The following is a 70,915-nucleotide window of genomic DNA, read 5'->3' as shown; positions in this document are numbered from 1 at the left end:
TAGGCGATACTATTAGCTACAGCGCCCCCTGTTATCTCTGCATGCTATTGGCACGGTCACCTGAGTCTCCCCAGAGGTCCCTAATTGCACATGTGTGACGCACCCTAATTAGGCCTTTGCTCCCCCAGAAAGCCGCACGAGCAAGTTATGGTGGGTGAGGGGGTCCTCCCTGAAAATCTGCGCATATAAAATGCTATGGGTGGTGTCTGTCTGTCTGTCGTGCAGTGACTCGTGAAACACTGGGATTAGTACCTTGATCTTGGTGTTAATTGAAAGCTTATGATTTGACACATGCTGGTAAAGCAAAAGTGGTAGCCAGTAGCAATCTGTGTGTCATTATTAGGTTTGCTTCTTTCTTAATGCAAACTGGTGACATGGCAGAGAGAAAAAGAAAAGCAGCAACATCTGCTGATTGTGAAGCAGATTACAGAAGCTGATTACAGTTCTCCTCTCCCTTAGTGTACAGAATTCAATCTTGACTTCTATTGGCTGTGGAGGCCATGACGCCTGCCTATAGAGTTTAGCATTAGGCTGTTTGTGTGTCCAGGCCTAACAGAAGCCTTGGCAGTCCTGAGAGGCTGGCATCACAACACCAATAAGGGGGCCGGCTGTGAAGGCATCTCCAGTGTGACAGCTGCCTGGACGGAGCACCCCCTCTAATGATTTGGGTGTGACGTGGCCATTTCATGCTGTCCTCTTCCACCCTCGGAGTGGAAGGTCATGACCCAGACGAGGAGCACTGGCCCCTTCTCCTGCGGTTCTTTGTAAAGGTTCCCCTCTGTAGGAAACTGAAATCATTTTGAAGACCACCAGAGATGAGGCGCCTTAGTTGTTTTTTTTTTCCTACACTTTTTTTCTTATGATGGAGATTAGGTGGGATGGGGGGCTCCTGGCACTCCGACTCTTACAGGTTCTGTCGATTGTTGTCTCCGTCATCTCCTTCTGCTCTTCCGTTAAAGTGGTCTCGTCGGAGGTCGGCCCCTCGCCTCCTGCTCCTTTACACGGCACAGGACATTCCACCCTGGTTGGCTTTTTCTTTCTTTTTTGTGCTAACAGTTCCTTCACTGATTAAAAAAATTCCCTCAGTTGTCGCCTGATAATACCGATTGTCCCTTTTGCAGAGTACATTTAACTTCATTAACGGAAAAGTACGCAATTAACTCCTTGGGATGGCAGGCGGTGGTTCTGCATGCTGAGTGCCGATTAGCCGCTGCCGCCTTCCTTAAGTGGCCTAATTACTCAGATTGCTGGGGCTGCAGATTTGCTGCTCGTCAGCTGACTTGTGCCATGGCGACTGCACCTCGGACCCCGCGGAGCAAGTCCATAGCAAATACCAAGAGGGGGCACCACATGTGGACAGGACTGACCAGGGAGCCAAATCAGGTGCCCCCTCTGCTCCCAAAAGTTTGTGAAGGGTCTTGGGGGGGGGCCCAGGAACGATCAGAAGGACGCCTGTCTGACTGGGGACCTTGAAGCACCATCGGAGAGGACTGAGTGACAAGAACTGGCCTATGTGGGTTGCTTTTGATGGCGAATGTTGTTGTTAATTCTGCTCACTTTTCATGGCCGTTGATGCACACCCGCAGGGCAGTGAACCCCCCCGAACATTTCCTCCATTTTGATTATTTTTAATGGTGCGTTTGCATGAAGAAGGACTCTGCACCTCCTGAAGTCACTTTCAGAGCTGGCATAGCCACCGAGGCCTGCGTGCAGTTTGGTTGGCATCTGCCCATTCCAGATATGAACTCGCTTTGAAAGTCTGCCCTTGGCAGGTATGAACCCCGAGTCTGAACGTACAAACCACAAACTGTGACCTCTTGGCCGCCCCTAAGAAGATCAGAAGAGTTAGCGAATGGCTGACCCACCTCAAAAAGACTTCAGATGGGGGGGGACACATGCCCACTTAACGCTGTCAGCAGAGTTTTAATGAGCTGCCTGATACGGTGGCCGGTTCAAGACGCCGGTGACTCAGACGAGAGGCTCTTAATGGGCTATCAAGTGTTACCGAATTTACCGTCAGGACGTTCGACACCTGTCAATATGTTTAGAGCCGCAGCTCGACAACAGCAAAAGCAACATTCCAGGTCAGCACACAAAAAGAACGAGGCTTGCATAACGAGAGGAGTGAGGGGCTGCCGCTAATTAGGTTAAGGGGGCTGTGGAGCAAACAGGTAAAATAGGACAGCAAACATAATAGCCCTGAGTCACACTGGCTTGGATTGGAAGGATTTGTGTCACGGTGCGGCAATGGACAAAACGCCTCTCCTAATTGAGGAATCCAGCCCTCTCACTGCAGCTGGCACAACACGTCTGGCACTGTGGGTGCCCAGTCCTCATTAACACCCCAGTGTTATCTTTGGCCACTTTTAGTCGAAAGCTCTTCGTCTGCCCAATTTAGCACAAACAGGGCAGCTTGTGTAACCGCAGCAGTCAGCACCTCGTACTGGGGACACCGGCCAGCCCACCGTCCAATCCTGGGGCTCCTTTGATTGGCATGAAGCCCAAGATGAACTCAGTTTGGTCTATGAGCACAACTTAAAGCCGCAGAGTGCCAGCTGGGTCATTGTGGGTGTGGAGTCAGCACCACCTCCCTGTGCCTGCATGTCTGTTAGCCATGATGGACTGGACAGTTTATTAATATTATTATTGGTATTGTCAGAGGGTTAGGGCTGCTCTAGAGGTATTCAGAAAAAGTGGCATCTTACCGGGCTGATGATCTGTGCCAGACGTTACACCACGACTCCACTCAAAGCCACCAAACCTCTTTATCTATATTTGAGATGTGCCACGTGGGTAAAGGGTGTCCAGTCTGGCCATGAGGTCCTGCCTTATGGAAGGCTGGTGCTCAGATTACTCAGAGTGGCAATGTGTGGCATGTTGATTGGCACATGCCGGTAAGAACTTCACTGAGCTCTGTACATAAGGACCTATGTCTCTGTCTGTTATATCATGCCTTTCATGTCTGTCTGTCTGTGTAGTGGAGAGTTACAGATCAAGAAACACTTGTGTGAAAAAGTAAGTACACCCCATGGACTGCATTTTCTGTATTCATGTATGTGGACGTATCAAGATTTGCTCTTCATTTAAATTGAATCTTTGGAAAAAGGTGAAGTAATTGGGGAAGAAACAGCAATATTGAAAGTCTGACTTTGCAATCTACTATAATAAGGTCTGTGCGTCCAGTTCCCATGCAATCTGATTGGTCAGTCTGGCTTTGGTGATGCAATCAAAGGAGGAAGAGCACGTGAGAGCCGCACGAGGAGGAGGAAGCGTGAAGGGATAGGAGCCACGTTCAGGGTCACAATAAAAGTGGACAGGAGGGTTAGGTGAGGCAGTGCTGGTCATGAGAGGTTCAAATCCAAGCGGACACTGAGGAAAGGTGCTGAGGGAACACGTAGGGCAACTGAGAGCAAATACTCTGAAGTGTGTTCTACCACCCATCCTTGACAAGTAACATGGCTAGTAGTTAATAAGAAAGACAAATGAGCAGATACACAATTTCCCTTTAAGCCTCAAACCACCCCATAGCTGGCATTTCCTAGAACTGTCTGCCAGTGGAGAATTCCTTGTGGTGAGCTGACCCAACAGCAGCCCCAAGCCTCAACATTTCCACCATCTTGCTTTATGGCTGCTGTCAGGTTCCTCTGGTCAAACTACTCCATTTCTGGCTCTTCTCTTTCAGAGGTCCTGCTCTTTGTGTTGTGTCCCTGGCCAAACATTCATCTTGCCCTCGTGTTCTTTCTCGTTTCCTCCATGTAGGCTGAACTTCTAAAGGTAGACTTGTGCACTGTGATGTTACCAGGGGCAGGAGATGACTATGATGAAATTCTGGGCATCCTGAGACTTCGTCAGCATCTCAGAACCCTACACTCGGCCTGAACTTGTCGGGACAGTCAGGCCTGGAGAAGTCGGCTATTGTTTGAAAAGAGAGAGAGAGAGAGATAGATGATGGATTGATTGATTGATTAAGTGAAAGGCACTATATAATAGATAGATAATAAAGGCACTATGTAATGGATAGATAGATGTTAAAGGCACTATATCATAGATAGGTAGATATGAAAGGCACTATATGATAGACATGTGAATGGTGCTATATAATACATAGATATGAAAGGCACTGTATAATACATGTGAAAGATGCTATAATAGATAGATGGGAAAGGTGATTTATAATGGATAGACAGAAGAGAAAGGTACTATATAATAGATAGATGGGAAAGGTGCTATATGATCAATAGATATGAAAGGCGCTATACAACGGATTGCTGTGTACTACTGCAGGAGCCCCAGTGGCATTTCTGCCAACTCAGTCCTTGACCGGCGACGTCACCAGGCCACTCTTTATATAAAAAAGGCCTTTTTTTTTTTTTTCACAGCTCCCACATTACTTTTTGCGGTTTACAGATAAGAGATTTTTTCTGCCCCCCTTTACATAAAGTCAATGTTAAAACAACTTCTGAACGTTCCCTGCGGGGAGGGACGATCTCTTGATTTATCAGCCTGCTATTGAATGTCTCCTGATCCTGTATGTCATGCGCTCCTCCTTACGTCCCTTTCCAGAGTCCACTGGCCTCCTGTGTCCTCTGCTCCAAGCTTGTCTGACCAGGGAGGTGGAAGCCCCTTAGAGGCCAATCCCAGACGTATGTCCGGTGCCACTCCAGTTACCCCAGTGCCCCTTTTGCACCCGTTTTCAGTTGTGATACCTGAATTATGGCTACCACAAGGGGGCTGGCCTCACTTTTGAGTTCTCTGTGGCCTTCTTGGCCGTGCTGGTTATGTGACTGTAAACTTGGCCACCCATATCTGATGGCACGGCATTGAATACACTGGTAGAGCGGAAATGAAAAGTCCCACTCGATATCCACTTAGCATCCCCTACACAATGACCAATGCTGTTAATGGCCCTTTTAGTCTAAATTAATGGCAGTAATGGCTTCTTCTGCCCGAGGCCAAAATCCTAACTGAAATGATTTTTTTTCCAAAAGTTATTTTGTGGAATGAAAGATGGTGGCTGAGATTCTGGAGAACTGTGGGGTCATGAGGGAGGAGGCTGAATTAGTGTGAAGAAAGTGAAAGCAGTGCCTTGGACACGCCGTGAAGTGGCCAGCCACACGCCGGTATGGTGGTCCAGCAGTAGATGATTACGTGCTGCCACCTCCCACTCTGACCCCCAAGCCAAAGCTCTCCACTCTAATGCACGTAAGTCCTTGTGATTGAGGCGGGCGGAGCTAAAAAGGAGGCGTGGCTAACAGCGTGACAGGTCACAGCTGGGCGTGTGGCTGCTGTTGTAAGCCCAGTGGTGCGCTCAACGCCTGCTGCCAGTCTGCTCAGTTCTGTAAGGTGGTCTCTGTGGGACACGTCTTCTCAAGCGCTTAGAGCTTCTCCATCCAGTGCCAATACCATCTGCACGCTCTGTTCTTTCGGTGCTCATCCATATGCAGCAGCAATTACTTGAAATCTGCTTCCCATGAACCTGTACCTTCATAGTGGCCAACCCTGGGTCCCTCTTACGTGCTTGAGGGGGTCCAGCCTGCAGCAAAGGGTTAGTTGTGCAGGTTTCCCTCCATGTCTTTGTCTACTGGCTCCATCTTGCTTTCTGTGCATGCATTGCTAAAATCTCTGGTGCCTCCTGTCAGCACAGGCTCAAGGCATGTGGCTGCTCTGCGTGGAGAACCGGTCCCCAGATCAAGCTGGCCAATGTTTGTGCAGAGCCAGTCCTACATGTCCAGTGGTTGGGTCATTCAATCCCACTGCTGCCACCAGTGTAACAGCCCGAGGGATATCACAGGAAGGGCTCACATATCGACACAAGCAACTGTTTAATGGCCCCTTTAAGAAAAGACCCTCAAGTCCCGCTGCTCTCGATCGTCATACTTTAGAGGCTTCATGCCAAACCGGCCGTCGTCTCTCCTTTTAAGCACCTTTGGCGGAGTCTCACCTGCCTGTTGTCTCTCAGCAGCGGTCGTCATTCTTCATTTCCTTCATAAATAGGAGTGGATCAGATGAAGCCCCTCATGTACGCCTTTCCGCTCTGAATGTTTAACATTTCTACATAAGATCTCGCGACTGATTTCTATGCTATTTTAGCTCGTACCCGATTCACGTCCATGGCTTTCCTTTTCTAGTTTATTTTCTGTTTCCTGTATTCCGCTGTAAATGTGTTCCTTGTTTTATATATTTTCACGTGTTTTACAAGAGTATTAGGGCCATGGAGAAGAATAAAATACGGACACAGTGAAGAAAAAAAAGTGGCCACTTTATTCTCACCATACACTTTTTTTCTTCACTGTGTCCGTGGCACTAATACGCTTCCGTAATTATAAGTCAGTCTTGTTATCCTCGAAATAAACGTTTAAAAAGACAAAAGTTCGGCGGGCTCCCAACAAACACGTGACCGCGGCGCACGGCGGGCTTTGATGACGTCATTCACGTGCGTCCTCCCGCCTGCGCTCAATCGACAATGGCGGCGTCTCCGCTGAAGGAGGAACCTGCACCTGAAGACTGCTCGTTGCTCCCTCTGGTCTACGATATCATAAAATGGTGAGAGCAGTGGACGCGTGCAAGGAAAGCAGGGAAGGCTAAAAACGGTGCGCAGGCTGGCTGGGTGACTTTCATTGTGTTCTTGTCGGCGTTAAGCCGCCCGGCTCTGATGAGTTGACTTCTCGTTCTCGGGTGTCTTGTGCTAGTAAACTGGACCTTTAAAGACGCCGAGTCGGCACCTTGCGTTTGGTGGTACGAGTCGGGGATTGAAGAGCGCTGAGCTCCAATTTAAATTTGGTGTCTCTAATAATAATAGCTTATATTGATTAGAATGGTGGACGGCTTGACGAATACACCGCCCAAGTACAGTCGTTTGGTTCACCGCGGTGTGCTGCGCTGGCGCCCCGTCCAGGGATGTTTGGCTTTGGTAGACGGCTGGATGGACGTCTGCTGAACGCCATCCTGGTGCGGTTGATTTGTATTTGAGGTGACGCGTATTTTTAGTCTCTTCAGCTGGAGTCGAACAGTTTCTTAAACTTTCCAGCGACGACAACATCCTTCATTTCTACAGCTCGTTTTCATACAAGGGCACACTACACCGATCAGAGTTTGGGCACGTCAGAAATGTGCGTGTTTTTCATAGAAATTGGTCTTTTTTAAATCAAGATACCATTAATGCGATTTAACTATACAGCCAAGCCATTGTTAGTGTTGCTAACGGCCATTGCTGTTTTCTTTAGTGAAAATCCCCATTTTCAACAGCCATCAGTGCCCTAATGGTCCACTGCTTTAGCTTTTGCTCATTGAGTCCTGTTTACGTGCCAATTGGTTATTCGAGAAACCTCCGTAATTGCCTGCGCACTGTTGAAACCTGCCACTCGGGTCTCTTGGGTTACAATGGTTCTGGTGTTTGTAAAATTCGGTTCAGGGTTCAAAAATGGCCAAAACGAAACTGCTGTCTGAAGAAACCTGATGCTAGAAGTTATTGGAAATCTCACTAAGCTGTTAGTGTGGTCTTCAGTTGAACCACAATCCACTGCGAGCAGCCGCTAAATGAAATGCAGTTTGCTTTTAGTTGTGAGACACAAACTGTGGGCATGAAGTAAAATGCAACGCATGTTTGGATTTCATGCTCGATTGATTGACACACAAGTGGTGCGGCTAAGTGAAAAGCGATCGATCATTAGGCTGATGATATGTTTGTAATTGCGACACGATACATACGTGTCAGAATGAAACACCCCCTTTTCATTACAGTGTAGTTAACATGTTGGATTGCACCGAATTTTGGCACAAATAATCATCCACAGGCCACGATTCCTGCAGCCGCCGTCATACATCCACCCAGATGGCTTTTTCCAAATACTGTAAATGTAAACTCCAATCTGAGTGAAGACTGACAGTGCGAGGGGCGGGTCAGTCACCGTCAAGCTTGCTTACATCATTTTACTCTTCTTGGGCCCCGCCCACACTGCTGTTTATTTAAAATGCAGACATTCGTCTCCGTTCTCGCCCTTGTCCACGCCACCCTGGTGTTTGTGACCTCACAACGCAGACTTTATACACAAACCAACCAATCAGATTGTGATTAAAGTGGCCCTTCCCTGATTGGATCCTACGCTTAACGACCTCTTCTTCCCTGATTGGTCCCCCATCACAGAAGACATGGCAGACATAACAGGTGTTGCTTTCCAAGGCGCTTGTCTTGCTGACCAGTATGCATCTCAATGTTTGCTTTTCAGTTCTTTGCCGTTGCTGTTCTCCGTGTGTAAGCGCAAGCTGCAGCTGACTGTCTGTCATGGAGGACTCTTCCAACTGCACGTGTGCCCAGTGTTGGTCAATGTCTGCCTCAGTTTAGTGTGGACGGAGATCATTTTCTTTTAAATGAACGTGTAGACTTTATATTCAGCTGGTCTGGAGGCCACAGGACTGCTCTGTAAAGTAACATGTGAACACGTTTAGAAAGACCTGTGTGTGCTTCATGTGCATGGAGTGTTTAGTTACAGAAAGTGCTGAGCATCACTCCTTTACACCCTGAGTATTCCAGTCTGATTGGCACAGCCTCACCTTTCTCCCTTGATGATCTCCCTTGACTCGTTTGGCTCTAATTTCATGTTACTGCTGTGCCAGACGATCAGTCATTTTACATCCATCCATAACCACAATCTGTTGGTTTGATTGTTCTTTGTGCATCTCTTTGGTTTTCAAGCCACACACCTGAAGTGTGGCACACATCTACTTCTCACCATAACTTTCAGGGGGTCCAAGTGGCTGTCAAGAAATATTAAAGTGTGCTCCACTGACAGAAAGAGTGCCACCCATGGTTTGGTGGTCAGGATTCCTTTCAGTGCGTCTTCAGTCTGTGTTGCCCTCACTGGTTTATTGTGGTCTTGGGCTCCTTGGGTGGGTTCATTGAACTGATGTGTTTTACCTGCAGTGGTGGTGTTGGTTCTCAAGTGTAATCCGTCACCACCGGTCCAGCACTGTTTCCTTTGCCATGTTTACCTTTTCTGTGTTCTCACCCAGGCAATGCCAAGTAGGCCAGCTAGTCGTATATCAGTGATGTAAATAAAAAGCTGACATTCCGTATACGACACCAAGTCAGGTTACTGAGCGCTGCAGATAATAACCTGAGACCTCATTCAAGTGGGGTGGCACGGGCTGCTGCTCTGCCTGGGTGGGTGTGTGTGTGTATCGCATGCCACGACATAAATTGAAAGTGTCGGACTGTGTTCTGACTTGAGGCTGTAAACGTTGTGTGTACACCACAGTCTCCTCCGTGTCCCTGCAGCTCCAGACGCGTGCGGGTGGACGGCTCAGGGTGCGTGGATTTCCGTTTGCTGCCATCCTCGAGCGCGTTGTGTTAAGCCCCGCAGTGTGTTTTCATTTCTGTAGTGCGTGAAGGTGAAGCAAGTCGATGGTGCAGCCATTCTGTGGGCCTTTATAGATCATGGACGCCACATCAGTGGTTGCACGTTTGGTTAGTTTTTGTGATTTCACTTTTATTAAAGCAGAACAAGGACGTTATGGTGGCACATTGGTCAGATCCAGCGTGCCAGGTCTCATTTGCATGTTCTCCCATTCGTTCTCAGTGTTTTCTTTGGGCTGTTCCAGTTGTCACGTTATGCTGGTTGTCCGCTCTAAACTGACCCTTCAGGGTCACGGTGCCCCCTGAGGGTGGTCAGGCCCTGAGTGACCCTGAGGTGTGTTAAGTGGTCGTTTGAACCTCATTTGTCCTCCTCTGAGATGTGAATTTATGCTCGACTGTAATGGCCTCGGTCATCACCGCTTGTTCTGTTTTACTCTTTAATGTGCTCTTCTGTGAAGACTTAACACACATTGTATTGGATTTAATCATTGATTTATTTTTTTAATAGCATGGACAAGGACAGCCCAGATGTTCACCAGGAACTGAATAAGCTGAAAACTAAAATCCAGGAGGCCCGAGAGCAAATTGTGGCAATGCCTGGCATCGGAATGAGCCCGGAGCAGCAGAAACAGCAGTTTGAGAACCTGAAGGAGCAGGTCCGCACGAAAAACGAGCTGCTGCAGAAGTACAAGAGCCTGTGCATGTTCGACATCCCCAAGTCGTGAGCGACGGCACATCTGGTCCTGGTTTGTGATTCTTTAGAAACTTCAAAGATCTGACTTGTTTACTTTTACAGCGAATGTACAAAAGATGAAGCGTTACGTAAGGGAAGGCTTATGAAACTGTGCTCTGGAAAAGAGGAGGAGAAGGAGAAGGCAGCTGTCTTGGTTGTCCTTATTTTATTACGTATTAGAAAATGATTACGCCGTTCAGGTTAACATTTCATTTGGCTGCTTATTCTTATTTTAATTTCCAAGCTTTTCAGACAGGAACATCAATTAATAAAGGCATGTCTGGTATTTCGCTTTCAGATTGCGAGTTTATTTGTGTTTGTGTACCCAAAGCTTTGGGTATTTTTTGGACGGAAGACGCTTTGTGTCATCCATTCCTTCCAAGGCCGCTTATGTAAGTGGATTTTTAGGGTCTCTCTGCTCCGACTCGTAGTTGTCGTCTTTAACGTCTTTTTGTAGGTTGCCTGTCCTGGGACTCACTGGCCGTCTTTCTGTGCTGTACGTGTCTGCTTGGCCTTCTAATAAGACCACCGACACATTCCATGGAAAAACTCCGAGGGGGGCGCCATCATTCCCCAGAATCGTGTGAGGCAGGCGGACAGACAGACAGACAGACAGACAGACAGACTTGTGGAGGTCCTGTCGTGATACGTGCCAGTCGGTGATCACCACAATCGGGCAGGCCAGAGTGGCGTCGACAGTAAAGGCCTGACACGCCCAGGCTGTCGACCTCTGGTCCTGGGGGGCCGCAGTGGCTGCAGGTTTTCATTCCACACACTTTCTCATTAGTATTCACTCTCTGCTGCTAATAAAACATCGTGTGCCGCACAATCTGAATGGACTTGCATTTTAATTGTTTCATTTTTCTGTTACCAGCGGCCTAATAATGAGATGCAAAGTGGACCGGCGGGCTCCCTCGATCCCACATGCAGCTGCGCCCATCGTGCAGTGTCTGCTTCAATGAGTTTTGGAAAAGGGGCGAGGGGTCTGAGAATTATTTGGTCATCTGTGCTCCGTAACACGTTTGGGAGAACAGCTGTGGGAATGTCTGGTGTGGGAGAGCGACAACGTTAAGACGCCATGGAATTAAATTACGGGCTTCATCAACGGCCCAGGACTGCCCAAGACCCCCTAAGTGTGTTGGCCGTCAGTTGGCTTGCTTTGCATCTCTCTCCTCCTCCTCCTCCTCTCGTCCAGTTGAGGTAAAATATAAATCCTTACAGGTACGGGGTCCAGAAATCCAACAAAACAAGTTGGACGTCACAAGTCTTCACCCCCTTGGAAGGTTTCACCTTTTCTTGTTGCACATCTTTGAGTCCTGGTGGATTATTGACAGTGGGCCACTGAAAAAGACCCCTTCTGTGGGTGGAATATTTGTATAGGCTCTGTAAAGGACAAAGAACAGTGGGGTGACCTGCCAATCTGGACCCCCTTAAACAGGGTGATTCAGGAGAGTGCAGTCTGTCAATGTGGGGGGCTCATGACCCAGTGACCCAGAAGGCAAATCTCCAGACAGAACAGTGGAGTCCACAGTAGAAATTGTGCTGAGGCCGGGGGGCTCTGAGGGGGTGGGCAAAAAGCTGTAGGGAGGCAGGCAGAAGGTGGGCACTAAAAGACATTCCTATAGAAGGGTACCTGGGGTCTTCACTGAACGGAGATGGCAGTTTGGGTCAGTTAAGGCGTGTACCTGGTAATGAACACCTGCAGCCCCCCAGGATCTGAGTTTGGCACCCCTGCTATGAACCTGGTAATATAAATGAGTTGTGCTGCACCAGACCCCCAGGCTCATTGGAGGAGGCCTTGCACCTTCACCACTCACGTTTTCATTGGTTTTTCTCTCTCTGCCCGCTGCTGTTGTCCTGACCCGGCCACACGTTCACGCAGTGGCAGGTTTACTTTTATTTTCTGTTGATGCCACTCTGAGTTTCGTAAAGCTGCTCGTTTGTTTTTAACATGGTTGCATTTTTTAAATATTCACTCCAGTGCCCTCCTTATACCCACATGGCCCCTTCATGTTACTCACCAGCTTATCACAGCATCAGTCATTTGGCATCCCAAGATGGCCCTTATGGTGAAAGGCGCTATATAACAGCAGATTCACCAGCTCGAGTACTTAAGGACGGAGCTGTGTATGTAAGGAGCTATATAGGATCAGGGACTCGGGTGCCACCTCTGATCTCCTGCCTTATGTTGTACTGCTGACTGAAAGGCACTATATAAGATTGCAGGCTCAAACCCACCACCCACGCTGCCTTTTACTCCCTCAGAGTTGCTTTGTGCTGTGCTGGAAGTGCGTGTTGGGATGGAGTTGTGTGTGAAAGTCACTTTTTAAAGCCACAGGTTCAGCCCCATTACTACTTGTTGTACGCTAAGAAAGCCATTAGATGGCGCTCTGTCTGAAAGGCGCTATATTAAAATCGCTGCCTGCAGACCCCTCTGACTCCACCACACTGCGTGCGTTTTTAAATGAAGCGAGGTGTCCTCTTTACGTGCCCCTTGTCTCGTGTGCGGGCTTCAGTGACCTCGCAATTAACACAATGGGGCGTGCAAAAAGAGTTCGTGGGGACAGAAAAGAATTGAGGAGGCTGGCAGGGAGAGCTGAAATAAAATAATGAATCCCTGGGCTATCGGAGGGTCTTCACGCTGACGCACCGTCACCCCTGTCGTTGACATCTGCCAGCCGGGTGGCGCAGCGTGCTGCTCGAGTTGGAACCGCGAAGACAGGCGCTGGTAGCGGAGCGGGTGATTTCACATCTTTTATTACAATAAATAAAAAAGCAAACAGTTGACGTGTGACAATAAATAACAAGCACAATATTAACAAGAGAATTTGTTCCTGTCGCCACGGCCAGTCCAGCGCTTCGTCGTGACGTCGTCAAGCATCCTAAAAAGGTCCAAATGTAAACAGCTCGTCCTCCTGACGCCCCTGCGCTCGCCCCTCAGTCCAAAATGAAAGCGGGCGGGAGCGCCGCTCGGGATCGGGGGACAGGCAGGGCGCGCGCCCGCCGTGCACGCGCGGGCGCTCCCGTGGAGCAGGTCCTCGGTGCCCCACGGCCGCCCCGGTCCATCCGTGCCAGTTCGGTAGTCAGGCCCTCGGTGGCCCCCGGCTAGAGCGCTCAGCTGATGACACACCGCTCCTTGTCCTTGGCCTGGCCGCCGCCGATCGCCTTCTCGCGGATGTACATCAGGTCGCTGTGGACGCTGGGGCGGCGGGCGAAAGGCGCTACAATCCCGTAAGCGTCGCCGTCCTTGATCTTTTTGCTCTTGAGGTTTTTCCTGTGCAGAATGTCGCAGTACTGCACGGAGACTTTCCGGTGGAGGTCCGGACTCATCTCGTAGGGCAGTTTGGCCATGGTGAACAGCGTCTGGAACATCAGGTCCACGTTGCTGTTTCTCTTGGCCGAGATCTCGAAGTAGGCGCACGAGCGGTCCCCGGCCACCAGCTGCTCGATTTCGTCGCGCTGCACCTCCCGGTAGAAGTCCCGGTCCAGCTTATTGCCGCAGATGACCAGCGGCACGTCCACGTTCTCCTTGGTCTTGCTCTTCAGGCAGGACTTGGTCTCAAAGATCTGCTGCTTCAGACGCTGGACCTCCACGAACGAGTCCTTGTTGTCCAGGCTGAAGACGAGGATGAAGACGTCACCTGGGAAGAGAGGAAGGAGACAGGAGGTTAGAACACGTTACGGTGTGAAGAGGGTCACAAGTGGGGACCACCTCACAGTAGTGATAAGAATAATAACAGAAGGGCCGCTCTTTAGCGCTCTCGGGCTTTGCTCAGACCACGAGTTTTAAAACTCTCTCCGTCATCGTGCAAGGCGCTATAAAAACAAGAGTTTCCCAAGACGCGCACAGGTCACAGAAAGACCACCACAGAAGTCCCCCAGTCATGAAGTTGACCTACCTGTCAGTATAGACAGTCTCCTCATCGCCGGGAACGGGTGATTGCCCGACGTGTCCAGTATGTCCAGCTGGTAGACGACCCCTCGGATGCTGTAAAACTTCCTGTGGAAATCTTCGATGGTCGGCGTGTACTGCTCGTCAAAGCGGCCCGTCAGGAAGCGGGACACGATGGATGTTTTGCCCACCTTAGTGGAGCCCAGAATGACCATCCTGTAGCAGTTCTTGGCCGGGATGTCAAACTCGCTGTCGGGCGGTGACATTTTCTTGATCATCTCAATAAGTTTCGGGTTGGCGCGGCTATTTTTAGTTTTCTGTCCCCGCCACTTTGTTTTCTGCGCTGCGGCTCTGCTCGTCGTCTGCTGAGGCTGCCGGTGCGCGGCTGGGCTTTATAAGGCCTGAGGCTCCGCCCCCTACCCCAATCCCCCCCCGCACCAGCCAGTCAAGCGCTCAAGGCTGAGGACACCAAAGGCTTCGACTTGTGCGTCAGCCGCCGGGCTGCGGTGACAAAAGGGACCGTGCGCGGGCACCATTCGAAAGGCTCCTCGGGTGTTTGCGAGTCTTTAGAGCGCCTTTCCCAGGTGAGGAGCCCTTTTTGGCGGGGGGGGGGGCGCTCCAAATGTCCAGTCATAAGACACGTTCGGACCGGCAGGGGGTCCATGTGGACATCGAGTTCAACGGCCGCGCGCGTGAAGTCCACGAGGAGGAGGCGAGCGCATCGTGCAAGTGAGCTCGGTGGCAGTTGGTGATTGTCGCACCGAAGAACCGGAGGAGTCAAAAGCAGCGAAAGCGACCGCACCCGAGCGAAATCCACGAGCGCCGATGACAGGACACTCGCGTCTCGTATAGTGCCTTTCATATCATGTTCTGTGTCACTGTTTACGGGTGGAGCTGTCAACTCACGGCCACGTGAAGTGGCCTCATAGTGTGGGGGGCAAGAGGAGTTTAGGGACCCACAGAGCTCCACCTGATGTTATTTTACAACCAGCTTGTTGGCTTGAATGACATCCATCCATCCATCCATTATCCTATCTACAGGGTCACGGGGGTCTGCTGAAGCCAATCCCAACCATCTCCTTGTCAAAATATTTATAATGTAATCTGCACCGAGTGTACGGCGCTATATTAAAATGACGACCCCTGCAGACAGAGCGGACTTGAACACGGCGTACGGGTGGACTGGCGAGCTGACCCGTATCGTTAAATCGGGGGTGGCAAGCGTGCCCTGCCATTGGCAGCCGAGCGCCCCAACGGGTCAGCGCTTTATGTTCGTGCCAACTGGCATCAAACACGAAGGCGACGATCTGCAGAAATATCACGGGGACAGGCGGCGGGCACAGTGGTGACCGGGGTTCAAGTCCCTGCCGCTCTCGCCGTGTCTGTGCTTTCATATCTCTTATATAGCGCCTTTCACATCTGTCTGTCTAGTAGGCTCTTTTATGTTTTGATCGGGAATGAACAACGACCCCCGGAAGCCCACCCACGAGGGCGGTCAGCCCCCTTTCTCTTATCACGCAGTACGTTTGCCTTATTCCCGCCTTTTCTGGCCCGCTGCTGTATATAGCGCCTTTCCTGTCCGTCTTCTCTCTTGGCCTCTCTCGTTCTGTTATACGGCGCCTGTAACAGACATCGCACCCTCGTATATAGCGCCACTCCACCCTCACGGAGCCCCCATAACCTGTCAGGGTCTCGCGCTTCTCCCGGTCTGCTCTTCGCTGACAGCCGGACATTTTGCGACATGCCCCCTCCAGCAGATGTCCACGGTCTAACAGGGTGTCCTGCTTTCAAATGCAAACGGTGGCCTGTTGTTCCCAAGGGAAGGCGGTTCCTTTCCTTCCCTGCGACCACAAAGCTGCCATTTCCCCCGCCGCCCCCCCTAATTAAGCGAGTGTCTGTTTACAGTGTTGATCTCAAAGTGTCAGACATCGAAACTCCGGGGTTCAAAGCGGTGGCACTTCGTTCGCCGTGAATTGTCACTCACGGTCCAGCGCGCGCGTCTGCTGCTCGTTGGTGTCCTCGCTCTGTCCTGCAAGGGGCGCTGGCGTTCACTGGCGCAGTACGTGTGACAGCAACGGGCAGAAAAACGACAGACAAAAAAAAAAAACAAACAAAGTCCTCGTCATTTGTGAAGAACTGAGATCACTGATGTAGTGATAAGAATAATAATAATAATTGATTGTTTCATATAGCGCCTTTCTCGTGTTCAGCCTCAGCACGCGCAGACTGCACACTCCAACTAAATATAAACGAGCTGCCTGGCACTTGCTCGCAAAGATCTTAAGTGGGTGGCACTGCCACCTCTTGGACCCGTGCTTTGCCCGTGCGGAGTTGCCGTGGATTTCTTCGTCCTGCTGAATTGTGTTGGCGCCTGGGTGGGCTTCTTCCTGCCATACGCGCAATGTCGCCAGGTGGGACACTGGAAGGGCTCGAGCGGCCAGCAAGTTGAGATGAGAATCAAAAGGCGCTATAGACTGGCGCGCTGCTGGTCATCCCCGAGGTCGTCTTGTGTCAGGCGCTTTATGACGCCTCGCCAAGTGGGATTCCACCCAAACGTTTTAAAGCGTCTGCGGCCATTTGGAGCGGCCAGCCTGTCCGTTTGGCGTGACGAGCCATTCTGAAATCCTTCACTGCAGCCATTTGTGTTCACCCAAATCCATCTGCCTTTTTCCAAAAGGTTTTAAAGTGTCATTTGCTACTTTATATAGCGCCTTTCTCAAGACACTTTGTATAGAGCAGAAAAGCCAGCAGGTGGCATAAGGACCCCCGTTTGAATGGCAGAGGATGCCAGGGAAAGTCCTGCCAGCCAAGTACTGGTGTGGCGCCGCCGAAGTTCAGACCCTTTTGGCCAGGCGCTGCTTGTGCTGTCCGTCTCAGTGGGCCTGTGCACCAGCGGTGGGTGGGCTCTGACCAGGTGTGGCCCTCTACTGCTAATTGGATTCAATGGTTAGTTTCTAACAGGGCATGCATTTCCCCAGCAGGGGGCGTCATTTTCAGACTCACTGTGCTGTCCCATCAGCAGCAGGTAGCGGGAGTCTATCCTGGTGGCACCGGGACCCAAACCCCTCTGAACCCTCAGCCGCAGCCCCCATTCCGGCTCGCCATCTTTGTAAACCTTCAGTTCAACTTGAGGAGGCAGCGCCCTCTAGTGGCTGCGCTGTGAACAAGTTCTAACAAGTCCCTGCTACTCGGACCCTAAAAGGGTCGTGCAGTGTGTCCGCTTTGCAAGGCACTATATAAAATGACAACTCTTAGGCTCCAAATTCAACGACTGAGGGGTTGTGCCACTGTGGTGAGCTGTGGAGGCATGTGGGTTGCTGAAAGGCGCTATAAACGTGACCCCCAGCCCAGCACTTGGCTCTGTCATGAGGGAGCAGTGACCCTGACAGGTTGCTATTTTAGACAAAGATGCCACAGTGTGGATGGATGTGGCTGAGCTCTCGTCCAAAAATGACAATGAAGGGTGGCATCAAAAAGGACACGGCTTGACAGTGAATGCCAAGCAAAAAAACAGCAGCAACAAAGTAGCAGCAAAGGCACCACCACTGATGGCTCATTAAATAACAATGAAGATGGCTGGCAGGTGAAACTGATGAAGGGCCGTGGGCACCGCAGACAGTTGAGCACTCTGTGCCGGGCAGGGGGGGCTGCTCGGTGCCCTTTGTTGTTGCTCTAATTTTAGTTGGCCACTCCCTGCAAGTCACACCTAGGCTGGGCGACGCTTTGTCCCCACACAGGCACACGCTAAACCTGCCAGGGAGGTGAGAGATGAGCCGCACATGAAAGGTGGCCAAAGCGTTTGACTGGCACTTGTTAACAGGCGGGGGGCTTTGAGTTTCGGGTGCACCATACTCGGTGAAACTCGCACTTGACTGAGAATGTTGTGTGCCAGCGGGCCTGTTGGCAGCCTCCTGTAATGCTCCAAATGATCCTGGCAGAGGGATTGTGCCAGGGACAGGTCATTAGGGTGCCACATTTTGTCCACCTTATTGCCTAATTACACAATAGTGCCAGCTCCCCAGGCACAACAGGACCCCGTCAGTTTAACCCTGTGAAGCCTGACTGTTTGGTAAAGGGCCGGTGCCCTTTACCAAACATGCCAGTAAAATGCCAGTGTGTGCTGTGGTGTGCGAGGGTTCACCCACTGTTAGTGCCCACTGGGGGTGGCCACGCCCCTTTAATTGCCATACACAATTTCTTGTATCAGGAGTTTATTTTTTGGAAACCCCAACTTACTGTGCAGAGAGTTTTAGGGTCCAAGCGCAGGGGCTTCGAGTTACCCGCACGCCTGCTCGCTGCCGCCCCCTACTGGCTTCTACACTTCTGTTCTTTCATGGCTCTCTCATTGGGTCTGCTGCCAACTATTGGAGGTGGCCCACAGCGGGTGCCATCACAGTGACACTGGGGGTGCTCTGCTTTAGTCCATCACCCGGACCCCTGGGTTGGTGGTATTGTACTATGTGACAAACAGATCCAGGCCTGCAGGGGGCGCCAGTCTGTGCTTCCTTTTCCTTCCCAGCCCACCATACGAGGAGTCTATGGATGAAAACACATTCAAGCACCGGGGGGGTGGGGTGGTGTGGTGGTTGTTTCAGGGTGACATCCATGCTGTCTTTTTGGGTCCACCCATCCCACCCAACACAGGCTTCATCCCGGCCCCCTTGGGACTCCCGCCAGGATTTGACTCAAAGAGCTACAGATCAGGAGTGTTGATGACGTCCATCGGAGTCGGGCCAATCTTGTGAGCTGCGGACCCCCAGGCACAAAGGTCAGCTGGCAGCACGAGGAGAGGAGGAGGAGGAGGATGATGGTGCTTGTACAGACTTACACAGGACCACTCAGACTCTGGGCTGGGTGGGCTACCTTTAAAAGGTATGGGGGAGGTTGTCTTTAAGAGTAAAAAAAAAACAAAGGAAAAACTCAGTGGTCTCCTTCCTGGTGTCTCTTCAGTTTCACATGACTGGGTGGGCACAGCACCCATATCTCTTTGACCCCCAAATGGGGATAGATGGGTGGGGGCATCTGGGTGACTAAGGACCTGATGCTGGGCTGCAGACCACCAGCTTAACATGAAACAACCACTCAGTGGAGAACAAGACCCTCTGGAGGGCCAGCAGTCAGGGCTCTGTCTGGAGGATCAGGCATCTATGCTGAGAAACGGTGCCATCCCATGCCCATGTTCAGAACTCTGCCCCTGCCTCTGCTGCCCTGTGACTTCAGCGGACCATCCAGACCACTCACTGTGATCTGTAGGAGCAGCGTGATGAAGACGCCCTGCTGTACCCCCCCGGTGCCCGTGCCCACCCTGATGTCTTCATCTCTTCTTCCCTGCCCATCTTCCTCCTCCTCTCCTGTTCCCCCATGTCAGGTTCTTCTATTTGCCCCCCTCGGCCCCTCGCTGTGACCTGTGAGCCCCCCCTTTGCTGCTCCTCCTCTTTTTCTCTTCAGTTACCTGTTTGTCTCCTTCGTTTCATTCCCACCATTTCCCCTTTTCACCTTCTTGTTTCCTCCTCTTTGTCTCTCCATGTTTCCTTATCCCCCCCATTGCCTTGCCCACGCCCCTCTTCATACAGAATTTGATCTTTAGGTCCACAGCCCTCCTTCCTCTCCATCTTGTCCCTCATTTGACCCCCCCCCTTACCCCCTCCGTTATTCTCCTGTGCCACTCGCAGTGCGGCCCCGGGGTGCTGAGGTGGAGTCCGCCAGTCTCCTCGTTAACACTCTGGGGGTCCGACGTTAGGCACCTGCGCCCACTCAAGTACACTAAGAGCCTGAGCGGACAGGAAAGGGAGGACGGTGGGAGGTTCAAGGAATGGAAGGCCGGCACCGCACTCTGATTGGCTGGCCGCTGTTACACCCGCCTCCCTCTGACGTGGCCTCATTGCCCACTCGCTTCACGTCTACCGATGTCCCGGGTTCAATGGCACAGACGTCACGTCCCCTCGGCCTGTCTTTCTGCCACACTTCCTTACTTTCTCCTCCTCTTCTTCCCTCCCTTTTCTGCTGCACCCCCACCCCACTGACCCCCAGTTACCAGGGGAGAGAGCGTCACGTGACCCAGAATGGGTTCATCACCATATAAAAGTCTAAACCTTAATGATGCCCCACCAAGCTGCTGCCCTTCATGGGCATCAAGTCCACAAGTGAAGAATCACCACACCGAGGCCTCTTCCTGAAAAGGAGATACTCCAAGTGCAAAGTGCACATTTATTTTGATGCCCATGGGCACTCTGAGCACAGAGCGAATGCAATGTCTTAATTTCAGTCCTAGCAGAGGAGCAAGTGCCCCGTGGTGCTGGCACCATGATGCCAAAATGTCCTGAGGTCCTGGGCTCTTATTCGCTCTTCTGGCGATAGACCTCCTCTGTGAAAGGCCTGTGAAAGGAGAGGACAGACGGGTATCACAACACATGGAGAAGAATGGCAGTTTGCCTGTGCCCGCAGCTTCATCAAGAACCTCACTGGCTAGTGAGGGGCAAGCTGCTGGGCACTGGGCGGCTCACCTGCTCTCAGCAGGGCCAAACACCTTACAGCACTGATGCCCAGGGCACAAGAGGCACAACAGGAGGGCAATGATCAAAATGTGCCCACCTCTAAAACCACATTTTTGAAAATGCAAGGTGGGCACAGGGCATGTACTGGGTGGGGGCTAATGAACTGCACTGTGCCTGGCTGCTCTGGCAGAAGTGGGCCTCATACTTGTTAAATATACAGCAATGCCAAGTGGAGCTGCCCAGGTTTGGGCACAGAGAAACTGTTGTGTAGTAGGGGGTGAAGTGACTGAACTAAAGGGTGCCCAACCAACCCTGGCTTAAAAGGGCAAATTGGTCATTAAGCTCAAGTCAGTTCCAGGGCTGGCTGGCTGGCTGTGGGCACAAGGCAACTCCTGTGCAGCTTGTATAAGGGGGCAACTAAACTGAAGAGTGCCCAATCATCCTTGGCAGAAGCGAGCAGTTCCAAGGCAGCCCGCCCACATTTGTTCAACTAATAAGTGCCCAACCAACCTTGGCAGATGTGGGCAACATGATCATTAAAACGTCAGAAACTGCACTGCAGTGTGCCCGACTGCACTTGGCAGAGGGTTGCAGGGCTTTGGGAAATCACAATACCTAGCGACCCAATGAAGAAGAAAAGGGAACTGGAACAGGTTGCCCGCTGGCTCCAGGCAGTGTGTTATTAGGATGCCCGCAGACCCTGGGTGTCACACTGCCACAACCGCACAGCGGGCATTGGGCATTCAGGTCAGAATGTGAATGTGGGTAAACTTCAAAAGCATCAGAATGTTTCTCAGTATGGCATGGGCACTGCCTCACTGAAATGCCCCCATAAAGGAAGGACCCACAAATCTCCACCCTTAACCACATTTGTCTGCAGCCCAACGCATGCCAGCAGGGAGGAAGACACCCAGAGGAGCCTAAAAAACTGTGCTGGCGGGCTTCACTGTTCTTCCTTGTGCCATTCAGCTACTTAGACACCAGGCGAGACTTACCCCTCAAAGGAGATGGCAACCTTGTAGGCCACAGCAACGAGGCAGGTGAGGATCATTCCGGCGGGGCTGGCATTCCTGTGGGTTAAAGCAGACACTGACTGGCACCAAAGAGCTGCGTACCTACTTTTCTAAGAAGTCTCCATGCCACCCACCTTCATCAGCGCCCACACAAACTCCCAGCTCCGAGGCAGGTAAAGGCCTCTTAATGGTTGTAAGAGTGCCCCCTATGGTAACCCATTTGTTACGGGGTATTTTTTTTTTAAGAAAAGAAAGTGGCACAAGAAGAGCGCCCCCTAGTGCCCACTACAATAAACCTCACCTCTGGAGATGCCCTTCAATATACCACGCTGTCTTGTCTGCAGGGATGGCCTGCCGATGAGCTCCAAGTGTTTGTCTCTGCTGCTCATTGGCTCGGGCACTGGGCCTCGCAGTGCTTTCTAAGTGGCATGCCAGGATTTTTATTCTTCTCTGTAAAATAATAACGTGCTCAGCTGGCACTTGATGAGGTGAATGGGCCTGACGTCACGGCAGCAATCGCTGGCATCATGTGGTGCAAATAAAACCTCCAAGCTCAAGGGGGGGCCCAGGGTGGCACAGAGAGCTGTCATTGAGATGCCACCGTGTTCTGCATCCCAAAGCAAGTGCTGCCCTCTGGGCTGCTTGCCAGGAAAGTGTTGGCATGGAATGTATTAAGCAGATACCCTCGCTGAGATGATGTCAGACATTGAGCCCACAGCTGTCTAATCCACATTTTGAACCCCCGACCAAAGTCTCATCATCTCGTCCCACCGACACCGGGAATTACAGGACGAGAACACACACTTGGCAGCTACAAGATGTGGGCACTGCCAGTGCCTCAGTTTAAAGTCTCATGCCCAGTCTCTGTGGGGTCTGCATGTTCTCCCTGTGTTTGTTGTGCTGTTTTTTTTGGGTACCTCAGGTTTTCCTAAAGGTTTATTGGCGAGTGTGCCCAGGTGTGCCCTGCTCTAGACTGGCACTCCATCTATAGATGGTTTCTACCTTGTGTCTGATGCGGCTGGGATGGGCTCCATGCCTCCTCACATCTGAACTGGAATGACTGGACTTGAAATGTGAGAAAGGCACTGGAAAGAGGTGAGGGTGGCTCAGTCATTAGTGCTCCTGCACCCCGGGTTAAGTGTCTGTGAGGAGTCTGCTGGTGTTTGTCTCCAAATTGACACCTATGTGGCTGGCATGTACCAGAGTGTGCCCTGCAAGTGCCTGGCGCTCTGATCAGAACTGGGTTCTACCTCGTGCCTGTGGGTCTGGGAAGGTGAGGTGAGGGGGGCTAAGTTCAAGTGTCACACCTTGTCACTGTCTGTGTAGGCTTTGTACCCCCCACCAGTGACAATGAAATATGAAGCCCACCAGCACCTGGGGCAGACCCCTGACAACCTGAATAAGCAAACTGGTGTGAAAGGAGCCAGCAGACTCAGTGCAGTGGAAATCAGAAATGAAGAAGATGCCCGGGAGACGACAGTGCGGGCCAAAGCCCACCGGAGTCCTGAAGAGTTGAAGGGAGGACCAAAGAACTGAATGTGGAGACGGGAAGTGGGCAGAGACAAGAGGGGCTCGGGTGGCATCAAGAGGAGGAGCAGAGCAGAGTGGGACGCGTCCGGAGAGTCGGGGAGACCAGAAGTCAGGTGGCTGTGCGCCGAATCGGGTGAAGCGATGCCAAGTCAGCTGGTGGTCCACGTGCCCCCTGTAACCCACCCCAATGCACACTTCTGCACTTTGTAAGGAGACCTTTGTGCAGAACGACTGTCCATTTAACCTCAGCCTGCATCTCCGTGCCCGAGTCCCCCTTCCTCTGAGCCCCCCATCGACTGGGGCAGGGCTGCTGCGCTGGTCTTCACCCCTCTTACTAGGACAGCACTGCGTCTCGGTGAGTGGGTGTGTAGTGGACTGGCATCCTGACCGGACCTGGCAGTGCCCCCTCTGTGGTCATGTGACTTGCCAATGTCGTCAGCTGTTTGTGTACACACCGAGACCAATGCTGTCGCTGAGGCTGGGGTGGGATTACTGAAACAAATTCATCACGTTACGTATGGGGGGTCTTTATACGGGGGGGGGAGTCAAAATGGACGGCCAGATCCTGAGGCTGAAAGGTGCTACATAAAATAAGGGCTGGCTGTGTGAGCCACTGTGACACGCGGAGATTTAGAGAAAAATGAGAGGACGCTCAGGGTTTTAAGGTACCCCCGTTATGAAACAGCCCTACAGTGGCTTGTCTTAGGACTACAGTGAACCCTGAACATGACACTCGTGTCACCTTGGGGACAGCGTTTCAGTTCCCCGTAGGGCAAGAGCAAGAATTTAAGGAAGGGAGGAAGACGCTGTGGGGGGCAGAGTGGCATCGTCCTGCCTCACAGATCCACAGCCCCAGGTTCAAACCCTCTGTGTGGACGTGTGTGACCGGTGGTGGACTGGCACCCCAATCCCTGTCCTGGACCCAAACCTGGCAGGCTGTCTGCCACACATGATAAGTGTGGCGTTAATGTGGCCCCCCGCCCGGTGACATGGAGTCGCTGAGGTTCACAAACAAGAAAGTGGGTCAGAGTGGAGTCGGTGGCCTCATAAATTGAATTAGTTAGTCGAGAGTTCAAATGCCTCCTGGATGAAATGGGAAGAGCGGCGAGCGCTAAATGGAGGGCCGGCCCACCAGCTTCACCTCGCTGCCCGTCGCCAAGGCCTGCAATTGGCACCTCGGGCTCCTCGGCCGACGACTGATTTCCGTCTTCGTTTATTTACCAGTAAAGTGGGTTACGGCTGATTATGAAGCAGGCAGATGTAGGTCAGCCGGTCCAAACGACAAACGGCTGTGCGGACCACCCGCTGTGACTCGCGCATTTGTGCGCCGCGGCACCAAGCAGGTAAATTGCATTAAAAATCGCAGAAAGAATAAATGAAGATAATCAGAGGCTGAGATGAAAAAGTGCAATTGAAGAATAATAAAGACGGAGCCAAAAGAGGAAGAGAAGCGCGTTACACAAGTGTTTCGCAACACAAAGACCCCCGGCCCCCACTCTGTCACATATGTGCCAAGTCAGCATGGCACAGCCCTGCTGCTCCCATTTGTAGCCCCATAATGTGTGGGTCCCCTATAAATGGTGCTGTGAAAAAGTCTTTGCCCCCAGCCTCAGATATTCTGCCAAAAAAAAAAAAAAACAGGCAAGAGAACCCGAGGTGACACTCGATGCAGGGAGTCACCTCTGTGAAATTGTCATTGCCCCCCTTTAATTCAGAATCACTAGTTGGCTGCTAACATTGACTGCCCATTTCAGCGTCACTTTGGGGTTCAAGTCAGGACTTGGGACTCTGTTGCCGCGTTCAGCTGTCCCCTTGCTTTTGTCCTTTGGCTCCTTGTCCTGCTGAGGACCCCAGTGACATCTCAGCTTCAGGTCACACACTTTCTCCTTTAGAAGATCCTGGGCAACTGCTGGCTCCTTCACTAACACCAGGCCTTTCTTCTGATACCCCCAAACATACACAATTGTCTCCTGTGGCTACTGGGTCACTTTGTGTGGCTGTGGCCCCCTTTTCTCAGTCCCTCTGCCAGTCTTCCTCTTTCAAGTCCACTCTTAAAACATATTGATGTCACCAGACACTTACGAGGGTCTAACGGCGACCTCTGAAATCCTGGGGTTTCAGGTGGGCAACCTCCACAGAAAGTGTATGCTGGCCTGAGCTGTGAGTTTCGGGGTCCACCGGGTTGAATGACAGTTTGGGTGGCACAGATCCGTCCAGAGTGAGGTGGCAGTCATTGGTGCTAGCCCAGTGCGTCCCACACCTGCCAGTTCATTGCCCAACCCTTCATATACGTGTCCCCCTTTCCTGAGCCCCTCCTTTGCATTCTGCCCCTTTGCCCATTCCACATGTGCTTATAATATGCTCGTACTGCCCACTGATGCCCACAGACCTAGCTGTTTCATTTAATATCCACTTGTGTGGCAGCTGCATGGAACAACCAAAGGATGAAAGGTGGTGAATTTGAGCAAATGACAATGACAGTGGTGTGTGCCATGGCGTAGCCGAGTGTCGTGCCAGGCTCAGATGTCTTTTTTTTATCGTTTACTTTTTTTATCTTGTCTTTTTAATGTTATTTTGGTATTGAGTTGCTTTTTCGTCATCTGTCTTGTGAATACCATTTTGTTTAGTCGTAAGTTCAGTAGATTTGGTGAGCTGAAGGAGGTGGGGCCTCCTAATCGAGCATGTGAGGCTCCGCCCCAGGCCTTAATTAGCAATGCAGGACGTTTACGCAAGGCATGATGGGAGACGTGGTAACAACCCTGGAGAAATGGGAGGCCAGCACAGATGGCGTCACACACTCACACAGAGTACGCACACACACACTCACTCACGCACACACACTCACACGGGGAGCACTCACACACACACACACACACATAGAGTACACACACACACACACTCACACAGAGTCACACACACACACACACACATGAGGAGCACACCTCACACACACACATAGAGTGCTAACTTACACACTCACACACACAGAGTACTAACTTACACACACACACACTCTCACGCACACACACTCACACAGGGAGCACTCACACACACACACACTTACACAGAGTACACACGCACACACACTCACACACACACACACACTCACTCACACACACATAGAGTACTAACTTACACACTCACACACACAGAGTACACACACACACTCACTCACACACACACTCACGCACACACTCACATGATGAGTACTCACTCACACACACTCACACACAGGGAGCACTCACTCACACACACACACAGAGCACTCACACACACAAGAGAGTACTACACTCACTCACACACACACACACACACAGGAGCTCACTCACTCACACACATAGAGTACACACACACTCACACACACACACACATAGAGTACTACCTTACACAATCACACACACAGAGTACACACACACACACTCACGCACACACACACACATGGGGAGCACTCACACACACACATAGAGTACTAACTTCACACTCACACAGAGTACACACACACTTACACACTCACACAGAGTACACACACACACACTCACACACACACACACAGAGTACTACCTTACACACACTCATTCACACATAGAGTACAACACTCACTCACACACGCACACACACACAGAGCACTCACTCACTCACACTCACACACACACAGGGCGCACACACACACACACATAGAGTACACACACACTCACACTCACACTCACACTCACACAACACACACACACACACACACACACACACACAGAGTACACACACACTCACTCACTCACACACACACTCACACAAAGTACACACACACACACACAGAGTACACACACACTCACTCACACTCACGCACACACACAGGGAGCACACACACACACACACATAGAGTACACACACAGAGTACACACACTCACTCACACTCACACTCACGCACACACATAGAGCACTAACTTACACACACGCACACTCACACAGGGAGTACTCACTCACATTAAGGCCAGTCCCAGGTAGATGGCGGTGCTGCCCGAATACATCGGGTTTTCCATCAGGCTGAAAGGGAAGCTGGTCACCTTCTCCTCCATTAAGATGCCAAAATAGTCACCTGGGAGAAGAAAGAGCGAGAGAATTAGAAAAGGGGCGCAGGTGGTGTGTTTTAGTGGGGGTCTCCACCCAGACTCCAGGGTCTCTTTAGGTATTCATTATGCGACTCTTTCATTTGTTTCTCTGCCTTGTCCCCTTGGGGTGGAGTCTCAGGGGCAGAGTCACCGTCATGATCCCGCCCACCTCCTGCGTCACCTGCTGCCCACTTCATTTCAAATGGAGACTTTTTGACCCTCAGCCTGCACTCAATAACCCCAAGTAAGGACACGTTGTTAAGAAAAGTTTACAAATTAATTAAAAAGTGAAATCTCCCAAATGTTTCTCCAAGTACTCAGACCCTGTGCTGTGGGGGCTCCCGTTTGCTTTTAACTCTCCATGAGACGTGTCCAGAACTTGACTGGAGACCACCTGGGACCACCTGAACAGACTGGACGTCATTTAGAAGTGACGTGTGTCCCCCTGTGTGGAGAAGGTCCACAAGTCACACAGCAAGGACTCTCTGTAGACCCCCACAACCAAACAGGGCCAGGAGGTCCGACCCAGGAGCAGCTCAGGGACTCTTCCTACTCGGTCAGGGAGGTGACCAGGAAGCCAACGGTCACTCTAAGCGAGCTCCGCGTGTTCATATCTGGCTAAACCAACCAGACATTTGAAGAAAAACGTCTTTACTTAACGTGTGTGTGAATTAACGTCTGGTCTGCTGCGCCATCTGACTGTCAGGGACTTGGGGGACAACTGAGGGCTGCAGATGGCATGCATGGCATCCTGCTCAGGTCTATGTAGTAAAGAGTCTGGAAGAGAGAGCAGGGTCACCTGCGGACCACAAAGGATCTCCACACACAGGGAGCAGGGCACTCCATAGAAACACAATGGCAAAGAAACGGGCAGAATGAACACCTGAAACTAAAAAGTAAACCACAAAAATGAACCCGGAGCTGGAAAATGTGGAACACGCAACACAAAGGCCAACGACACCCATCTGGTGCAGAGACCCCCCCTGGGACCCCATTTTCTCCGTATGTTCCAGCAATCCCAACATACCCAACTATAAGCACGTCCCATTTAAAGTCCTGCACTGACTTTGTTAAGCGCCTGGTCTAGAGGGTCCTCCAGCTGTCCACCCGGCCCACCCATGGTGCCAGGTATACTGTCGCTCGCTGACTTTATCGTGCCCCCTAGTATTTCAGATGTGCCCCTTCACTGTCTCAGCCTGACCAGGCTCCTTGGCACATTTCCTCCCTGGCCTGTCCTGGCACTGCCCTGCTGCCTTTACCTGTTGGACCACCTACTGTACGTCACTTGTTATTTTTTTTCCTGTTCTTTCTTTAAATATCCCACCGCTGCCCCCCATCTTTGTTCTTTTTAGACCTCATTACACTTTCACTGAAGCCCACCAATGTAAATGATTCTGTTTTGGTGCTCTGGCAGTAAAATGAATTGCTGCCCCCTGCTGGGTGGCACCTGAGCGCGCCGCTCTATAATTGATGGTGCCTCCTGCGACTCCATTCAGTTCTGGATGACTGCTGCTTTGCTGGAGCCCCCCGATGCTCTTTTTCTCTTTGCTAGGGTGGTCTGACTTGAATCCTCTTATGCAGCTCTTCCCTGGCGACCTGATTACCCCAAAATGCTTACCCCTTGGCTCCGGCTGGTATGGCAGGCTGGCTCCTTTACTCTTACTGTTTCATCTTTTGATTTCATTTAATCACAGCTGGGTGGTCCCACCATATGACAGACCAGCAAAGGCAAGTTTGGTTCTCGGGGGACTGGAAGGGCCAGACCCACGCAGCCTGAAAGAGGTGGCACAGACCCTTTGCCACATTCATTTGTCCCCATACCCCCCCATGAGCACCTCGCTGTCAGCTCAGGTGTGCGGTGACATCGGGCGCTCTCTTCAATTTAAGAGCTGCCTGCCAGCTTTTCTGAGAGTGACAATGAAAAGCCACAGTGACAATAAGAGTTTGGCTCCGAGTAGAACACATAAAGCAAAGTCCCACTTCAGTGCACGAGACAGACCACCCACTTATGTGGACTGACCGACTACTGCCTTAGAGGGGGCCATTCAGCAACAACAGCAGTGACGTGAGGGAAAACAGAAAATGGCCACGTGCAAAACGTGATGGGCCCACAAGCCAGCGTGTGGGCTTCTGATGACTGGCAAATAAAGGGGCAGCCCGGGGACAATGAAACTGCACAGGTGGCAGTTAGGGGTCAGCGTGCATCTAAATCAACCTGCTCTTACATGAATATAGCGACCTGGGGGTCTCAATGGACCTTCTCGACAACAAGATCACGTGCAAAACGTGAGAGGCCCGAGACCGAGCACGAGGCCCACAAACCTGCTGATGAGTAAGGCGGCAGCCTGGGGGCGACGAGACCGACCGGCTGGCACAGCAGCCCGAGGTCGGCATGCGGTGGATTTTGGAAGAGTCCGGACCCCTTCACTGGCCGCAACATTTTATTTGTTTCAAATGAATACGTCGGCCATTTTTTTCCCATCAATCTGCACTCAGTGACCCACAATGACAGCAGAAGACGTCTTCAGGGAGGAGAGCAGATTTACTAAACATGAAAAGGCCCAAATCCCGGGCTGTGACAGAAGGAAGGCCACTCCGCTGGGCACCTGAGCAGGACCCTTAACCTGCACTTGCTCCACATAGCTGACCCTCCGCTCTGGAGAGTAAGTTGGGTTACACAGAAAATGACAAATTCCCAATACAAGGAATCGAAGGATTCAAAATAAAAACAAATCAGTGGAAGTCACCAAGCTGGGCTCGGGGGCTCGAGATGTTTCTAGAACTTGACTGGAGTCCCCCGTGGCACACTGAATTGACGGGGCGTCACTTAGACAGGCACAAGTGGGCCCAAGGACCCCCAATTCACACCAACCCATGAAGTTCAAGGAAGCCTCTGTAGCCCCCCATGGTCAGAATGAGGGGATCAAGCCATCTGTACAGCTGTGAGTGCCCACAGGACCACCGGGACTCTGCCTAGAGTTGGCCAAACCGAGTAGCTGGGGCTTAGTCAGTGAGGCTGAGGAAGACCCCAGAGGTCACCATAACAGGGGTCAACCATCTCAGCGGCACTCCATCAATCGGCCGTATATGGCCGAGTGTTGAGATGGAAGCCAATCTTCAGTAAAAGGCAAGTGACAATTTAAGGGACGCCTTCACTGTTATGGATTTCTCCAAGTTGCCATTTTGTTTTTTGTGGGCGCCGCCATCTCGTGGCACACGTTGCTATGATGTGACTTTGGGTTGCCATGGGGCAGGCTGCATGACATTATTAGGCCCAATGATTTACAAGCTGGCACCGCGTGCTCCACAAAGTCCGAGATGATGGATTTCACATATAATGGGATGTCGTATGTGTCCCAAAAACTGGCCACGACTCTGACTTTAGCTTAGCGTTTTTGGTTTGGATGAATGGCTGGTTTTGACTCCACAGTTTAAGGACGTTTGCCTGGTGAGCGACTTTGCAGTCCCTTTTAATATTTTTGTTCTTACTTCTTATTGCCACTTTTCACCTTCTGGAAGGACAGAAGCAGACAGCAAGGCCACCAGAAATGAGCCCTGGCCTGCCATAGAGCGGGTCATTGGGCCTGCCCTGAGCGCTGTCAAAATGTGACAACAGAAACCACGCACGCACACACACACACACACGTGGGTACACACATGCTGTGGCGGGTGGTCAGAATCCCTGCCCAGCCAGGATGCCCGGAGTGTGGAAGGACCAGGAGAGAGTATTTGTGGGACAGTGTCTCCCCCAGGCCAACAGAGGGCAGCCCCTTGGTTTGCAGTGGTGGTCACCACCAGGGGGCTCCTGGCCCTTCCCATGACCTTATTTGGCCGCGCTTTTCCTCTCCAGTATCAAACGTACAGACTCCTCCCTCTTTTATGCTAACCAGCGGCCGCCATCGGACTTGAACATGAACTTACATGACATGTTCTTTACAAGAAGCCCCTGGGCGGACCTCTGCAGGATGGCAAGCATACACTTTAGAGGTTTCAGAGTGGCATTTTGAAGGGCACACGGTGCTGGTGTGCCTCCTTTGTGGAGTTTACAGGATCTCCCCGTGTTCAGGGGGTTTGACTCCCCAAGTCCAAAACGCTGCCTTGATTGGACTTGGCTGACTTTGCTGTCTTGTGCCCAAGGGTGTGATGACAGACTCTGGTGTCAAAAAAGAGGGCACGGGCAATCAAGGAGAAAAAAGCGATGCTCAGAAGTGGCTACTGGGTCAGCGATAAGCCCCATGATCTGAAATTCTAGCAACGGACGAAGCAGACACTTACCCAGAAAGGTCCCCGTGAAGCCAAGTGCACAGAAGCTGCTGAGCACGAGGAGAGACCCACAGGCCAGGACCAGCAGGCCCACCCAGTACAGTTCAGGGATCTCCAGGAGTGGCAGCCTGGGCTGAGCTCTCATCGCAGCTGCAAAGCTGAAAGGAAGATGAGAAAGAAGAGATGAGGCGGGCGTAGCGACAGGGCAAAGAAATCCAAAGAGACGAGACACACGCGGCCACGAGCAGCGGACAAAGCCACCGCGGTGGCGGCCACACAGCCTACGGTGTCCAGAGTGCAAGGCTGGCACTCTCTTTACATCTTCAGGTTCAATTTCCAGTTTCACGGCGGGGTGCAGTGGTGCGGCGGCGGCTGCTGCTGCCTCGCAAGAAGGAATCCTGGGGCTCGGGATCTCCCTGTGTGGCGCTGGCATTTTCTACCCGTGTCCAAAGATGTGCAGGTGAGGTGGACTGGCGATGCTGACCTGACCCCTGGTATGTGTGTGTGTCTGTCTGGCCTACGATGCACTGGAGGCCCCCTGCCTTGCCACCCCATACGCGATAGGAGAGGCTCCAGCTTCTCCATGACCCTTCTCAGGAGAAAGCGGGTTCAAATGTGCCAATGTGAACGTGGCGGTTTTCTCTATTCGCTTGCCCATTGTGCTGGACGGCCGAGTAGAAATCTGGAGACCTCAGAGGGGTCAAGGGGTGCCGAGCCATCAAAAAACTGAGCAAGTGTTGCCATTGAGGTCTGTGGGGATGTTTGGCAGCAAATGCCCACTGAATCGCCTGGACTCTTACCAGCCAGTTCTTCAGTGCCCGACTTGACTGTTCAGCTGCACGAGGGGCCTTCAAGCGCGAGGCTCGCCCACCTTTGTTTCAGAAGAGCTCTCGAGCGCTTGGCCTCTTGTGACCGCAGGACTACCTATGACAGCGGGCACAGCTTCAGAGGTCCCTTGATGGCTCCGCGTGTCTGGCTGCGTGGGTGCAGGAGGACGGTGACATTCAACTCTGACAATGGCCCTTGTAGCATGACAGACAAAACTAGAGAGGTATCACCTTACAATGGCTGTTAAGAGCAGACCGCTGCACAATCCGCACTCACGGGACCCCCCAGGACACTGGACAACAGCCCGAGACATGGAGAGCAACAGAATAAATAAACGGAAAACATCTGCAAGTATTTGAACCCGGGGCTTGGGCTCCGGAGTGTGAGAGCCCAGCAGGACCACCGTGTGTATTTTAATAGAGGGCGGCATGTGGCCAGGATGTCTGCAAAGATCTCACGGTTTCAAAATGGACCTCAAGAGCTCATATAAAGACATTCAAGTATCGTCTCGTTACGGGTGGGACTTGACTGTGTCCACGTTAATAAGCGTCCGAGACAAAGATTTGTGCGAATTCCCCAGAGTGCACAGCAGCGTATAGAGGGGCCCTCGAGACCCCTTCACCTTCCACATACCGTACGGCCCTGTACATTTCATTTTAGGTGGACACATCTGCCAGTTTTGCCCAACAATCTACGATCGATAACCCACCATGACAAAGTAGAAACGTGTCTCACTGTAGAAACGTCTGCAAGCGTATTTTAGATCAGACGCCGAAATCTCTCATTCTTCACGTATTCACACCTCGGGTTCAGCACTTCGGCTTGGAGTCTTCTTGGGCGAGTCTCTGCCAGCTTTGCACACCTGGACTCTCACTGTCCGCTAGCCCCTTGTAGACGACTGTCGTGAAATCGCTTCAGGCCGCAGTCCCGTGGTGTATGTGTGCCGCCAGCGCCCGTTGATGCGTATTCGGTCGTATTGGCACCACTGGTCACGCCACCTAGCAGTCTTAGTGGAAACTACAGCCACCTGGTGGAAGCAAAGTGTTGGCGCGGCCGTGCACGTGCATTTTGGCTGCTAATTTTGAGCAGTTGTCCAAATTTGAGGTAAGCTGTGCTAAGATAAAAATACGTAGCAGCTTATTAACAACCTCCGCTTAATTTAGTTAACTTACTGCTTGTCAGCAAAAACACAAACCATTTCTTTTTTAATATAATTGTAAATAAATTTAGGGGCTAGACGGGATGGGGAGTGTCTGCAGACTGCCCCCTTCAGGTCCCTCCTCGCACGCTCAGTCTGGGCCACTTGACTGGACACTGTGGGTCACTGAACTGCTGTCCCAGTCTGAGGTGACGTGCGTCTGCAGCAGCTTTTCTTCAACGTCCCCTCAGTATTTGGCTGGTTTTACCCTTCCCTCAACTCTGACCAGTCTCCCTGTCCCCATACTATGATGCTGCCACCAACACTCTTCAACGTGGAGATGGCATTAGGCAGGTGATGGGCAGCGCTTGGTCTGCCCAAAGTTTTGTCTCATCGTACCCTGGAAGCTCTCAGAGTCCAAACCGGCTGTCAGATGCCTTCTACCCAAGTCTGCCATAAACGCTTGATTGAGAAGGTCGACCTTCCAACGCTTGCTTGGCAGACGTCTGAAGCTGTTAGAATGGCCACCATCCTTGACCAAGACTCTTCGTACTTGGTCATGCAATCCCACTGGACGGTGAACTCGCAGAGGAGTCCTGGTGATACCAAACTTCTCAAAGCTTTCAAAATGGTTTGATCCCCTGACCGAGGCCTGAGCACAACTCAGTGGTGGAGCTTCTACTGAGAGTTCCTCAGACTTCATGGCTTGGCCTTGGAGATGCAGTGTGAACTGTGGGACCTTCTATACGCAGGTCCACATGTGCCCACCTAAATGAAGTCCCGTCAATTCAGCCAGCAACGGGTGGACCTCACTCAAGGTCTGGACAACGCATCTCAAGGAGAAGTGAAGCCACAGCAGATCCAAAATACTTCTGGGCTCCACTTTGGCTTCACTTCATCATGACGGCTTATTGACTGAAGGCCGATGGGGAAAAATGGCAACTTTCTCCAATCCAGAACTACATGTACAACACAATCGAGTGTGCGAACAATGAAGGGGCAGAGCATTTGGTATCTTAGATGTTCAGTGTCCTCCGTTTCTCTTTGACTTGCACGTCTGCTTTCATTTCAGGGTCTTTGCATACGTTTTGGTCACACCGTGTAGAAATGACAACACATATGTCACACTGGGGCATTGGGATCAACACACAGTGTCAGCGTGCGCCCCCTGCTGGCCTCACCCGCACCTCTTCCAGCAGCCACCCATCCAAGTAACGGCAGCGCACTTGTCATTCTAACAGACGGCGCATCACGAACATTAACAAATCTCACACCAAATGACAAATAACTGAGCCACATGCACTGCACTTGTCATTCTGACAGATGAAGAAGGTGACGATGGATTTGCTGAAAATCCCCTTTGATGTTACGAGTTGGTGTGGCGGACAGGAGGACTTGAGGGGTCTTGAGGTGGGCGGACAGGACTGGAGCGTAATGGCCGAGTGGCCTGTCCTCATCTCTGTTGGCCAAAGCAATCGCAGCCCATAACACTGAAAGCACTAAGAGCGAATCCACCAGGGTCACGGAGGTCCAGTGGGCTGTGAAAGAAGCAGACGTGTTATGGACAGAGTCAAGGAGAGCTCACCTGTGGCTACGGAAGATGTTGAGCAGGACGATGACAAATGCCAGCGAGTAGCAGGCCATGTAGGGCGATCCGAAGAGCCTGCTGAGTCGGCGAGTCCGGTGCTCCCAACGGGCCACCTGCACAGGGCACAAACACTCGGTCAGACGTCACACTAAAGTGAAGGGACCCTGTGGGACCCCAACCTGTAAAATATCGAGACAGCAGGAGTGAACGATTCCGGCCTCTGGGATTTGTTCTCGCTTTACTGATTTGTTCCTTTTAACAGATTGCTAACATAGAAGATTTACTGACGACTTTCCAAAAAAGGCAGATGAGCTCTCTTATTGAATACAGACTTGATTAAATAAATACACACAAATAAATGGGGCGGCACGGTGGCGCAGTGGGTAGCGCTTTTTGTTTTACGAGACCTGTCTGGGTTCGCTTCCCGGGTCCTCCATGTGTGGAGTTTGCATGTTCTCCCCGTGTCTGCGTGGGTTTCCTCTCACAGTCCAAAGACATGCAGGTTGGGTGACTTGGCGATCCTAAATTGTCCCTAATGTGTGTTTGGTGTGTGTGGGTGTACCCTGTGCCCAGCCCAGCGATTTGTTCCTGCCTTGTGCCCTGTGTTGGCTGGGATTGGCTCCAGCAGACCCCTGTGACCCTGTAGTTAGGATATAGCAGGTTGGACTGACTGACTGACACAAATAAATGACAATAAATAACAGCAAAATGATACACAATCAGCACTTGTTATCAGGAACATTGAGCCTTTGGGAAGATTAGGGTTAGGGTCCAGCACAACAGCGGCTTGGGGACGCGGAGTCCAGGGGATGAGCAGACCCCCAGGTTTTGCCCCTCATTAATGACCCTTCCACCTACAGGATCTTGCAATGACTTTGACTTCCTTCGTAGTCCAGCTAGATTGTCTTCTAGTCGCACCACCACAGCAGGATCAAACTGAGGACCTCACTGAACCATCCAGCGGTGGGCACAGAGGGCAGGGGCTTCATCAGGGCCAGCTTACAACCCACACTTCCTGGGAATTCCTCCTTCATCAACAAGCCCCGGTCCCCATCACGCATTGGGTTCAATGGCTCGCCCACACCCCTTGGCACTGGCAGGACAAACATCAGACCCGGGCATTGAAGGGCATCACAGGCCTGACGTTCCTCAAACTTGTGTGTCCCCCTGGTGGCCATCTCCACAATCACGGTGGCCCGCAGTGAAGACCTAATCTATGACTAAGCGCAGTTAGATAATGAGATTGTGTGATGTGAACACTCTGAAATGAATTGTACAGCTTAACAGGAAGTACAAGGATGAACCAATCAAAAGACAGTGCCAAGCGAGAGCCCGCCTTCTTAACTTGGAGGGGTGAAAGTGACAGACCTGAAGTTACTCCAACTCAGGTGTCGCAAATTCTCTGCCTTATGGTGGTCCGCAGTGAAAACCTCAACTCTGAGTAAGTGCGATTAGACTGTGGGGGTCACAGAGGGGCAGACGTGTCGATAAAAGTGGATAAGCCAATCGGCAGGAACAGAATGCGCAGATAGTGGGAATGAGCTTGAAGAATGTGTCACGTATTTTACGGGTTATTTCAGGTGTTTGTTTGTTTGTTTTAATGACGCAGCACACAACAGGAAGTCCAAAGATGAACCAATCGACAATGAGTACTCACGAGAGCCCGCCCTCTCAAGCTTGATGGGTGAAAGTGACAGCTGTCACCTGAAGGCTCAGTTAGCGTCATGTGTGGAGTCACTGAAATACGCTGAGAAACAAAGAATGAAAGACAAAAGAAACAAAGCACATCCTCAAGTGCCACTTTGCTATTGTTTCTCCCAGCACTTTCTCTTCTTTCATTACCTCCGTCCCCCCTCACAAGGCTCTCCGCGCGCCTCTCGTGATGCCCCAAGTCCAAAAACAAGAGCCGAGGGCCGCTGGGTGGAACAGAAACGGAAGGAACGTCCGAAATAAACAGCAAATAAAAACGAAAAAAGGGAAGGCGTAGAAAATCGCAGACAAAGAGCGGCACACAGTGGTAACCGACTTGGAGGACTGTGAGATTGAGGAGAGGGCGCTGCAGTTCTCAGAAGAGGAAATTCATCATCCGCCGCTGACCTCCACAAAGCGCTGCATTCGCCGCTCTGTGTCTACTGCAGGGGCCGACTGTCTCGGAGAAACGCCGCAGGCACACTGAGAAGGCCCAACAAGCGGCGACAGGGACTTCTGTTATCTCGTTTGTGCTGATGGAGGAAGAAGAAAAACAAAAAAAAAAAAAAAAAAAACCTGCAAACACCCAAAACGAGCAGAGCTGGGTCTGAATGGAGGACCTGTCATGTCGGTACGATGCGTTACTGCAAACGGAGGCGTTAGAGGTCAAGGAATAAAGCCGTTACGTTTATCTTTGGATTTAAAGAGTTCTGCATTGTGGTAAAGACAAAATACACTTCCCACAGCGCCATTTTGTTTTTGTCATGAGTGCCACCATTTTGTTTTTGTTGTGGGTGTGGCCATTTTGTTTTTGTCGTGGATGCCGCCATTTTTTTTTGTCATGAGTGCCACCATTTTGTTTTTGTTGTGGGTGTGGCCATTTTGTTTTTGTCGTGGATGCCGCCATTTTTTTTGTCATGAGTGCCACCATTTTGTTTTTGTTGTGGGTGTGGCCATTTTGTTTTTGTCATGGGTTCCGCCATTTTGTTTTTGTCATGGCCGTCACCATTTTGTGCTCTGTTGTCCTGCTTGGCTCAGCAGGAAGTGTGCGATGCACAGGCACTTCCTTGTCCGTGTTGCGGCCGCTCTTTGTGATCGAATCTCGTTATTTTTTTTGTTTTATTTGGCTAACGACTTTCCGTTTTGTGTTTCATTTTTTTTTTTACAAGACAATAAGATGAGCTGGACTTATTTGGGTTTGCCCGCTGCTTTGCTTCTCGGGGTCCTACCATTGATCTTCACACACTCACACACACACACTTTAAACGCGGGTCCCTCCCTCTGTGCGCTCCTTTGTGGTGAGCGAAGTCCGTTTCTGGGCCGCGGCTCACAAGACGTCAGCAGATTGGGCCTCCGACTGAAGTGTGGAGTCTGCTGCCTTCCCAGGGTCTCCTGAACTCCATCTTCGGTTTCTGTCGTGTGTTTCTCCAGGCCTTTGACTTTTGCTTCTTATTCCTGGTCCTTCACTCATCGGCGTCGTATCTCGTCGTACTTTGCCACTTGTGCTTTGGTTTGGTTTGCTGGTTTTCTGCATGACGATGTCACACCCGGGTCGCTGTTTTTCATTACCGCCTGGTTATCGTCTGTCACGGTAGCTGGCATCAGTGACTTCATTGGCTGTAAACGTGGTGGCGTGCAGCGGCTTCTGTAACCCTTGGCAGATATGCCAAACAACTCAGCAGTTAGTTAGTCAGCTTCTTTTCCTGTTAGGCCCGGGCTTTAGGAAGAGCGTTTCGGCCGCCATTTTGGGACTCGTGTTGTTAGGCTGCTGCCGGTGTTGCTAGGGGTGTGTCCTCAGAGCTAATGACACAAAGGGTTAAAGGTCAACAAGGGTTCACCACCTGCCAACCCGCCGTGTCTCCGAGCACTCGCTTCGCTCTTCGGCTTTTTGACTTTTGTGTCTCGCATTCGTTTCGATTTCCCAGTTCTGATGCTTTCTCAGGCTTTCGTGTTTATCTCCCGGCTGCCGCACAAATCCTCGTCGCTTCACTGGCATTACAGGGACGTTGCTATAGAAACAGGTAAGCTAAAAGCACAAAATGGCGGCGTCTGTGAGAAAACAAAATGGTGACAGAAACAGCACGGATTTAAAAAATAAAGATCAGATAATCCCAGAAGATCCAAAAATAAAACCCAAACTATGTAAAGGGAAGGAGAAAATAAGTAAACCAGGACGGTGGGCTTAACAATCCAGCTTTGGCACCAACCTTGTGCCACGAGCTCCAGCTCTGTGTGCCACCTGCACTGGAAAAAGTGAAACGTGAAATCCGAAAAAGAGGGCAAGGAGCCCTCAAAGAGCGCCAGCACATCGGGGCTCAAGACCACCGCCTGCTACCTCCCGCTGGGGACACAAACAGAAGGACACTTTAAGATGACCTTTCCTGGGATTTTGATTTCCTTGAATCCGCATTCCCTTTATTTGCCCCCGGCAGATTATTTTTCCTCTTTATTTTGTTTTCGCAATCAATAAAGAAAAACAAATTCCGGGCCATCGCCATCTGCCACAATCCATTCTTTGTCCGGTGACTTTTCCTTCCACAAATTATGCAAGAAGTCCCCAGCTGCCAAAACATTTCCTGAATTGCCTTTTTGCCAGTTGTGAATGGGGCAGCTGGCGCTGCCAAGCCAATGAGTTCCTTGAAATGTAAACTCCTGTGAGCTGCTAGGGCAACAGGGCGGGGTTTACAACTGGGACATCAGTGCCACTCATTATAGTGCCACCTCAAACCACTTACATAATGCTAATGATAATAAAGGCGCTATATACAGATAAGTAGATGTGAAAGGTGGTACATAATAGACAGATACATAGACGACAGGAAAGTCACTATACACCAGACAGACAGGTGACAGGGACAGCACCACATAATGAACATACAGACAGACAGGTGACAGGAGAGGCACTTTATAGTGGATGAGAAAGTCGCTATATGACACAAAGATAGGAGAAGCCCTACATACAGTAATAGGCAGACAGAGGTGAAAGGCACTATATAGTAAATACACCCACAGGGCAGGCACACCAGGCCTGCAGCTCTTTCTGTTGCCCCTTTGGGCACCTGTTCTGGTGACAGTATGCCATGGCCTCTGTTCACATAACACGTCATCCCGCTCCTGCGCCATGAGAACGAGTCAAATTCCGACTACTGTTAGCCTAAGACAAAGTGGGGTGTGACTGGCATCCCTGCGGTGCCAGTAGGCAGCCATTGAGAAGTCCACCAGAGTGGCTATGCCCAGATTGACCAGGCCTGTTGCTATGCCAGGCAGCCGCTTGTAGCTGAAGGGAATGCAAAATGAGGTGGAAAGAGGACGGCAAGTTCAGGGAGGAGGAGGAGGAGGAGGGCGGCCATCACAGCTCAAGAACAGGACATGCTGTGACCTCGCGCACGCCTGGCTTCATTAACACATCTGGAGGTTAATGTTGGCACAATTAGGACAACGCCAGAACAAATTAAGAGCGGGCAAGCTGAGACGAGACATCTGCAGGCTGTGCCAGCCAGGGCAGCGACTGTGGTCACATCTCAGGTGTGGTAGGGTGGCAGGAGGCAATGGAGGCAATGGAGGAAGTGGGACCTGTGAACTCGGGAAGGAACGAAGACAGAGAGACACACGCCAACCACAAATGTGTGTGTGTGTGTGCAGGTGTAGAGTTACACACCTCCATGACATGAGGACAGGGGTGCAGACCCCCAATACATGTACACAAAAGCATATGGGCCTGCACACCCTCCACACACACACACGTCCCGCATGTACAGACCCCAACTGAAGTATTCAAAAGCCCACCTGAACACGACGACACACAACGTGTGCACACACACACACAGAGACACCAACACGTGTGGAGAAGAGCAGACGGACACGCAGACCCCCACACACACACGATGCTCATTCTGGTTTATAGAGCACCTTTGCCCGTGAAGCCCAGCACACTTTGTTCCTCAGGACGCTGAAGCCCCCCGTCAGGATCAAGTCGTTCTGGCCTTTTGACGACTGATCTTTTATGTAACGACAACACGCACACACACAATGGTGGGCCGCGGCCCGAAGGACAGCTGGAGCGCGAGCGATGCTCTCATCGACGGCCGCTGATAATCCGCCGCACAATGCGCTCGGCACAGGGGCCTCCTAAGCCCACCGCTCTCAGGTTGCTCCTTCACACCCTCCTGCCAAACGCTTCAGTTTCAGGGTCCTGATTGGCTCTCCGAAGGGACAACGAGGACAAGGAAAACAAACAGGACGTGTGCTGGCACAAGGGGGGTCAGTTAGGCTTTCATGTTATATAGCGCCTTTCACAACTACAAGATTATTATTATTTTATGTTGCTGAATTATTCTTATTCCCCCCGCCGCTCTTTGGCCCACCATTCTTCTCTACTGATGGAAGGTCGAGAGCCCCCTGCCACCAGCGGCAGCATGTGAGGGGCCGCACACAAGGCCTAACAGCACCACTGGGGACAGCAGCAGGTGACAAAAGTCATTGGTGTGTCTCCACACATAGGGTGCCCACCAGTGAGGGTGGTCCAGTAACACCTGTGGGAGAACATCTGCTGAACGGGGCCTTTGAAAATTAAAACCAAAAGAAAGGAAAGACAAAGAAAATAAACTCAAGCTGTGACGTGGGAGTCGATTGGGGGGCTTTAATATAAAACAACAACAGCAATTTACGTCTCATACGGTCCAAAATTACACAAGGAGAGCCCCAGTGGGTCCAGTTTATGACAGCCCTCTAATATTGTGCCCCTCACAGGGCCCGCGCTTCACAGAGCAGTCGGGGTCACCTAAGGTGGCTGCTGGCCCCCCGTATGAATATTCCACAGAGCACGGGATGGTGACGGTGAGTCTAAGGACACGGCATGTGGCACTGAGGCGGAACCCTGGCAGTGCTCACGTCTGGCGGGCATGTCGCTGAGATAAGCCTCCACGGAAACGCTGTTACTGAAACGGAGGCTCACCTCGGCCGTAATCCACGCGGGCCGCTGGCTATGCAGATCGCACCCTCGCCTGACCTCCACGGTTACAGAACGGGACTTTTTTTTTTTTTGTTTCCCAGCAGCTGCAGCAATTGGGAAATTCCTCTCGACCTCTAAGGTGAGTCACCTGTGGTGGGCACTTCGCTGTGAAAGGCACTTGATAAGATAAGACCCGGGGGCAGACACAGTGCCACAGCGCCACCTAGGACTGGGCAGATGACTTACGCTTAGGGTGACTGCAATGGCTTTGCCAGCCTCGACGGCCATGAAATGTGAGCCACGATGGCTTTGTGACCCTGGAGACACAACTTGGGCATAGGAGCAACTCTGGCTCAGACTTTTGTGGTCATAAGGAGGACTTCTGCAATTGTGATGGACTCGTTTTGATGTCTCGCTATGTAAGGCATCGAGCGTTTTGGGGTCCGCCCCTATTTGTTTACCTCCAGACCCTCATTCGCAGAGCACATTTGGACCCTATTTTGTGCCGGAAATGATAAGGAGTAAACCAACAGGTGTCCTCAGCAAAGACGATCAGAAGAACTTGGAAGTTGTTCATTAACTGATCCCAGGGGGCTCAACCCCCCTAATGTGACATGAGGGGTCACAAAACTTTGAACAAACAGGGATTGGTAGCTTAGGCTTGTAAAGTGTCATTTTCTGCTATTTGGTGCTTGAGGGTCACAGATATGGTCCTATTTTTTGATATCTGATTCTTTACTGGTGGTCCGAGCCCCCTAAGAACCACTCACAGGGGTTCAACATGACAAATTGTTAACCTAAGCACGTGAGGTGTCGTTTTAGACTATTTCAAGGTCGATGATGACGAATATGGGGTTATTTTTGATTTTCGATCCTTTTCTAGCCCTCTATGGACCTCAGAGGGTGACAAACGACAAACTTCTATTACAACTGAGAATATTCAGACTTTAAACATTTCAGTTAAAGCTCACATTGTAATATTTTAAGTCTCTGACACAGCTATTCTTGTTTATTATGTCACATTTCCTATGGACGCCCCAAATTAGGGTGGCTGCTGCTAATTCCGATTTTTTTCTAGAAGTTTCCCTGCACTCACACAGAATCCACCTGCCTCCTTGGTTGAGTTTACGTCGTCATTCACAGGCCAAGCTTACCAAAAACTAAGAGCTGCACGTGACAACCCAGATGTCACCAGGCACCACACAAGCCATGAATGGGCAGTGACTTGGTCGACACCTGCATAGCAACCCGTGGGGGGCATCGGCCACTGTGTCCCAAAAGTAGCCTGATATGCCATGCAGCCTGCCACCCATGGAGACCTTGAATGCCTGGCTGCTGCGTGGCATAGGATGGCAGTGGGGGAATGTTAAACACATAAAGACACTCCACTCTACAAAGGCTCAAGGATGACAAGGAGCTGAAATGAATCACTTTGTATAGCGCCTTCTTTAGTGAGCCCTGTGCCCGTCTGAGCCAGGTCTGCCATGCTCTACCTCTTCTTTCCACAATTCCTGGCCTTTGTTTTTTTTTGCTGTCACCCGCCTCACTGGGGTCCACAGCACCTTTCCTGTTTCTGCTCAATTTATAGAGGGCCAAAAAGTGAAGTCCCCCACTCTGAGGTGCCATTACCTACCCGGCACTGTGGAAGTGTGCCAAGGGGGGCATCTTAAGCATGCCATCTAGCAGCTGGAGCTCTGGCTGTCCTCAGTGACCGTGCAGGTGACACGAGGCAGTGCGGTACAGTGTGACACACATGATTATTCACGATACCCGCTTCTCTCCCTGAGCCACATGCATTAACCCCTTGTGAACTGGTGGACATGAAAGGCACTCTTAACGTTAAGAGAGATATGAAAGGCGCTATATAAAAGTCCTACCGATGTGAAAGGCACGAGAGAGAGCGGAAGCATTGCATGCTGGGTAGTTATGTACAGACACAGACGCTGTCCTCATGGTCACATTGGCACACCTTTGTCACAGAAATGTACATTTTAACTAAGATGGGCCGAAATCCAAGTAATCAGTGTAGACCTCGGCATGAACGGACGCAGTGTGCCACGTGATGGGCATGTCTCTGTTGTGCGCCCTTTGGTAAGGGATTTGTAAGGGCAGTGTTCATGTTTGTGATGCACCACCTGTTGGAAAGAGAAATGCAATGCGTTTTATTGCTAAACAAGTTTGTGATGTGCCATCTGTTGGAAAGACAGGGACATAGAAACTGGCTCCTGCCCTTTTATTAGGATGTGGCAGCCCCTACCGTTCAAATCCACGCAGTCGAGTGCGACATCGTCGATAACACCAAAGATGAATACGGGGAGTCTTTGTTTTATGTGCAGCTCATCATGCCCTTTACAGATGGGTCTCAGGTTCAGCTCCGTTCAAACTCTCGTAAAGCACGTTGGCCAGGTGAGGACCACAGACAGATGCACATGTGACTGGGAGACCACTTTAGGGCTTACTGCCTGGCAATTCCACCCGCTGCCATCTAACACCCCCCACCCCCTTTTCCTTTCATCAATGGACCCGCAGGTCCTCGGTGCAAAGAGCTGTGACAGCACCTCTGCCTCTGCCTATCTGGACCCGCCCCTTATACTGGACGGGACCACCAGAAGGTCACATCTGACAGGACCTCACTGCGCAGTGCTGGCTGCTACTTTGCGGATTTCGGCGGCCCACCTCCCTCTCGTGGTCTTGTGTCTTGCCACATGCTGTGTTCCTTGCCCGACCTGATCGACGCTGTCAGTGGTCACTATGGAGAGGCGCTATACACACCCACACGATCCCAGGTTCAAACCTCAACCCCAAGGCCCCCCCCCAGTGTTCGCACTGCAGAAATACGACAACAACCTGCTGCTTGTGCTTCACAGGCAGGTGTCAAATGTGGCGGACAAAGCCCTGCGCTCTCGTAAGACTGGACCCCGACGAGGCACACGTGAGGCTCACTTGAGACCTGGCGCACACAATGGCGGCTCTCACACGGCACTGAACGTGTCAGGCGTCTTGTTACTCACCCAAGATCTTGAGCGGGCGAGGAGTACGCCATGATGGATACCAGCTCAGGGGCCGATTTGTTTGGTGATGACAGTTTATTGTGTGGAATGGTGACGAATGAAGGCACAGGAGACTCAGGGGTAAGGGGAGGGTGCTGAAAGGTGCCACCTTCACACTCTGCGCCACTCAAAAACACAAAATCACACAAGGCTGTCACCAAATACGAAGGCACACAACAAGGGACCACAGGGTGGTGACCCGGCCCACTACCCACTGAACCGCTCGACCCCACAGGCTCCTTTTGCTTCATCCCGTACAAATTCCCCTGCCACCCTGACTCCATTCCTACATTGGGGGCACGGCAGGCAAACCCCTCATCTCTGGGCTCTCAGCGGGCCAACTCTGATCTCCTTCAGGGGCTCCGTCACCCACTTACCCTCAGGGCTCAGTCTACAAAGCCACCCGTTTCATTTTAAAAATGGCTGGGGAGTACAAGCACTTAAAGTGGGTGGGCACTGCCCGCCACACTATGTGACAGTAGCTGAGGTCACAGTGAACTTCTGATTTATGTGTCTTAACATGTGACACGTCAAACACGTCACAGCTGTCTGGTGCCACCATCAGTGAGCAGGACCACCTGACCTCGAGATGAGTGTGCGACTTACCTGAACGGGCATGTCAAAAAAAAAATAAGACGGGCAGACAGACAGATAAGAAAGGGTTAGTTTAGGGGGGATTCACCAGACCCCCATTAGTGTCACTATTCGGACCAGAAGTGAACTGCGCAATGCCAGCTCACTGCTCAAATAAACCTTGACCCGGGTCAGCGGTGCAGGACTTTGACTCCTGCCTGGCACTCAGGTGAGTGGCCTTGAGTTTGGCGCCCACCTGCCATATTTGCTTAACAAAGGCAACCTGAGGGCAGCACGGGCTTCAGCTTCGGCCTTACAGTAAGTCCTGGGAGGCACCGACATGAGGGGACGCCAGGGGACTTCGGTTCACAAAGCTGTCACAGCTTTTTTTGGAACGTGTTGCAGGCATCAAATTCAAAACGAGTGAAGATTTGCAAAACAACAATAAAGTTTATCAGTTTGAACATTCGATATCTTGTCTTCATAGTGTAGTCAATTGAGTATCGGCGGAAAAGGATTTGCAAATCACTGTGTTCTGTTTTTATTTACGTTTTACACAACGTGCCAACTGCATCGGAATTGGGGTTGTAGATAGATAGATAGATGTGAAAGGCGCTATATGATAGATAGATAGATAGATAGATAGATAGATAGATAGATAGATAGATAGATAGATAGAGTGAAAGGCGCTATATGATAGATAGATAGATAGATAGATAGATAGATAGATAGAGTGAAAGGCGCTATATGATAGATAGATAGATAGATAGATAGATAGATAGATAGATAGATAGATAGATAGATAGATAGATACAGTGGTGTGAAAAACTATTTGCCCCCTTCCTGATTTCTTATTCTTTTGCATGTTTGTCACACAAAATGTTTCTGATCATCAAACACATTTAACCATTAGTCAAATATAACACAAGTAAACACAAAATGCAGTTTTTAAATGATGGTTATTATTATTTAGGGAGAAAAAATCCAAACCTACATGGCCCTGTGTGAAAAAGTAATTGCCCCTGAACCTAATAACTGGTTGGGCCACCCTTAGCAGCAATAACTGCAATCAAGCGTTTGCGATAACTTGCAATGAGTCTTTTACAGGCTCTGGAGGAATTTTGGCCCACTCATCTTTGCAGAATTGTTGTAATTCAGCTTTATTTGAGGGTTTTCTAGCATGAACCGCCTTTTTAAGGTCATGCCATAGCATCTCAATTGGATTCAGGTCAGGACTTTGACTAGGCCACTCCAAAGTCTTCATTTTGTTTTTCTTCAGCCATTCAGAGGTGGATTTGCTGGTGTGTTTTGGGTCATTGTCCTGTTGCAGCACCCAAGATCGCTTCAGCTTGAGTTGACGAACAGATGGCGGACATTCTCCTTCAGGATTTTTGGTAGACAGTAGAATTCATGGTTCCATCTATCACAGCAAGCCTTCCAGGTCCTGAAGCAGCAAAACAACCCCAGACCATCACACTACCACCACCATATTTTACTGTTGGTATGATGTTCTTTTCTGAAATGCTGTGTTCCTTTTACGCCAGATGTAACGGACATTTGCCTTCCAAAAGTTCAACTTTTGTCTCATCAGTCCACAAGGTATTTTCCCAAAAGTCTTGGCAATCATTGAGATGTTTCTTAGCAAAATTGAGACGAGCCCTAATGTTCTTTTTGCTTAACAGTGGTTTGTGTCTTGGAAATCTGCCATGCAGGCCGTTTTTGCCCAGTCTCTTTCTTATGGTGGAGTCGTGAACACTGACCTTAATTGAGGCAAGTGAGGCCTGCAGTTCTTTAGACGTTGTCCTGGGGTCTTTGTGACCTCTCGGATGAGTCGCCTCGCTCTTGGGGTAATTTTGGTCGGCCGGCCACTCCTGGGAAGGTTCACCACTGTTCCATGTTTTTGCCATTTGTGGATAATGGCTCTCACTGTGGTTCACTGGAGTCCCAAAGCTTTAGAAATGGCTTTATAACCTTTACCAGACTGATAGATCTCAATTACTTCTGTTCTCATTTGTTCCTGAATTTCTTTGGATCTTGGCATGATGTCTAGCTTTTGAGGTGCTTTTGGTCTACTTCTCTGTGTCAGGCAGCTCCTATTTAAGTGATTTCTTGATTGAAACAGGTGTGGCAGTAATCAGGAAATTGAACTCAGGTGTGATACACCACAGTTAGGTTATTTTTAACAAGGGGCAATTACTTTTTCACACAGGGCCATGTAGGTTTGGATTTTGTTTTCTCCCTTAATAATTAAAACCATCATTTAAAAACTGCATTTTGTGTTTACTTGTGTTATATTTGACTAATGGTTAAATGTGTTTGATGATCAGAAACATTTTGTGTGACAAACATGCAAAAGAATAAGAAATCAGGAAGGGGGCAAATAGTTTTTCACACCATTGTATGAAAGGCGCTATATGATAGATAAATGTGAAAGGCGCTATATACTAGACAGATAGATATACAGATATATTTTTCCTACACATTCATGGTCCCCCGACCAGCAGTTCTCAGGTCCAGGCCTGTGTTCCCCATGACTTTTAAATGCTTTCCCATTTTCATGAAGTCAATCCAGAAATGTCAAAACTGGGTTTCTTTTTTAATGTAAGAAACGTTTATTAAGAAACAGTGTTTAGTTATTTTGGGCCAGGGTTTTTACAGTTGCCCTCTCCCTTTTGAGAACCACACGTTTCCACCCTTTTTTTTCTGTGTAGGCCACAAAGCCTGCTGCTTGCCTTGAGCTGGTGAGGCCCACCTTACATTTCCAGGCCAGCAGGTCAGTTTTGTGACTGAGGCCTACAACACGGCCTATCTGACCCTTTCGATATTTTCTGTTGTTCTTACAGTTTTCAAAGGTCAAACCAGTTCTTCACGATGCCCACTTACGTGTTATGAGGAGGACTTTTTCATCTCTGAAGCACCTTAAACTTTTTACAGATCTTCTTGGCACTTCTGGTAGAGATCTGGTAAAGGTGGCACTGACCCAGCACACCCAGTATACACTTCTATTAAAGTAACATAACACTGACCACTAGAACGGACCGTCCAACTGTAGCAGCTATACAGTTCAAGACGGTGCGAGAGTTTCACAGACACTTTCATGTTGTGAGTTTAATTAAACATCTTAAAGGCCTTCAAAATATAAAGACACCACTGGCCAGGGGCTTCACTGACCAGCCCAGAAGAGGGTCACCCTGTCCAGCTTACTCACAACTATGACCAGGAGGCTTCAAGCCTAGCAGGTCCCTAATAAAGCAAAACCACCACAAGGAGGAGGATTACCACAAACCCCTGGCTTGTGCACAAACAAGAAAACAAGGAATCTTTATAAACTGAGAGATTTATTAGCAAAAACAAGGAAAAATTCCTCAACTGATCAGAAAAAGGCAAAGGGATCTGTCTGAGAAGGCACTGCACAGTCCAGAAGAACAATCCAAACAAAAAAAAAACAATAACTAAGGCAAGAAAATCACAAAAAACAGAACATTCAAGCAACACGTACAACTCAACTCAACACAATCCCAAAGCCCCCCGGGGGTCTCTCTGGACTGACCAAACATAAAGCCGGAGGGAGGAGCCAGCAGCAGGCATGTCAGGATGGCCCCGCCTCCTGGAGCTCCACAGACAAACATAACAGAAATGACACGAAAGAGAAGAATTTGGATGTGCCAGTAAAGCCCTGACATTTCAACAGTGGCACGTGACGGGCGCCATACGCTGCTGCAGGCAAGGGGCACTGCCACTCTGGGCACTGGTGAAGGAACAGGGAAAGGACGGATACTCACGACATTCCAGAAGAAGGGGTTGAAGCAAACGGCAAAAGCTGAGATGCCAAACGAGGTCTCTGTGATGTCGAGGTATTGAAGAGCATCAGCCATCACCGAGACATCAACCTGCAGGACAAGACGAGACAAACAAAGGCTGTCACTCGGGAACTGCACACACAACTAAAGACAATATGAAGCTACTCGGGTGGTCTCACCCCACCAATGAAGTCAGTGGCCAGGATGCCCACCAGTCACCCAACAGGGGGGAAAGCAAAGCTAAATGCCACCTCAAAGTGAACCGAACTGACGGATTCATTCTGCAAATCTTTGAGAGGAGGACCCGCAGCCGAGCTGTCCATGGCGCATGCCTGTGTATTTTCACACGGTGCCCCTGTGCCTACTCCAGCATTCTGTATGCCCAGAACCCGGACATTAGCCATGTGGACTTGGCCAGTTTTTCTTTATTTGGTGTCTGGTGCCAGTTAGGGTGAACACACGAGTGGGAGGCATGGCCTCAAGTATGTCAGGGTGCGACTGAACTTCTGATGGATTTATCTGGCAACGGTATAATCCACCTTAATGAATGGAGAGGTGTCTGTGTGTGTCACTCCAACACATGGTGCACCACACACATCTGAAGTAATAAAATGCCTTGCATTTGTCATTCCAGCAGATGGCGCATCACAAACATTAACAGCACTACGTGCTCCCATACCAAGTGGCATATAACAGAGACAGATGCATTGCAATTGTCATTAACAGACTGTTTGTGAAGCGTCATCTGTTGGAATGACAAATGCAGCGTATTTTAATACTACATGCTTTACAAAATACATTCCAATAGATGGTGCGCTGCAAACGTTAACATCGAGGTCAACGTTGGTTACTTGGATTTCAACCCATCTTAGGCGGGCAGCACAGCTGGCGTATTTGTATAAACTCTTCAGACTGAAAATCATTTAACAAATGTAATGAGGCGACACGCAGTGCTTGCTGGTGCCAATCCAATGGATTTCCGCTCCTTATGTCACATTTTTAGGCGGCTCATGGCCGCTGCACTAGATGGACTTCTTACAGGACTTTGGCAGAGTTTTCTAGGCTCCCCTGCAGCTGCTCACTTGAATGCCAGGCCATTCGGCTGGTGACTCAGCGCTGATGCCACCCGATGGTGCCATTACAGTGTTACCTCCACATGGAATGCGTAATGTAATAACACGGACGTGTCTGGGACCCAACAGCGTTCACCTCTCTTGAACCGCTAAAAGCACAGCTTCATTCTCTTTGATTTGCTCACTCGCGCTGCCACTGCCAAGCAAACAACAAGGGTCAGGCTGTAGACCTGCAGAGCTCTGTGACTCAATGGGAATGCGTGCCAATGTCACATGACTCTGAGAAGGGTCTGGCGGCGGCCTGCGGCACTACAAGGCAAGCCCACTCGATAGCCGCCATTCCTCGTGTTAAGGAAGTTTCATGAGAATCGCGTGTCGTGTAACATGACTGACCACATAAACAGGCTTGAATGTTTGCAGTCTGATTGGCTCCTCAGCGGAGCACAGCTTTGACGGCGCAGCCCACCAGCAGGTTAAAATGCCACGTATACGGTGAAATGTTAAAAACCACCTTATTGGCTCTGTTGAGGTGTGTAGTGACCTCCAGGACAACAGGGGGTGCTATTGCTAAACACTGTCGGCTCCTTCCTTCTATGCAACACCGAGAACCCGCCCAGTGAGGGCAACTGACTCCGTCCCTTCCGGTTCACAGGGTTTTTATTGATGGAGGCGTCAATTTGACAAGAGTGGCCCACCGGACAGAAGCCAAATCTGTTAATGACAGCCGAAGAAGTGTACCCTGGGTGTTGTGTTGTGTCAAAATATTAAACAGGATGACCCGGTTGGCACCCGGCCACAATGCCCTAACCCATGTGTCTACACAGTATGCCTGTTAGATGGCTGTCATTGGCCAGTGGGCAGCAACAAAGACAGTCTGGCTTAGGACAGCGACTGGCACGGACCCCGAGAGGAGTTTTTAAAGCTCAAAATAAACAAAGCAGTGGAAAGGGTACGGAGTGCCAACTTGTACCCTTTGTCATTACTGGAGTAATTGGGGAGGGGATTTTAGTAGAACGGCCCCCTTTGGCATTTCCAAGCAATCCTTATGTAAGAAAAGATAAAAAGTGCAGCAAGGGGGCAAAGGGGAGTCAAACTCTGAAAGGTCCTCCAACAGCACGGCCGATGGATGAAGGCCTTGGCGTTCCTGGTCATGGCACCCCCTCGTCAAACACACGCGGGTTACACGGCAGGCTGCGCTCGCTCGCTCGCCCCATTACACCTGCTGTGTCAACACGGCTAACACCTGTCAGCAGACCAAACCTCACTCGACATGTGACCACCCGTCAAACATGTGGGTCAGGAGGTCCTCGTCACGGCGGTCAGGCACAGGGACGCCTGCTCTGACACGGACGCCGAGGACTTCCTTTTTTTGGCACTCGTTTGCCCGTAACTGAGCACTAGTGAGACCACACCTGGTGGACTGCGAGCTGTTCAGGTCTCCATACTGCAAGAGCAGAAAGTCCAGAGGAGGACATCTGCAGGGGATGAGTGACGAGGAGTCATGGCCAGAGAATGCAGGCAGGGGACGTTGGGGACACGGTGGGACACTTGTGAAGGGCACATTTCACACGCGTGGCAGAACTTTCACATAAGTGACCAAGCCATGTGGCGGGCAGCAGGACTTTAGGGGCCTTCAAAACTCGGCTTGATGTCACTTTGGAGGAGTTAGTTAGGCTGAATGGCTGAAGTTTTAAATAACAACTTTATTATGCTGACTCGGGAGGTTCTGATACTTCAATTGTGTAACTGATTACAATGCCACTCATGGGCACCAATAAAAGGGAACTAAAAAGAGTGACGTCGACCAGTTGTATGATAACGTGGCTGGCACAGGAGCAGCTGGTGATGTAGAAAAGGCCATTGGGAGGTCACTCGATCAGAGCAGAAAAGTGCTAAAAAAAAAAGAAAAGAAGTTGGCAAAAATGAGCACTGACTTGGGGGGCTTTAAAAAATGTGTACCACCCACCCCAAAAAAAAGGAAAAGTTAGTCACTGCTCACAAAAAAGCGCCATCCACTGAACAGTGTCATCTCCAGACAGAGGGGCAGCGCCAGTGACAGACTGAGGAGACCCCACACTGTGCGACTCTTCAATTCCACCCTGGGGGGTAAACGTTAACATTATACATTAAAGTTATTGTCTGTTATACCCGCATTGTTATCACTCTGATATTTAATATTGTTTATTATTAGTGAGCTGCTGCTGGTTTATGGGTTAATGTCCCCTTGGGATTAATAAAGTATCTATCTATCTATCATATAGCGCCTTTCATATCTATCTATCTATCCATCTATCCATTTATCCATCCATCCATTTATCCCATGTTGGGCAGCAGGACCACTGGGACTTCACCGTGGCTTAGCTCCATCTCAGTCACTTATTGATAAACTTGCTGTGCTGCCCACCTAAGACCAGTTGAGACCCCAGCGTTAACGTTGACGGTGCCGTGCGTCTGTCCGCTTGCTGTACAGGGTTTGTAAAAGCAGTGCTAATGTTTCTGGTGCGCCATCTGTTGGACAGGAGAGGCAGAGCAAGTGCAGGGACACACAGGCACTCACCCTTTCATTAAGATGGATTCCATTTGTATTTTGGTGGGCCGAATGTCACTGGGTAGACAAAGTGACATTTAACACCGTAACAGGCAGCGACTGGCCACTTTAGGACTAATGCATTTCTTAGAAAATGAATGGTGGAGATGAAAATACGGGGGGTGAGGGGGGGCTGCCTGTTGTAAGTGCAATGTGGTGAAACGCTGAGAGAAGCAGACGGACAGTAAGATGAGAGCTGTAATCCAGCGAGCCAATGAGACCGCGGCCACAAAGCAAAAAGGGCCAAGCTGCCTGCCGCCTTTGAGGACATTGCATGCCACTGAAACTGCGTGGGTGTCGGAGAAATGGTCTGCCACACAGCATGATGGGAAGAGTCGTGTCAGCGTCCGGACTGGCGCGAGGTTGGAGAAGAGGTGAATCAATGGGGACTTGGGAGCGAGGTGGCCAGAAGGATTAAACACGTGTGCTGCTGGATCGAGTGCGAGAATTTGACTGGTCGACAAATGGCAGAGTTTAGTGAAGCAAAATTCTACCTTTTCTTACAGACTCAATTTTGGGCACTCGAGTACGGGCTAGCAATAGGCAGGGTCCATGTGCCAGTCAACGTGCCAGTTACACAGTCTACTGTTGGGCCCAAGGGCTGTGCGTTAATGAAATCCTGTGGGAAACGAGGAGAGATGTCCGTAGTTGTGGGGTCATGAAAGCGGTTAAGCATTTAATCAACATACACGATGCATTAATGGCGCTTACAGGTGGTATGCGCCACTCCTTTGAAGACCTGCAGTACGCAGTCTGGCGGGCTGGGAGATCATCAATCGACGCCCACACAGATGGAAACGAGAAGGAGCTGCCATGTGAGCTCTGAGACGCCCATCCTTGCACTTCGGTCTGTTGCTGTGCTGTGTGTGACACTGGCTTGCGTGTCTTGTGTGATATTGTGTGTCGCTCGGTGGCAGTGACACGTCTCCCGACTGTGAGGTCAGCTGTCTATCAGGTTTGTGGATTCACTTTCATGTCACCGTCACCGGGGTTCAGTCCATGTCAGAAATGCCACTGTTCATGCAGGGCCATTCATTTCCTGCCAGGGATTGCGCACCGCAACATCTTCGGTGGCCATGAGAAGGACCTGAAGAGAAAGTTAAGGGTCACCGTGAGCCGAACATTAAAACCGTGGGTTGTACTGCATGTGATCAAGATGCAAGGCCGGGGTGCACGAGTCTTTGTGTGAGAGTAACATCCCTTACAATTTTACAGATAGATAGATGTGAAAGGCGCTGTATAATGGATAGATAGATGGAAGTGAAAGGCGCTATATAACTGACAGATAGATGTGAAAGATATAACGGATAGATATAGATAGATGTGAAAGGTGCTATATAACAGCTAGATAGACTAATACATTGATGTGAAAGGCGCTATATAACTGACAGATAGATACAAGTGCATCTCAATAAATTAGAATATCATCAAATGTTAAAAAAAAAAAAAAAGACATTTCAAGCATCTAATTCTTTTCATTTTGCTGATTATGGCCTAAAGGTAATGAAAACTCTGTTTTTTAATACAGAAATGTTGGCCTGTTGTTGAAAGGCATGTCTGTGTACGCATGCACTCAATACCCAGTCGGGGCTCCTTTGGCATGAATGACTGGCATGGAGGCCATCAGCCTGTGGCCCTGCTGAGGGGTTATGGAAGCCCAGGTGCTTTGACTGCGGCCTTCAGCTCGTCTGTATTGTTGGCCCTGGTGTCTCCTATTGAAATATATCACTCTGCGTCTGATGAATCTACACTATGTAAATATATGAGTTTCACTTTTTGAATTAATAAAGTAAATGATCTTTTCGATGATATTCTAATTTATTGAGATGCACCTGTAGATAAATAGATAGATAGAAATGAAAGGCGCTATATGACAGATCGATCGATCGAGTGAGTGAGTGAGTGGCACTAGATAACAGACAGACAGATCCCTTAACTGGCCTAACACAGCAGATGTCTGGTAAACACACACGGAGTTTGCGGCTCTTTACTTTGGGTGGATGTAACGCTGTAATGCGGTCGGTGCACAGTAGCTGGCCAACTGCGAGCAGATGTGTCTGTTCTTCAAAACCGAACCATCCAGTTCGAATCAAACATCCACACCGTTATCCCCATCAATGTTTTGCAAATTAAGCGCATTAAACGTTAAAACGGCCATTTCACCTCACGCTGCTTATTCTGTGAGGATCGCGGCGTATTTACGGAGAGAAAGTCGTGTTTTTTTTTAATAAAAGGCGTCCGGCGCCCGGCCCAGTGTTTTCGGTTTCCATCGGCTATCTCCGCCGCCAGTCGGCTATAACCGGAACCCGCTCGTCTTCTGTCGTGTCGCCCGCCTATCTAATGACGTATTTGTGCTTTGAGCCCAATACACACACACGCACGCGCGACACGAGAGGCGGAGAGAACGAATGGCGGACGGACAGGTTCGGAGCGGTTAGTATCAAGTGTGCTTCACATGAGTTCACCACGTCGTGTCCTAAAAGTGGGCGCCCCAAACTCAAACGCAGTTGTCTTTGTCGTGACAGCGGCACACGACTCCGAACGGCATAATGGAAGAATAACAACATAATAATAGGAATGCGAATCTACCTTGCTGTAGTCCACGTTATTCAGACCCCCACAACAGTCCAACTCAGACGACGCTTGGCAGACGACAAAGGCGCTGGACATGGGCCACCAACGCGTGTCCCAAAATAAATCCCGTGGCCACAGTCCGAGCTTGACACGCCGCGCGCCTTAATTGTGATGTGTTGCTGTCGCGTGGCCGAGTACCGCCGCGGTGCATGACGGTCAGTGTAGTTCTTTAAAAGCAGCTCGTTGCCCTTAACTATAAAGGCTGTCTGGTGCTCATTTTCCCCAGGGTTACCCCATGTTATCCCAGTTTTACCCTCTTTCTTCCCCTCCCTCTTTTATTTCAGGGTCCCTGTCCATTTTTTGGCAGGGTGGCCCCTTGATTGGCTGCCCTCCATAGTTAATACCACTTGTGCCTGCCAGACCATCATGGTACTCATGGTACCCTGTCTTGCCCCTCCGATGAAGCCATTTGTGACTCCACAATGGATGAAGTTCCGCTGGCAGTCCAGATTTGCGTGCTGCCACTCTTTCCGGCCAGGATGTTACATCAGAAGAGCAGAAGGAGGCTCTTGTAAGGCGCCTTGCATCACAAACAAGGGGCCGCCGCTGCCCCAGACGATGTTTTGAAGCGATATTTGGCGAGAATATTTTTAAAATGTCATTTTTCACACTCAACCGCTTCTTTTGAGAAGGGGAAAAAAAAATGCCACACAACCAACGTGTAAAAGATAACCGGAGCAAATAAACATTGTCTACGGCGGGCGGGCGGGCAGCGGCGGGCCATCCAACACTTATCAGCCGCAGATAACACCTGCTTTGATCCCCTCGTGTCGTCACCGTGGTCTGCACCTCACATTGATGGAAAGAACACATTTTCCATTTACGTTAAGTCAATATTATTGTTGTGCAGGTGATGAGTGGCTTCCGTTACCAAAGCGCGGACCCCGCGTCCTGTCCCATTGTGTAGATGCCTGTCACAAGTCAGATGCCACCCCACATCCTGTCCTTTCAGGTCCACACAAGGGGCAGAAGATGCAAGCACTGAAAGTGGGCATTGGGGGCATTTGAGTATCCAACTGTGCCCTGTGCCATGACATATCTGGTGAAGTGGGACAGAGGAGGGGGGGTTTAGAGTGGGACCAGGAAGTATGAGGGGCCACAGGGTGCAGCTGGGCTGGGGTGGGGGGGCTTACAGTGGCTAGGAGGGGCCACAGGGTGCAGCTGGGCGGTGGTGGGGGGCTTACAGTGGTTAAGAGGGGCCACAGGGTGCAGCTGGGGTGGGGGGGCTTACAGTGGTTAGGAGGGGCCACAGGGTGCAGCTGGGCTGGGGTGGGGGGGCTTACAGTGGTTCTGGTAAACCATGAGGGGCCGTTAGGGGATATGACTACCTGGGACATTCAGGGGCGCCACAGCAGAGCCCCAAGGCCGATTCAGCACCATGGACAGTAAACTGAGGCGCAGACTGAAGATGATGAACCGCTGGGTGAGTAAGAGGGCACGCGACTGGGCAGGACACATTAAGAAAGCTAGCAGGAGGTTTAAGTTATCGAGCGCCCCCAAGTGTTTAGTGTAAGTGTGAGGCGCCGTATACCACACTAGCACAGCCTCCCCTGGTGCACTGTGTGCAGTTTTGGTCGCCATGTTACAAAACTTAGACGCCGCAGTGCTAAGGCAAAGAGCGGAGGAGAACAACGAGGAGGACTGAGCACCACGGAGAGCAACTGAGGAGGGGACTAAACTGATTAAGAGGTGACCTGACTGGACAGAAGACACGGAGACAGCTAATGAGGTGTTTAGGTTATCTAGCGCCCCCAAGTGTTCACTCCAAGCCCAAGGAGCCGAGGCCTCGCCTGCAGTCCTGAGTGTGGTTTTGGTCTTCATATTACAAAAAAAAGAGACCCAGCAGCACCAGAGAAAGTCCAGGAGGGAACAGCTGGGCTGACTGAAGACCACGGAGAGCAGAAAGAGTGAAGGAGCAATGGAGGTGACATCCAGGCCAGTAGAACATTCAGTACAAGCCCAAGGAGCTTCACAAGATGCTCGTGAGGCCTCATCGGTGTGAAGTTTACTTTTATAGAAATTCTTCACCTCCCACCCTCATGCTAGGATCCCTTCATGGAAGAATTGTGACAAGGTGCCATCACCCAGTGTCTTGGGTCGTCTGGTTGCCACCTGAGATCCTTATGAAATGATGGGGTTTACACTCCTGTCTTCTCCTGGTCACAAGGCACAACATCCGAGGGGGCTACCGTCATGGAGTTGTGACCAGCAGTGTCTTGGGTGTGAAGACCCAGGCGGGACCATGGCAGACTGACTGTCCCTCGCTGTGTGTGTGGACCTCTCTAGCATCCACGTGAGCCCACCTCCCTCATCACGACTGCCCATCTGCCCGGCTCATGATGCACCTTTAACATCAATTCTGTCATCAGCTCACAGTGATGCCCTCTGATGTCATTGTCATCTGACTAAGCAAAGCCATAGAGAGTTAGGTGACCACCGACTGCTCAGGAAAAGCCACAGGCTCTGAACGGCCTGGCATCAAACAGCAGGTAGTGCTCATTTTAATAAGAGAAGACCCTCATCACTAAGCTGGAAAGTTCAGACTGCACATGTGCACGCCCAGGTAAGGGTATAGGGGGCAATGCCAGGCCAATGGGTGTGCCCCTCAGCCAGAAACATGAAGCAACATGTAAGTACTGGCACTGGGTATTTGAGACAAAAAACAGCTTAAGAAGACAAAGCTGTGGTTTCGTCTACATATTTAAGAAGAGAAGCATTTATGATCTGCTGTGCCCGCTGGCCCCTAAGGCACCAATGCCACCATCTGTGTCCCAAGCACTTGTTTTCATTCGTCATGAAAGGCCATTGAGCCCTGTGTTTGCGACGCTCGCCATGCCTGCCTGCACAAAGACGACTTCTGCCAGGTGACACGCGACTCGCTCGTCGTTATTTTGGTGCCGCGCTTTGTTCAGAGGACATGAAATAAGAAAAAAAAAAAGGTGCCTGCTTTGTCCACCGCACTGCCCCTGCTCTCCAAGCGCCTCTCGAAGCTTCACCCGCCAAAACAAGCAGGATACCATGTGTTTGTTACGCCTTAGCAATCTGCTCAGTCGTGAATGGTGTTGCGCCACAGAGAGTGGGGTCGCGCCCACCACGCTGGACAAACACGTGCGGCGCCAGCCTGAGAGCACACGGCAGCAAGCCGGCCCTGTGCCCGTGTCCACTGGCTTTATCAGGACGTCTGTGGGGGGCACACGGGCGAGAGGAGCAAGCTGCACTGCGAGGACAAAGGTGGCACGGCACATGACACTGACACGTGTGTCCCCACTGAAGAGGCCATCAGGATGTGACCACAACAGAGAGAACAGAAAAAAATGAGCCGTGTGGTATATAGCGCCTTTCAGATGTCTGTCGTACCTATTACACTGTGCAGAATGACACCTAGCTGGTATATAGCGCCTTTCAAATCTCTACTCATTCATCTGTTATAACAGATAATATAGCGCCTTTCACACCGATCTGTGCATTAAATAGTAATTTCATATCTATTATCTAGTGCCTTGCACCCTTTCATATCTGGTATATAGCGCCTTTCACATCTCTACTCATTCATCTGTTATATAGCGCCTTCCATGCGTATCACTGCATTATGAGGTGCCTTTATATCGTCATTGCATATCTAGTGCCTTTTACAGTTACATACCCACCCAGCTGTTATGTAATGCCTTTCATATCCATCTGTCTGCCACCCTTGTGGTATGGCACTATAGTTCAGAAAATTGTAACCTCTTGTGATCAGCCTGGCTGCTCTTGTAGTCAAGGCTGGCACAGCCCACTTTGATGATTAGCACTAACCCGTCCAAACAGTCAACCCTCACTTATCTAGTGCAGTGGGCAGTGCTGTAAGGCGCTATATAATGTCAACAGATATGTGTAACTTCATCAGTGCGTCTGGACAACAAGCATGTAGGAGTAGCTGCATTAGAAGAGAGATGGCACAGAAATGCCCACGAAGTGCCCAACACCAGTCTATTCCATGAAGGGGTGAGCTGCCGGCCCACCACTCAGAGCTAACGTTAGGCATTTGGTCAATAAAGCAATGCAGAGCTGATGACAAGGAGGAGCCCCCCGTACAGCTTCATTAATAGGCCAGGCCCGGAGGTGTGATGAGGGGGGACGCATGATGGGGATTCGGAGTACACTGGGAACAATGGGAGAGAGAGGAGGGACAGTGCGGGCCTGACATAGCGGGTGGTCTGCGGGATCCGGGGCACCAGCCTGAGCTCAACAAGGAAGACAAAGGAAAAAGAAGTGCCAATCCGCAGGGGGCGCCACTAACCACAGCAATCTCCCAGAATTCCAAACCAGCTGACACTTTGCCAAGGCAGCCCATCATGTTGGACCCCCGTCCCGCTCTAATCAGAGTCCCGCCGAGGAGATGATTGCCACTAATGGCCGTCCTCATTTTTCTTTTCCTTTTTTGACAGCTCACTTAATTATGACCTACATCTCCCCGATGGCTCCCGACTCTCATTAACTTGGCGGCAGTGAAAGAAAACAGGGCTGCGGTTACACAAGCAAGTGGTCGGTGCCAATCTGAGATGGGCAGAGAGCAATACCCGCAACAAGGGACAAAGTGACCGGCGCCCATTAAACACATGAGGCAAGTCAGGTGTCCAGCATAGAAGGTGCCAGGGGGCCAGCACTCAATAAATAAGACGAGGGCCAGTCAGGGTTACTGTGGACAATACCCAGCCAAGTGACCACACGTATAGAAAAGGCTGGCATACAAGCAAAAGGAAGTGAGGCCGGGCCAGGACTAGTGGACAGAATGGCCGCCGACAGCAACTGACCAGAAGAGGAGAGAGCGTCCAGTCAGATATTCAGAGACAAGCTGAGGGAACACAAGAGGAAGAGGAGCAGGTGGGCAGGTGTGGGCAAAACGATGCAATCTGATGTGCTGACCAGCAGCGGGTACAGCTGAGTGGACAGACAGGAAGTGCCCATCTAGAAGTGCAAGAGGAGTCACCTTATGGGCCTGCTGACCCTCCGCTGATGAACCATGGCAATAAGAACCACACCTTTGCCAGTTTTCCGCATGCCCACTCTGCCTCAGCTGCACTGGCATGGATGCCTCATCATTTCTGGAATGGCCACGTCTGGCCTGGCAGGCGGGCTCCTGGTGTTGTCGGTAGCCACCTGCCTTTCAGGTGTGTATTCTGTCAACCATGGCACTTAGTTGCACTGGTACGTGCCCTGCTGATGCACTCATGCCACTTTAGCTAATTACTCACAAATAAAAGTTCCGTTTTAGCTCATCGGCCTGATCTTTCATTTTTCAGTTGCAGCACTGGGGACGAGTTGGCATTGACTCAGCCCTGTTTTAAATATACTGGGTGCTTTCGAAGTCCCGTTGGCACTGATAAAGCAGTGTGTTGCAAATGCCCTGTTGACACTGGTCCACTCCTGTAAAGAATATGCCTGTGCCCAGCTGACACCAATAAAGCCCTGTATGGCAAATACCAAGAGCCCTATGCCCTGTTGGCACTGCCCTGTACTTAATATTTTTGGTAGTCTTATGCCCTGCTAGCATTGATTCAGCCAGGAATTTCTGTGCCCTGTTGGCATTGATAAAACCCTATGTTTCATATGCCAGGTATTCACATATTGCGTTGACATGGATAAAGCCCTGTATTGAATATGCCAAGTGTCCCTATGCCCTGTTGGCACTGGTACTGCACAAAACTAAATGCCCCATGTAGTCATGTGCCGTTACAGCATTAAGTCGTCAGCTCTGCACTAAACAGATTCTCGTATACCCCGTTGGCATTAGTAAAGCCCTGTACTGAATATGCCAAGTGTGCCAATGCTCTGTTGAAGTGATCTCCCATAAAGAATATGCCAAGTGCTTCAGTGGCATTGACAAACCCTGCACTGACTATATCAGGTGCTCATAAGCCCTGCTGGCACTGGTTCAGCTCTGTATTGAATATCCCAGGTGCCAGGTCTTGTGCCATGCTAGCATTGATTCAGCTTTGTATTAAACATGCCAGGTACTTGTATGCCCTGTTGGCATCAATAAAGGCCTGTACTGAATATACGCACTGATGATACTGTGGCAGGGCATACTGTTTGGCATGGGGTTGGGTGACTTGCAGAAGTGTGCCACGTTTATTAGCTGTAGACTGGGCAGGAGGGGACACAGAGACTGCGACAGCCCCTCATGCCCTTCATTACGTGAGCAGATTATTAAGCTTTGCCAAAGGTGTCTTCACGCTCACGTTTTCATTTTGGAGTATAAAAGCTGCACTGATGTTCACCTGACCTGCTCTTCAAAGCTTGTGCCCCTCGCCAGCCTGGTTGTCATCAAGTGTTGTCGGCCGGTGGACACTACAGACAAAACCTGCGCCGTGCCAGGCCCGTTATCAAAGAACAAGGCCGAGGAAGAACAACGAAGAGGCCCGCTTTCAATTAAATTCTGTAATCAGACGCCACAAAGAGCGCCTGGCGCTGCCACCCCAATGTTCTGGACACCTGACGTAACAACAGAATCAAAGCAGCGCCTCGATGAAAGCCACGCTGTCCGCCTTTTTGAAAAGGGTTTGGAGAGAAAGACAGACCATCGGTGTCTGGACTGAGAAGAAGAGGCTCGGGTCACCGTGTTCACATCTGAGAATGAGGGGAGGGCGAGACCCTCCGACGGGATATGCAAATGAGGCCCCGTGAAGCTGAGCCAATCACGGGCCTTCTTGGACATCAAGTGGCTGACCATCACATCTTCGTTGTAATTCCTTCTGGGCTGGTCAGCAGTCTCTTAGATACCCGACACCAGCCCATAATAGACACCACATGGCGCCAGAGGGCTTTTACTAAAAAAAAAAGTGAATGGGCAAATGACCACACGCATAAACCCAGCTGGGAGGACACAGCCCTGGCCGTGATGCCCATCCACAGCCAGCCGAGTGCTCACAACCCGATGAAGACCACCCAATCAGGCATTAGGCTGGGGTCTGAACCCACACTGGTCGAGTTGTGACAGAGCAGCCCTGTAGAGTTGGCATAGGGACACAGCAGAAGGATGCCCACTCAGTGCTATGTGCCCACACTCCACCAAGCGCGCCATCTCTCTCTCTCTCTCTGGACATAAAGTGGTAAGACGTTCATCCATCCACAAGAGGGCAGGAGCGCCCTATGAACACAGGCGTCGGTTCGTAAACCGCGTGGCATACATCCAAGTGTCACACCAAAGAAAGAGGAGCGTGAGGACCAGAGTGACCGATGACAAAGAGAAGGAGACGTAAGGCACACTCGCTGAACAGAGACGCCTTCCAAACTCACAGACTTACCAACACGTCTGTCTTAATACCCGGGCATCTCGCTGGGCGACAGCAGTACACAAATACATAAACAGAACGGAGCGGTCGCCCGGTCCTCCCCTCCTACCAGTGCAGCAATGGCAGCTCAAGTGGCTCAGAAAGCAACACCAGAGTTTGACAACTAGGGGGCAACACTGGCAGCCTGCCAATGAGTGGGTGTGTGTGTTTGAGATGGTGACATGCCAGCCAGTAAAGCCACCCCCCATCCACAAGAGACAAGAAAAGGGGGCTGCTGGGTGTGTGGGCTTTGGTCCTGGGTGGGAGTGCGATACGCCCAACGGTGAAGACAATGGGGAGGGGACAAGAGGAGCGGGCAAGGGGGGCCCAAGGGCTCAGACAATGGGGGGTGACAGGAGGGGGACTCTGAAAAGCCACCGTGCCACATCCTTAATCTTTGGATGAAACCGTAGCACTTTATAATAGCGAGGGTGGCTTCTCTTTTCTGATTTGGAAGACGTGGTCAGGAGGTCTTGCTGTACACGAAGGTGAGTTTCAGTGCCACCCTCTGCATAAGAACATTAAGGGTGTCAGAAATGTTACGTCACACTAGAGGAGCGTCCACCACACGGTGTCAACACGCCATTGGTTTGTCCCGAGGCAGTCGTTCACCTCAAACCAATCACCTTTAAAGCCAGCCTCTGATGTCATAAAGCCACTGAACAAGCCCCTCCTACTGGCACGTCTGCAAATGTCCTCCAGGCTTACAAAAGAGACAGAAAGGCCAGCATTTCACCCCCAAACTGTGTGACCGCACTGGGACCCCGAGGAGAGCCACTGTGTCCTCTGGTCCAGACCCCCTTTACCTCCGTCACCTCCTGGTCTGACCATCTGCAGCGGGAGGTGGTGGTGCTCAGGGTCCTCCACACCTTTCCTTCTTCTGCCCAAGTGCCCTCCTGAAAGTCCTGACTTCTTTGTGGCTTCACATGCATGAACCTTCTGAGTCCAATCTAACTGTCCAGCGGACCACCCGGCCCATCTACTGTACTAAAAACCCCACTCTAGGTTGGTGTGCACCGACTGTACCTGCGGTGTCGCCGAGGGAGACCCCCCACCTTCATCACTAGATTGGTCAAACCTTAACACACACACACACACACACACGTGAGTGATGCCGGACCCCCTCCACTAAAGTATAGAAGCGTGATGCCTCCTCAGTACCCCACCTGGGGCCTCGCCATGTCAGCACTAACCAAGCCCTGGTGCCCCCTGAGACCCCTCGGTTATGTGCCACTTGCCAACCAATGGTGTCCTGCTTGTACTACGCTGTTGACCACTCAGCCTCGGCCAGCCCTGCAAGGAGGAGCAAATGGCGAGCCAGTGCTTTACTTTACAGCACTTCAGCTACGACGTTTAGTAAGGGTTAATAAAATAAAAGGAAAAGAAAAACGGAATTGTGGAAAGCGTCACGGCGGAAAGTCATTCAGGGTGGCGTTTTGATTGGCGTGACACGTACAGCAAGTCTCACTCTGAATTGGTCACCCGTCTCCGGCCCTCCTCTGCCCTGGGTGGTTCTTGGTGATGCGAGTCAAACACACACACACACACACACACACACACACAAACAACTTGACTTCACCAAAAAGTGATGGAAATTCCCAGGCAGACATCTATCTATCTATCTATCTATCATATAGTGCCTTTCCTTCCTATCTATCTATCTATCTATTTTATAGCGCCTTTCATATCTATCTATCTATCTATTTTATAGCGCCTTTCATTTCTATCTATCTGTCTATCTGTCTATCATATAGCGCCTTTCATATCTATTGATCTATTTTATGCTGCCTTTCATGTTTTTCCATTATATAGCGCCTTTCACATCTACGTATCTAAATGCCTGGCTTCTAAAGGCCTTGCAGTATGTACCGTATGTATCCAGAGACATAAAAGAGGGGCCTGAAATCTTCTTTGGTTGCCCAATAATGAAGAAGGACCGCCACTTTCTAATCTGTGAAGATTTAAATAGCATTTGCAAGTCCGGAAGCCACAAGGGGGCATCATAGTAGCAGAGGAATGGGGGGCTATGGATTCTTTAGGGACTTGGGGTCCCACACATTTTTGATGCCCATCCACCATAATGAGGCCTAATAGCCCAGATATTCAGGTTAACAGCCAGGCTGTTCATTATTTTATAATTCATGCATGTCTGCCTGGAGAAGACCCTCAGGGCTCCATTAATGTAAAGAAGCCCACCCTGGGATGAGAGAGGGTGCCTTTGCCAACGACCTCTTTGTTTTTGTCTGCCACTCGGAAGGGCAAGCCAGGGGGGACCTCTGACCACGCCCCCTCTCTTGATGAAGGCCACCCCCCAAAGGCCAGTGATGGCCGTCCAGTCGCGGACCGGACCGAGAAGTAAGTGGCTGCTCTGCGTGTCTGTGCTTGAGAGAGTGACAGGGAGATGGTGACAGCTGTAATTGGTTTATTTTGTTAAAAGGGACTGCCAGGCTGCCACCCCAACACTTGAGCCCTTGCCTGGTGTGTCTGAGTATATAAAGGAGAGTACCTGGTACTTGTGTGTGTGTGTGTGTGTGTGTGTGCGCCTGTAGCAATGGCTCAGTTAGCAATGACACACACTTGACTTGCACTCTGTGTCATCTGCTCCATCGTTACCAGAGATGGCAGGCCGAGCCGCTCAAAGCCGCCTTGGGGAGCCGCGCCTTCTGTCATCAAACCCCTCAGTCCAGTTCTGGGCCGCGGGGGGCGCCTCTCCTGGTCAGCCTACTGCCATCACACACACTGGCCATCAGTGTGGAGTCACCACAAGTGACGCTCTGCACAGATCTGATTTGAAGCCAAGATGCTGAGGAATCGGAGTCTGCACAGCCGCGTGGGCCGACGCCGGTGGCAGGTGTCCCCTCCGACAATTCAGCCAAGTGTTTGGACACACGATGAGGGAATGAAAAGTGAGATATAAGAATAAAGTGAATTTATGGCGAGGTGTCCCGCGTGTGAAGTCAGCGTTCGTGTGCCCCATTATGTCACATCAGCGATGCCTTAGAGATGACACAGGGTCTCCACAACCTAAATTTAGCCCTCCATCCATCCATCCATCAGTTCCATTTTCTCACTCAGGGTTGATGGACAAGCAGAGCCCACCCCAGGCAGACTGAGCCCCGGACAGAAGGGAGAATGTGAACACTCGCTGGCCACACACTCAGGAGTTCTGAGCCCAGTTTGAGGGTGCCAGGCGGTGCCCGCCTTTAGAGCTGCCCGCTTCAGGGACCCTCACTGTGTGCGGCTCCTTTATTTTTTCCCTTCCTTCTCAACTGTCACACGTTTTAACCGAGAGAAGAATTGCTGGAAAATCAATTTCATCCAAGCAGTTTACTAAGAGGAGGCCAAAGCGTTTTGTTGCCAGGATACTGGAATCATCACCCCGAGTGGCGCAGCACCAGACGGGCGAGAGGCTTCACGCTTGTACATGTCAGTCATTAGAGGAGCCCCCTGCCCACGTCACGCGCTCATTAGGGACGTCTCCTCTTCACCGTGGCTGGGTAATGACAGACGTGGGGTCCTTGGATTTGGGCTTAGTGATGGATAACAAGCCCAAAAAACCTGGAAAAGCACACCAGGCTCTTGGGAGTCAAGTAATTCACAGGGGGGCACCAGCACCCTAATCAAGCTGCCAACTTTACTGGGATCTGTTCGGCTATCCTGGGCACCTTCAGCCATCCCACGATGTACAGTTGTGTTCAGGACAATAGCAGTGCGTTTAAAAAAGGGACTCAAAATCAAAGTCCTCCTCATTCGCTTCATATTGCATTGGGAGCTCTGAGTTTGGGGGTCACTATTGACTCGGACCTCAATTTGAAATCACATATTCATCAAGGGGGGCGGCACGGTGGCGCAGTGGGTGGCGCTGCTGCCTCGCAGTTAGGAGACCCTTAAGGGTTCGCTTCCCTGGTTCTCCCCGTGTCTGCATGGGTTTCCTCCCACAGTCCGAAGACATGCAGGTTGGGTGGATTGGCGATTCTAAATTGTCCCTGGCGTGTGTGTGTGTGTGCCCAGTGGTAGGCTGGCACCCTGCCCAGGTTTGTTTCCTGCCTTGGGCCCTGTGTTGGCTGGGATTGGCTCCAGCAGACCCTCGTGAGCCTGTAGTTAGGATACAGTGGGTTGGATAATGGAGGGATGGATGGATGGATGTGCGTCAGATCACTAGGACAGCATTTTTTCACGTAAGAAATCTAACAAAAGTTGGAGCCCTTCTAACACTGCAAGATGCTGAGAAACGAGCTCCCACTTTTGTTTTCAGTCGTCTAGATTACTGTGACGCTCTCCCCTCAGGACCACCAAAAAAGACATCAATCTGTGACGACGAGTGCAGAATGGAGCTGCCAGAATCTGAGCTAGGAGAAGAAAAGCCGAGCACATCACGCCAGTCCGAGCGTCACTACACTGGTGACCTGTGCCACTCAGAACTGACTTTAAAATACCGCCGATGGATTACAAAGCCTTCAATCATCTGCTCCGTCTGTCACCTCACACTCCAAATCGGACCCTCAGATCTTCAAATGAGGGTCTGCTTAGAATCCCAAGAGCGTGGTGAGGCGGGCAGGCGGCCATCTGCTGTTAGGCGCCTCAAATCTGCAGCAGCTGATCGATCGCCAGGCTGATACGGTGGAGCACTCGTTACTCTGACCGCCTTCATGGTAGTTTCATCCTGATGTCTGTAGAGCGGTACCTCTGGTCACGACCGCAATTCAGGCTGATGACGTCACTTCTGGCCCCAATGATGACGTCACTTCCACAACTCTCCTTTAAAGCCACCATCATTGTGCCAGAGATTCCGGTCTGTCTTGGACTCAAACCCGTACACAGCGTACATCCTTTAAACGTCATTTTGCAGCCTGGAGGTAATATACGGGTGGCAGCCCCAAACCTTCATCATGTCTCCAGTCTGCTCTCGTGACACGATACGGGGGCTGTTTGTCACATACCGGGGTCAGTCTGAACACCTCAAGATACTCAAAGAGCTCATGTTGCCTTCTGCCGAAGTGGCACTGCCCTCGAGATGACAAGGACCCCAAACACAGCAGTAGACGGCCTTGACGTTATGGAGTGGCCAGCCTAACTTGTGGCCTGACATCAGAAATGCACAACAATTGTGGAATGGAGTCGAGTCGTCCTGGGCCGGAATACCAACAGCGGGTCGATGCCACACAACACAGACGGGCAGCCGCTGTCACAAACAACGAAATATCAGAGCCGGGATTCAAGGGAAGGCAAAATCTGGAACCAGTTTTCAGTTCATACAGCGAAGGTTTGAGTTTGGAGAGAAGAGAGCAACATTCCCTTTTCTTCACTTCCGGTAAAGGAATAACACAAATTGGTCAATTCTTCTTCATGTTTTCATTTGCTGGGCTCACTTCCCAGGTCCTCCCTGCCAGCGTGGAGTCTGCATGTTCTCCCCGTGTCTGCGTCGGTTTCCTTCCACACTCCATAGACATGCAGGTTAGGTGACTTGGCGATCCTAAATTGTCCCTAGTGTGTGCTTGGTGTGTGTGTGCCCAGTGGTAGGCTGGCGCCCTGCCCAGGGTTTGTTTCCTGCCTTGTGCCCTGTGTTGGCTGGGATTGGCTCCAACAGACCCGCGCGACCCTGTAGTTAGGATATAGCGGGTTGGATAATGGATGGATGGATGTCCCCCCAATGTATGGAAATAAAACGCCAATGAGAAGGACTTTGAGCTTTAGAACACAACTGTCCATCAGGCCTCCCGCCACTGTGTTCACCTTCACCCTGGCACAGGAGGGGTCCTGGGTGGCTTAAGTGTGTGGTGGTGGGTCAGCTGGAATTGATGGATGGCTTTGTAGTTTGTCTGGAGGCTTAACGTTCGAAGCTGCTGCTGGAGCAAATCCTCAACTGTTATATAGTGCCTTTCAGGTCCACTATGTGCTGCGCTTTACTCTTCTGCAGTGTCTGTGTGTGCCTGACGTCCTGGATGGCTACTGGAGCAGATCTACTATATCATGAGTTCCTATCTCTGTTTATACTGTAGAGCGCCTTTCACCATTACTCTCGCTGTCTGTGTGTCCTTTATGCTCCAGGCCTCCACTGGTCCAAGATTAAGAAAAGTTCACGTAATGCACTGGGATTTCCTTGACGTACCGCGGACATACTACAGGTGCGTTTAATGTTCTGGATTGCTGCTGGAGCAACATCAATACAATTCACCTCAAACGCCCAGTTTTCTTATCTTATATATAACGTTGTGGCGGGCGGCTGTGCCCAGCCGGGACGCTAAGAAGGACCGAGTGAGGGACTGTGCCTCCAGCAGACCACGAGAGGGCAGCCGCCCTGGTTTGTGTGGGGGCCACGGGAACTGAGCGTGGAAGTTCAACCCTATAGGGGCCGTGGCCACCACCAGGGGGTGCCCAGACGACTGAGGAGCCCTGGACGTCAGCACTTCTGCCATACCCGGAGGAACACCTGGAGTGCTTCCGGGTGCTCATGTGGCACTTCCGCAACGCCAGGAAATACCGCAGGAAGCTCATCAGGTGGGAATAAAAGGGGCCGCCCCCTACCGTCATCATCTGGAGTCGGGTGGAAGTGGACGAAGCTCGGAGGAGAGGAGTGGAGGTGGTGAAGGCAGGAGTTTTAAGAGGCCCGGACTTGAGGGTCTCTGGGTTGTGTGCAGGACTGTAGCTATCGTGTAAATCTATAGGGTGGTCCGGATCTAATTATGCAATTTTCATTACGCTATAACTTATTAAGTTTATTACATAGAAAATCACCCGAAAAATCCCGGACCATCGAGAAGTGTGCGAACTGACGACGTGAAGAATCGTCTTCACGCCGAACTGGAATCGTCCTGCCATATATCAAAGTCGTCCAGACGATCTGGACCCCCCTGTAGTGTACCTAAAACGTGTGGGGTGTTGGAACCATCGGTGTCTGCCCGTCTGATCTTCCACAATGTCTATGCATGGAAGTGTGTCTGTCTGTCTGTCTATCCAGCCTGGAAGTGAGAGGCGGAGTCGGGGTAAGGGCTCCTCCTCCAAGGAAACAGCCGCTAACAACACAAGCGAGGCCAGCAGGTCAGCCAAACGACACCTCAGAAGAAAAACAAAGTCGCAAATATCGGGAAGACGGTGTCTTATCTTGGTAGAGTAACATATAATATAAATTGTTCTACTCTCCCCTGTTGTACTCGTATTATTAATATGTAGCCTTAGAATACCTAATCTCACAGACTTATCACGGTTTATAAGGTATTATTTTATATAACTTATCTCCACCTTCCCTTCTAAATCTATAACATCAGGCAATTAGATGTAGTAAAAAGAGAAGCAGGAGTTAAGTTACACATAAAATAATGTATTACTGATATTACTCATAAATAATAACAAAATACAAAGTACATTTGAATATTGGCAGCCATACGACCTGAGAAATGGTGATGTGTAGCTCAGGTGGCACACAGACTTGTAGTTACTTCAAGTGTCTCGAGTTAAGGCATCACTGGTCTCAGCTTGTAGCCACACGTCTGTTCAAAATGGCTGACGCTGGGCTCTTCATTGTGTTGTCTTCAGTTCATGGTGTGATGGTCTTCATCAGTTGTTAGCAAGACAAAGACACTTCTACATCATCACAGGTTAGCAAGAGAGAGAATGTGAGGTTAAGCACATACATTTCTAGATGTTCTGCCCGACCCCTACAGCCAATAGGACATTCTGGTACTTACAGGCCTCCGAGACAAGACACTTCCAGACAGCCATACCTCAGACCAATGGAGGAAACAGAACATCTTAACACCTGCCACCCCAAACCAGACATCCTGGCTTCCTTGCAGGGCGTTGACAGAGTTTAGCAGAGAAATACTCAAACTGGTTTAAGACACACAAACACAACTACCTCTCACCCAAGTGACACACTGCTCTGCCTAGATCACAAATAAAGACAAAATACAAAACATTTATCAAGTTACAGACAAAATCTCACATCGCAACAGACGGTGTCCCTGTTACTTTTGCACAAGCGAGGCGAGCACGTCTACAACACGAATCCTCATAGCTGAGAGTCGCCCAGAGTCGTTCCTTTAATTACCTGACATCTCTGCAGTCCCCGGGCTCTCACAGCTTGTCATTTTCAGTCCTTTATCTGCTTATTAGGGTCTCTGACGCGGGTCCCTATGATGCTATACAGTATACAGTTTTATTTTACGTATAGTGCCATTCATATTGATCTATCTATGCAAATGTTACACAGCACCCTTTTCATTTATCGCTCCGTCTGCATCTTTCCTATCTACCTACCTTTGTGGCTCTAAGTGAATTGTCCCACCTAAATATTGAAACCATTGTTATGTGG

General features: G+C 50.6%; 3 protein-coding genes across 5 annotated transcripts; 1 reads left to right on the top strand and 2 right to left on the bottom strand.

Annotated features, from left to right (window-relative positions):
• Window positions 1-6,408: 6,408 nt before the first annotated feature.
• Window positions 6,409-10,382, top strand: med9 (mediator complex subunit 9). The gene is made up of 2 exons (XM_039774945.1): window positions 6,409-6,543; window positions 9,861-10,382. The coding sequence occupies exons 1-2, from the start codon at window positions 6,464-6,466 to the stop codon at window positions 10,075-10,077; spliced, it is 297 nt and encodes a 98-aa protein (XP_039630879.1). The 5' UTR covers window positions 6,409-6,463; the 3' UTR covers window positions 10,078-10,382.
• A 2,444-nt stretch (window positions 10,383-12,826) lies between these two features.
• Window positions 12,827-14,743, bottom strand: rasd1 (RAS, dexamethasone-induced 1). Its single transcript, XM_039774944.1, has 2 exons — window positions 13,985-14,743; window positions 12,827-13,726 (listed from the first exon to the last, which is right to left on the bottom strand). The coding sequence occupies exons 1-2, from the start codon at window positions 14,253-14,255 to the stop codon at window positions 13,200-13,202; spliced, it is 798 nt and encodes a 265-aa protein (XP_039630878.1). The 5' UTR covers window positions 14,256-14,743; the 3' UTR covers window positions 12,827-13,199.
• A 5,403-nt stretch (window positions 14,744-20,146) lies between these two features.
• Window positions 20,147-55,473, bottom strand: pemt (phosphatidylethanolamine N-methyltransferase). Of its 3 annotated transcripts, none has more exons than XM_039775494.1 (7): window positions 55,247-55,468; window positions 48,980-49,087; window positions 34,932-35,047; window positions 31,393-31,538; window positions 26,993-27,104; window positions 21,467-21,541; window positions 20,147-20,352 (listed from the first exon to the last, which is right to left on the bottom strand). In XM_039775494.1, exons 1-7 carry the CDS (start codon window positions 55,325-55,327, stop codon window positions 20,313-20,315), a joined length of 678 nt encoding a protein of 225 aa, XP_039631428.1. In that variant the 5' UTR covers window positions 55,328-55,468; the 3' UTR covers window positions 20,147-20,312. The 3 variants fall into 3 exon arrangements, with proteins under 3 accessions (XP_039631428.1, XP_039631429.1, XP_039631430.1); XM_039775495.1 differs by lacking the exon at window positions 55,247-55,468 and adding an exon at window positions 50,080-50,177; XM_039775496.1 differs by lacking the exon at window positions 21,467-21,541 and having other exon boundaries at window positions 55,247-55,473.
• Between the last annotated feature and the right edge of the window lie 15,442 nt (window positions 55,474-70,915).

The sequence above is a fragment of the Polypterus senegalus genome, chromosome 13, assembly GCF_016835505.1.
Source record: "Polypterus senegalus isolate Bchr_013 chromosome 13, ASM1683550v1, whole genome shotgun sequence".
Classification (NCBI taxonomy): Eukaryota; Metazoa; Chordata; class Cladistia; order Polypteriformes; family Polypteridae; genus Polypterus; species Polypterus senegalus.
This window is presented reverse-complemented; position numbering and strand designations above follow the sequence as displayed.

What these genes read in the sequence shown, in the direction of transcription:
- med9 (XM_039774945.1), top strand. Translation starts at nt 6,464, where the DNA reads ATGGCGGCGTCTCCGCTGAAGGAGGAACCTGCACCTGAAGACTGCTCG. An exon ending in GTCTACGATATCATAAAATG is followed by an intron (nt 6,544 to 9,860) that starts GTGAGAGCAGTG and finishes TTTTTTTAATAG; the next exon opens with CATGGACAAGGACAGCCCAG.
- rasd1 (XM_039774944.1), bottom strand. Translation starts at nt 14,255, where the DNA reads ATGATCAAGAAAATGTCACCGCCCGACAGCGAGTTTGACATCCCGGCC. An exon ending in GAGACTGTCTATACTGACAG is followed by an intron (nt 13,727 to 13,984) that starts GTAGGTCAACTT and finishes CTCTCTTCCCAG; the next exon opens with GTGACGTCTTCATCCTCGTC.
- pemt (XM_039775494.1), bottom strand. Translation starts at nt 55,327, where the DNA reads ATGTCCAGCGCCTTTGTCGTCTGCCAAGCGTCGTCTGAGTTGGACTGT. An exon ending in AACATCTTCCGTAGCCACAG is followed by an intron (nt 31,539 to 34,931) that starts GTGAGCTCTCCT and finishes TCTTCCTTTCAG; the next exon opens with CTTTGCAGCTGCGATGAGAG. An exon ending in CTTCACGGGGACCTTTCTGG is followed by an intron (nt 27,105 to 31,392) that starts GTAAGTGTCTGC and finishes TTCTTCTCCCAG; the next exon opens with GTGACTATTTTGGCATCTTA.